Source organism: Triturus cristatus, chromosome 1_1 (assembly GCF_964204655.1).
Source record: "Triturus cristatus chromosome 1_1, aTriCri1.1, whole genome shotgun sequence".
Taxonomy (NCBI): domain Eukaryota; kingdom Metazoa; phylum Chordata; class Amphibia; order Caudata; family Salamandridae; genus Triturus; species Triturus cristatus.
Genome location: NC_140579.1, coordinates 244588727 through 244660815, shown reverse-complemented (window position 1 = coordinate 244660815; position 72089 = coordinate 244588727). Strand labels below are relative to the sequence as shown.

Genomic DNA, 72089 nt, shown 5'->3' with positions numbered 1-72089 from the left:
CAAAAAGTCACTCTTGGTCTATGCCAGAGCACAATGGGCCAAGAAGGGCAGCCTTCTTATGAAAGTGCATTTTGACCTCAGGCAGTCAATTGCGTGTGAACCGTACTTGAGCAATTTGGCCCCAGAGGAGAGACAAACTTAATATCTGAAATTTCATCTGGGTATCTTGCAACTTTTGGCTTATACCAGCAAGTGGTCAAAAAACCTAAGTGGCACAGAGCAATGCACATGCTAGCTGGGTGGCCAAGAGTCTGTGGTCCAGTTTCTGCTTGGATGCGCCCACACCCTGGAAGTACGAGGACAGATCCTTCAACCTTTGGGGCATATTTACAAGATAATGGTGCAGTGCTGCAAACCATCTTGCTGCGCTGAGCTGCTTCTTTAGGCAGGGTACGACGCATCCTGTGCTTTCCTCTGAGCTAGCGCACAATAGGTTGCCTAGCACCAACACAGGCCCCCTTGTACCATGGTGCAAGGGTGCCTGTATTGCAGGGATGATTGTTTTCGTGCAGGAATGAACACCTTCCAGCACCTGAAAAATAATTCATGCTATTTTTCTCTGTAAACAACGAGGTGAAATAACACCATTTCTCCTTGACGTGCCACTTTAACGCCTCCGCTGGCAAGACGTTAGAATCTGATGCATTCCCAGGTTTACAAAACCTTGTGAATCTGGGAAAGCGTCAGAATCCATAAGTGTTAGCAACACCCATGGAACGCCCCTTTCACGCAGAGTAATGTGTGAAATGGGGCCATATTTACAAGGACATGATAAGCCATGCAGGGTGGCTTTGCGTGGGTTTGTAATTATGGGCCAGCACAGTGCTTCATTGGAGCTTCTAAAAAAAGTGACGCACCGGTGACGCAAGGGGCTTGTACATATGTCCCTTCGTTTTTGAAGTACAAGTCAAGGAAGTGCAGCGAGGCTCCGCCGCTAATTCACTAGATCCAACCTTCAGTCCTAAGTCTGTGTCTTTACTAGAACCTCCCAGATCAAGTATGGATTTTTGAATACATATTTTAGTGTTTTTATTTGCTTTTTAACCTGCTTTCACTACATTTCTATTAATTAACATAACACATTTTAAACTTGATTTTGTATATTGTATGGCCCAAGGGCGTAAACAAAAAATAATTGATTGACTAACATATGTTGTCACAACAGCGCAATTAAAGACCCATAGTGCATTGATACGGGCAGCCCACCTTACATGGGAAAAGACTCAAGCAATCCACAAAGATCTGGTACACTATGGCCCGCATTAACAACAATTTCATGCAATCCAGTGCAGAATCCAAATACGCTATGCTGGACTGCATAAAGGGAAAAACCTCCCACAGCACCCTCTGTACAGCGATTGCTGCGCTATGCACAGCTCTGTGGCACATTGGAAACTGGACAGTTTGTATTTCTTTCCCTCAGTCATTCAATATAAAACTTTTTCTTGATTTGCTTTAGTTATATCTCCTGTACTGAGTTTTGCACTACCTCCCACTACCACAAAAATTCCTCAACCAGTTACGAACGTTCTATCTGTCTCTATGCTTCGAAGGTACATGAGCGATCAAACACGGCCCTGCCGTTACACGTGGGGCTCAAGCTACATTTCCTATGCTACCCCAAGAACACCATGCCGCTAGGCCATGTTTTTGTGCGCCGACATTTGAATCTGGTTGCAGTGCTGCCGTTTTTCCTTTCAAAACAGTAGTTGTTCACTTAAACAATTGGTTTTGCGTATCGGTGTACCGGCTGAGCACTTTTTACAGCTTGGGTTCCAGACTCAACCTAGCCTTATGGCACCCTCCTTCGACACAATAGTAACCCATCCCCTGGGGTGGTCAGGTGAAATTGCACGCACCCACACTTAGAACACTAGAGGCCTCAGATGAGGGCCTACCAGCATAATTCCTCGCCTGGAACGTCACTTTTTTGACGATCCAGTGATGCAATGTGTCGCTGGCATATTTATATGGCCACGTAAAGCCACGTCATGTGGCTTTTCATGGCCTTATAAGTATGTGCCCCTTTCACTCAGAAAACTGCATGAAAGGAGCCTTCCATGGGTGTTGTTGGGCGCGTTCCCAGCAATATCCACAGCTTTTTGACCCTGCCCCAGATTTGCGAGAAATCGTAAGTCTGAGGCAGTGCCAAAAACTTACGCCTCCCCAGAGTAGGCGTAAGGGAGGCACAACAAAGAGAAATATCTTTATTTCTCCTCGTTTTTCCTCTTTCTATGTACAGTTTGTTTTTGTGCAGGAAGGTTTGCCTTCCTGCACAAAAATAATCATCTCCGCAGCGCAGGCACCCTTGCATTATGGTGCAAAGGTGCCCGCAATGGAGCACGGAAGCTCATCGAGCGCCGACGTAGGGGAAAAATACAGAAATGCACTGTATCTAATAGTTACGGAGCATTCCTGCCCTTTTTTTGCCGTAGAACAGTGCCGCAGCAAGGCCTGCTGCGCTGCCCCAGGGCAAAAAACATAAATGAGGCTTTATGAAGGTAACATCTAAACATGCCAATGTTAACATTTTTGTTTTCAAGACATAGGGCCCTTTTTCTTTGCTATTTTACTCAGAAGCCACCAGGAAATAAAAGCGTCCGCTATGTAAGAGCTTCTATATGACATGCTTTGTCCTATTCCCTTCAAATCAATAGCCATTTCAAATTCTTCTCTCTCTCTCTCTCTACCACAGCCTGTGTGCCCCTGCCTTATGCCTTCTGCCTAGTATGACACTTTTTCAATTGGTGTACGCTTCTCGGTATTGCATGAATGCTTCCTGGCTCTTTTTAGGTTGTGTCGCTTGCTATGAGCTATGGTTTCTGGGGGGGGGGGACTATAAAAAGGGAATTTTAGCCTATCCATTACTTACATACCTTTGGTTGGCTTCATTGTCAATCATTTTTCCTTTTCGTTGTTGAGTGCTGTCAGCAAGTGTCGACTTTACTCTGTCTCCACATCTTTTCTTTCTTCCCTGGAGCATGGACCAAGTACTGATTGATTTCTTGATTAGAGCCCTACTTGTGCTTGAATTGTGGCATTTTCCCCGCTCCTTCTTTAAACACTCTCCTTACTTCACCCTAGTGCCCTAAATATTTTGAGGGCATTGTCGGTTGTTTTATACACTTCAGTATGTTTGGCAGGCATACTTACTTCTTTGACAGCTTGCCTCCTCCCTACCACGATCCCATATACTTTAGGTTTCACCTGAGACAGCGCATGCGCTTTTGCTTGTGAGACATTTGTTTGATTATAGCGGGTTAGAGCCCACCCATTGCTTACAGGTGATTGGCTTCATCGTCAGTCTCATTTTCTTGCTTCTCTTTAGTTGACGAGTGCAAGCTTCACTTCCCTTTGTATGTTGTCTCTACCCTGGAGCATGGCCCAAGTACTGCTTCCCTTGCTCAGGGTCCTTCCACTGCTTGCCACTTTCAGAGGTTCTTTTTTAAATATCAATTGTACCCCTTTTTTCCCTGATCCCCCTTCCTCTCCTGCCCCTCGCCCTCCTGCGTTGTTGCTTGTTCATTCACACCTGCCCCTCCTCCTTTGTTGCTTGCACCGTCCACCACCTCCCCTTTTATTACTTGCTCCCTCTCGTCCGCCAGAAAAAAATGCACCCAAAGTCACACCAATGGGTTTTAAGATGCTATAAAGATGCAGGTGGTGCTGTGCGCCATGCTCTGCATGGTCTTTTTGGCTTCCTCTTCATGTGGGCCAATATAGCTAACTTCAGCTCGGACATAAAATATATATTTTTTTGTGAAGCCAGAGAATAATCCCATACTAGGAAAACGGATCAGTGACGTCCAAAGTCCTTGCTGGCTACGTCATAACCCTTTTTTCCCTAACTTTCAGCAAATCCTTGATTTAAAATACTTCATAGCTCTGTGGATCCCTGTCCTAACGAAGAGCCATAAAGCTAATCCCCCCAGTTCAAAATGCAATGTGTAAACTACCATTTCCATGAGTGTTACAGCCCAGGAGATTCATATGGGAGGTGTAGATTCTAATTTACATTCTACACCAAATAAAAGCTGTTGTCTGAGACTTTAATCAGCTGAAACCTACATGTTCTTCTGAGTCAGAAAGGTTATAGAGAGTAGAAGAGGCACACAGCGGACGTTCATTTTCTGGAGTTCAGGATTGCACACAGTACTTAATTTGTAAAAAAAAAAAAAGAAATAGGTGCCATGGCCCACATCAGGAAGCAACTGCAGCTTGAACAAACTGTTGCTGATTCCAATGCAGCCAGTATAAGCCACAACACAACTTTTTTTTTTTTATGTTTGAAAATGCTTTATTAGAGAAAAAAATAGAAGGAACAGTGAAATACAGATCATTCAAATAAACATAGTCCATGTTACATTAAAAAGAAAAACAATAGATCAATATTCGCAACAAACGAAACCCAAAAAGCATTTTATAAAAAGTTTTTATAGAGAAAAAGAGGAGGGGAAAAGAGAGAAAAGAAGGAAAAAAGAAAGGAAGGAAAGGAAGAAGAATAAGTAAAAGGCACTATAAAGAGAATAGGAAGGAAATCAGGCAAAAGGATATGTAGAATAGAAAAAACAAAAAGTCTAGGATAGGGGAAGCGTAAATACAGTGAGAAAAGTAGATGTAAATGGAAAAAGATACGAAAGATAGAAGAAGAAGGACAGAGAAAAAGCTGTTCATGGAGGTTTAAAATTCTCAGAGGATAAAGGAGAGATACGCTTCAGAGCCATGCGGTCCAGATAAGTTGTGAGAGGCAACCAGAATAAATCTCTATTTAGGGTAGGGGTGGAAGCAGCAGCAAAGCGCACATCAAGCCTATGATGATGACAGAGAGAGTTCCACCAGCATTGTATAGAGAGTTTATTAAGATCTTTCCAATTAAAGGATATGTGTTGAAAAGCTAGAGCCAGCATGAGATCTAGTAGACCAGAGGAGTGTGAGGGTATATCTAAGGTGTCAGAAAGACTACCTAAAAAGAGAAGAGGGATAGAATAGGGAGTAGAGATCGAGAATAGGCGAGAAACAGAAGACCATACCTGACCCCAAAGAATGACAACAGAAGGGCAAAGAAAGAGTAGGTGGAAAAGATCAGCATTAGGGGAGGAACAAGTCCAACAGTTAGAGTCCTTATCAGGAGAGAAGCGAGAAATAGAAACTGGAGAAAGGTACAATCTGTGGTAAAGAAAAAACATAGATTGAGTCAAGGAGGCAGAGCGAGAAATTTTTAAGGACTTGGACCAAACTTTATCCCAGAGAGCTATAGACCAGTCACAACCCAGATCCGACTCCCAAGCACATTCCAAATTAGATTTCAGACGATTAGGATTGGAGGAGGAGAAGAACTTATAAATAAGAGAAGCTTTGGGAAGAGTAGATAAGATCTGAAGTAAGGGGGATTGAGATATAGGAGATGATGATGAGGGGAGGGAATAGTAAACATCAAGTATAAGGGCCATGAGGACAGTGAATCTGTGGAAAAAGGATTGCGGGCAGTTAAACAAAAGTCGGAATCGAGGAAACGAGCATGGAAGAAGACCATCAAAGAGTTGGTTAACCCACACCAGACCCCGTGATCTCCAGGCACTCCAGCAGATAGGGCGATTATGCAGGAGAATGAGCGAGTTATACCAAATAGGGGAGGCTAAAAAGGATTCACGAGAAACTAGATCAGGACGGACCAATGGACGCAAAAGAGAGGAAGTATGCTTGAACAAGGGGAGAGGAGTGGTCAAGTTCTTAGCAGAAAAGTGCACCACCTCAGATAAAGAGAACGGAGAAAGCAAAGAACGTTCAATAGAAAGCCAAAGAGGGGCCAGAGGGGAAGGCGTCAGAGAAAGCCAGTTAGAGGCTTGACGGAGAGAAAATGACCTGTGATAGAGACGAAAGTCCGGAAAGTTGACTCCGCCATTCGATTTTGGTTTCCGGAGAGCAACTAAAGCCACCCTCGATTTTTTATGGTTCCATAAAAACTTAGAAAGACAGGAGTCGATGCGTTTAAAGTAAATATCAGGAATATGGATAGGGAGCATGGAGAAAACATATATAAGAATGGGGGATATCATCATTTTAATCGAGTCCAGTCGACCCCACCATGAAAGAAAGAGAGGATTCCAGGAGGATAACAGTTTGTCAATATGTGATAGTACGATAGACATAGTCAATCGAATAGATGAAGAAATGGAGTTTGAAAACCATATTCCGAGGTATTTGATTTTAGAAGCATTCCATGCAAAACCAGTGGCAGAAAACTGATAAGGAAAACAAAATTTGGTGAGAGGAAGAATCTCAGTTTTATCAGAGTTGATCTTGTAACCAGAGACTTGCGAAAAGGAATAAAACTCATTCAATAAGGCAGGGATGGATTTGTCAGGATCGGAAATAAATAAGAGGATGTCATCTGCGTACGCAGAAAGCTTCAAATGGGACTTGTCATAAGGAAAACCAGAAATAGATGTGTTGTTCCTAATAGATGTAAGAAAAGGCTCTAGAGCCAGAACAAAAAGCAGTGGGGACAAAGGACAACCCTGACGGACTCCACGTTGGAGGGGAAAATAAGGAGATAAATGGCCATTCAGTAAAACAGACGCTTTAGGGGCAGAGTAAAGTAGAGAAATAAGAGAAATAAAATTAGGGCCAAAGCCGTGCCACCTCAAGGCCGCAAAGAGAAAGGACCAATCAACTCTATCAAACGCCTTCTCAGCGTCTACCGAGATGGCAGCTAAAGGAACAGTAAGAGAAGGTACTTTGTTGAGGACATTAAGAAAAATGCGAGAGTTGTCCGAGGTAAGTCTGCCCTTCACAAAACCGCACTGTTCCTTGCCAATGAGATGAGGGAGAAGAGGATCTAAGCGCAGAGCGAGAAGTTTGGCGAATAATTTGTAGTCCACATTAACTAAGGAAATTGGGCGGTAGTTTTTACAGAATTGGGGGTCACGACCATCCTTAGGTATAAGGCAGATCGTGGCCTCGTGAAAAGTACCAGCAGCTGTGCCAGAGCTAAAGAAGGACTGGAAAAGTGAGAGAAGTTTAGGGAGCAGAAGGTCTGAAAAATGAAGATAGAATTCTACAGAGAAGCCATCAGGACCCGGGGATTTACCTTTAGTTAAAGTCTTTAAAGCACTGCCAAGCTCGGTAATAGAAAGATCATTATCAAGAGCAGGGAGATTGAGATGAGAGGTGGAAGGGGAAGGAATGTTATCAAAATAGGACTGGATAAGAGAAGCAGAAGGAGGCGATTCAGGGGTATAGAGAGACTGGTAGAAAAGTTGGAATTGGGCGAGGATATCCTGTTCTTTGTGTAGAAGGAGATTATCGGAAGAGTAGATCGACTCAATAAAGTTACGCTCTTTACGGGACTTAAGATAGTTGGCCAGAAGTTTACCTGATTTGTTGCGACCACCATAGTAACGAGCACTACTCCGTAATAGGATTGAAGAAGCATTATCGGTAGTGGATTTGTTGAAGTCAAGTTTGGCCCGTATAAGATCAGGTAAAACAGTTTTGCTAGAAGAGGTATAGAATTTATGCTCTAGGGACTTAATATGCGCGAGCAATTCTTTCTGCTTATTGAGAAAGCGCTTCTTTTTTTTCGAAACAAAATCTATTACAAAGCCACGAGCGGTAGCCTTGAAAGAATCCCAGATAACATGGGGGGCTAAAGAGGGGTCAGAGTTGAGTAAAAAGAATTCTGTAGCAAAGGAGAGAAAAGAAGAGGAAAAAAGAGGATCCATGAGAAGAGAATTATTGAAGCGCCAACTAGAAGACTTGGGATGTGGAGGGAGAAGATCAAGGACTGTGACAATGGGAGCATGGTCTGAGATAACTATTGGTTCTATAGATGAAGAGAAGAGATTTTGAGAGAGAGATTGAGAAAGGAAAATGTAATCAATCCGAGAAAAAGAGGCATGGGGAGGTGAAAAAAAGGAATAATCTAAAGTGTCAGGATGGGAAAGTCTCCATGAATCAATAAGGTGTGAATTAGATACAGTGTCCAGAAATTGTGTATGTGATTTGTGAGGTGTAAAGCGGGCAGAGGATTTACGATCAAGGAAAGGATCAACAATTTGATTACAATCCCCTCCCAAGATGAACATGGAGTCACTGTGCTGAATACATTTCGAAGTGATTAAAGGCCAAAAATTACAATCAGGGTGGGTAGGACCATAAACATTAAACACAGTCCAAGAAACAGAATTGATTAACAATTTAACTACAACCCATCGACCTTCAACATCATTGTCTTGAGAGAGAACTTTACATTTAAGCTTCTTGTGACACAAAATGGCCACACCATTCTTTTTATTAGACGTAGGAGAAAATAAGACCGTTCCCACCCAGCCTCTCTTCAGTTTAAGAGATTCAGCCTCAGAGAGATGAGTCTCTTGTAAAAGGACTAAATCAGGGTTGTAAGAAGCTAAATGGGAAAGCACTCTCTGTCGCTTAATAGGGTTAACAAAACCTTTCACATTCCATGAAATAACTTTGAATTAAAAAGACTAAAATTGTAAAAAACAAAGAAAAGCCATAAGCACAAAAAGAGTATAAACAGAGCCAACCGAAACATGAGAAAAAAGGGCGAGACAAAGAAAGAGTCAAAAGATACAGAAAGATAAAGGGAAAGAAAAGAGGGAAAGAGGCAAGAGAGAAAAATTACAAGAAGAGACAGTACATATCCAAATAGGACGACTGAAGAAGAAATACCTGAAGGGGGGGAAGGAGATGACATAACAGTGGGGTACGGGAGGATTCGACAAGAATGACCTCCTAAGCCAGGAAAGCCACATACTGCACCAGGACGGGGAATGAATAAGACGAACCGTATGGGATGAAGGAGGACACATCAGCAATCTGGGAAAGGAAGAGAGAAACAAATTATACAAAAATAATGCTAAACAAAAGTCACAGTAAGGCCAACAACATAGGAAAAAAGGAATCCAATCTGGAAGCACCAAGGAACCACATCAAAAGGAGAAGAACATATGTCAGGATAAGAAACATAACCACGAAACCTGCAAGAAAAACGGGAAAGCCAAATAACAATCAACCATTAGCAGAATTGGAAGTATCCATGCCAGCATTAGTTTGAATATGAATGAAATTCTTGAGTTCAGCTGGGTCTTGAAAGGACCAAGTGTTGTTTTGATGAGTCACTTTGAAGGTACAAGGATGAAATAGACCATATCTAGCCCCAAGAGAACGTAGAGGGGCTCGAAGAGACAGAAACTCTTTCCTTCTGGCAGCTGTAGCATTAGAGACATCTTGAGAGAGAAACACTCTCTGGCCCATCCAGGATACTTGACGCTTTGCTCGAGCAGCAGAGAGGACCAAAAGAAGATCAGTAAATTTTAGGAAGAGGATGATGACCCCTCGTGGCTTAGTTGAGGAGGAGGAACGAGGGCCGAGCCTATGGGCTCTTTGAATGCTTAGAGAAGTAGTAGCAGGAATGTCCAAGAGTTTGAGAAGAAAAGAGGAGAAAAACGCCACAGGATCATCTCCCTCCAAGGACTCCGGCAGACCATAAATGCGCAGGTTGTTTCTCCTGTTCCTGTTTTCCAAATCCTCAGTGTGCTGTTGGAGAGTGAGAAGAGACTTCTCAAGAGAGGAAATACGCTGAGAGTTAGTCTGAATCTCTGTGGCTTGCTGCTCCACAGATGACATACGAGTCTCCATATTTGACCATTTGGCTTCAAAGAGTTGCATCTTCGTGTTGGTCTCCTCCACAAATGGGCGCAAAGCGCGTATTTCCTCCAGTAACATTTCCAACGAGATAGGCGATGAAGGCGTCTCAGATGGAGGAGGAGGAGAATCTTGTTTCAAGCGCTTGGACAAAGAAGCTGAGGGAGAAGACTTGTTCAAGGCAGATTGCGCTGGAGGAGCACGACTAGAGGATGCTGTCGCCATTTGCTCTGTGGGCGAAGAATGACTTGTCGATGAAGAAGAGTCAGTTGAAGGAGAGCTCTTCGAGGGCACAAAGACAAACTTTGGGTTGCGTAGCTTACCCATAAAAGCTAGAGCTTGCCAATGACTGGACTAACAGTAAGCAAACCACAAATGAACCTCGTATGTGAAGAGCAGAAAATTCACTAAGCTTAAGTGGAGAGCACAGAGGTTAGCAGGAACAGCAAAAACCACAGTAAAAACCATGGAAAAATCAAAAACAAAATCAGTTCCAACTAGTAGTTAACTTCCAATGGTAACGAAGATATCACCAGCCAGTGCGGATGACTTATGCGCAGAGGAACAGTGAAAACAGCTGCAGAGAGATCCCAGTGTGTGGCGAGAACTCACCCTGAACATGAAATCCTCAAGGAAGAAAAAGGACGAAATCCTGAAGAAATCCTCAGAGAGAGCATCTCAAGGAACATTTGCTGAGAGAAGTATGAAGGCAGGGGTCTCCCGTGAGGCAATATTCATAAGAGGAAAGAAAGCGTTCCGCTTTTAAACTACCATGAGGTAATCCTTTCTTCCAGACAAAGCAGTGCTGAATAGAGCGAATGCGGGAGACTGAAGGATTGGCGAAGCAGGAGCATGACAGGAGCCATAGTATCAGAGTCCAGGCACTAAAGGGGTGATATGAAGAACATACCAGCGTTCTCCTCAGCTTCGCGCTCACGACGCGCTGATGACAAAATGGCGGTCGTGCTGAGGGAAATACATGAAGGAGCGATAGCGGGGCAAAAACTGCACAAAAAGGAAAGCTGGCGCTTACATCTTGAGCACAAGGCTATCCGCTCCAAAATGACATCAAAAGCAGACGAAAACGGCCACAGGTACAGAATCGGGAAGAAAAAGTCCGCCGCGGTGCAGGAGAGCTCCGAGCTCAGGCGGCCATCTTGTTCGGCGTCCAAGCCACGCCCCTCACAACACAACTTTTAACCACCACACTCCTACAGATGTGACAGTTCAGACTACTCCAGACACCCAAAGCTATAAGAATGGCTTGGTCGGCATGTATTAGTCGTTTTTAATGTACATTGAACTTATAAACAACTGTAGTTGTTCTCATCCCCGAATCACACATACAACACCACCATGTGGCGGGCTGTCATAAGTGCTGGTTTGGGCAATTGAGTGCCGGTAGTGAGCACCGAAAACCACCGGCTCAAATATTGCACGTCTCACTCTCTCTCTTTCAGGGAATGTACAACAACGGTAGGTAGCATCGCTAATGAACCCAGGAAGTACCTGAAGACCTCCCCAAGCACGGGAGCGCCAGGAAATGCTGTTGGTGAGAGCGACTTCCGATTAAGTTCAGAAGTATAAAGTCCAAAACTGACAGTGTAGCCTTCTCCACAGGCAATGCAGATAAGTTGGAAGAAACATGAAGGAAAGGCAGGGAAAATACAACAAAGCTGCAGGGCATGCATATATGGTGAGTAAACTAAGTGTACAGGGAGCATACAACCAATAACTATAAGGCATCTTGTTCTATCTTTACTGCTGCTTACGTTGTCCTGAATGAAATCCTTTTGTGGTTCTGACTGGTCTTTCTTCTTTGAGTTACCTGGAAGACACTGCCCCTGTACTGTAGCATCAGCTGCCACTTTCATATCCTCCACAGTTTCCAGGTCTCTAAACTCGTTCTTTTCTTGCGTGTCCATGTTGTTTACTGTCTCTGTAATCTGGTCTTATGTTTCGTGCTCCTCCTGACCCTTGTTGAGTAATGACAAGGAGAATCTCTTTAACTTAGTTAAAAAACATATTAGAAGCAGGAGAGAACTTCTGATTTTGTTTCCAGTGACTGTTTAGCCATCTTCTTTTGCCCCCAACAGAATTTTACCCTTGTACCCCGAGAAGACGCAGAATACTGTATACTTGAGCTCCTATGGGGTGCTCCGCTATACTAGTGAGATCTACTTTTCGTACTTTAGTCTAATAAAAATCTTTCATGTGTCTTATTTTGTTATTTCATGCCCGGTGATTTGGTTTTTGACCCAACATTTCAGGATAAATATTTAACTTTTCTAGGCGCCGATCACGATCCGTTAAAAACCGGGTACGAACCGTCGGACGGAGCATATTCTCCGTCCGACGCGTACCCGGTCGTCAAAATCTACCAACATGGAATTACGATTCGCACGGAAACACCATTTCCGTACGAATCGTACAAAATCCCGACCGACGAAAATAAACATACTAATGCGATCCGGGAAAGCGCCGACCTGACGTCGGGACGCACGCAGCCTGCCATTCACGAACCAGGAATTACGATTCGCACCGACGTCATCCCAAACGGTGAATATTTTCCGGCTGCCAAAAACTGCCGGGAAATCAGGACGACGCGAACAAGGAGTACCAGTACGCGACGGACAGACAGGACGACGCGAACAAGGAGTACCCGTACGCGACGGACAGACATGGACCCAAACCTACGTGTCATCCCGGCCCTCATAGCAGTCGACCTCCTCTACAGGTTACGACGCAGACGCCGCAGAAGGTCAGAACAACTAAGGGAGGGGGGAAAGGGGGGGGGGTGGCAGGACCAGGGCAGGCCACAAAACCCCCACCAAAGTCACACAGCACACATGCCCTGGACATACCTGACTCCCAGGCCCTGGTCACTACGAAGGGGTGGGGGCGTGTCCAGCTAAGCCAGCGACCGCCACAACGGAAGTTCTTGACGCGAACCGGCAACACAACCAGACAGGTACGTCCCGTACCCACACCTTAAGAGCGTGGGTACGAGTCGTACCACGCCCACACCTACATCACCCCAACAATGGCGGGACGGCTCGTACCCACGTGGCAAAGGCCTGGGTACGGCCCGCACAAGCATCACATAGCGTGGGGACGGATATGTACGGACCGTACCCCCACCCCGTATGCATGGAGCGTACCCCCAACCCCAACAGTGTAAGTACGACACGTACCCCCACCCGCGTATGCAAGGAGCGTACCCCCATCCCCAACAGTGTAAGTACGACCCGTACCCCCACCCGCGTACGTATGGAGCGTACCCCCACCCCAACAGTGTAAGTACGACCCGTACCCTCACCTCGAATGCATGGAGCGTACCCCCCATGCCAACAGTGTAAGTACGACACGCACCCCCACCCGCGTATGCGAGGAGCGTACCCCCCATGCCAACATTGTAAGTACGACCCGTACCCTCACCCGCAGACGTATGGAGCGTACCCCCCACCCCAACAGTGTAAGTACGACACGTACCCCCACCTCGAATGCATGGAGCGTACCCCCCACCCCAACAGTGTAAGTACGACACGTACCCCCACCTCGAATGCATGGAGCGTACCCACATCCGTGTATGTCATGAGCGTACATATTGTGAAATAGGGAAGGTGGGTGCAGAGTCCTCCCAGCAGTGCCCTGAGACAGGAGGGGTGGGTGCCTAACACGCCCAGCAGTGCCCTGAGACAGGAGGGGTGGGGGCCTATCACTCCCAGCAGTGCCCTGAGACAGGAGGGGTGGGGGCCTATCACTCCACGCAGTGCCCTGAGACAGGAGGGGTGGGTGCAGAGTCCTCCCAGCAGTGCCCAGACACAGGAGGGGTGGGTGCAGAGTCCTCCCAGCGGTGCCCTGAGACAGGAGGGGTGGGTGCCTAACACGCCCAGCAGTGCCCTGAGACAGGAGGGGTGGGTGCCTAACACTCCCAGCAGTGCCCTGAGACAGGAGGGGTGGGTGCAGAGTCCTCCCAGCAGTGCCCTGAGACAGGAGGGGTGTGTGCAGAGTCCTCCCAGCAGTGCCTTGAGACAGGAGGGGTGGGTGCCTAACACTCCCAGCAGTGCCCTGAGACAGGAGGGGAGGGTGCAGAGTCCTCCCAGCAGTGCCCAGACATGAGAGGGGTGGGTGCAGAGTCCTCCCAGCAGTGCCCAGACACAGGAGGGGTGGGTGCCTAACACTCCCAGCAGTGCCCAGACATGAGAGGGGTGGGTGCAGAGTCTTCCCAGCAGTGCCCTGAGACAGGAGGGGTGGGTGCAGAGTCCTCCCAGCAGTGCCCTGAGACAGGAGGGGTGGGTGCAGAGTCCTCCCAGCAGTGCCCAGACACAGGAGGGGTGGGTGCAGAGTCCTCCCAGCAGTGCCCAGACATGAGAGGGGTGTGTGCAGAGTCCTCCCAGCAGTGCCCTGAGACAGGAGGGGTGGGTGTCTAACACTCCCAGCAGTGCCCTGAGACAGGAGGGGAGGGTGCAGAGTCCTCCCAGCAGTGCCCAGACATGAGAGGGGTGTGTGCAGAGTCCTCCCAGCAGTGCCCAGAGACAGGAGGGGTGGGTGCAGAGTCCTCCCAGCAGTGCCCAGAGACAGGAGGGGTGGGTGCCTAACACTCCCAGCAGTGCCCATGGAACGCAAAGGGTGGAGTAGCCACAGATACCATGCCCACAAATGTCAGTCAGGTGCACAAAGACCCTGCAGTACATGTACCACATGTGTGCGAGGCTGGGAGTATACGCATGCATAGGGCCAAAAAGAAAACATGTACACATGAAGTCATGTCAATAGTCCACATACACAAGAACAATGACTACCAAGGATGCCACGAATGATGCAGGTGGAGAATGGCTCAGCATGCATGTGCAAAGTTGAAGGAGTCCGTCACACACAGCTCGGCGCTAAATATTGGGAACACCCTGCAGGGAAGAAGTCAGGGTACACAGAGGAAGGAAAACACCTTGGGACAATTGCAACATGCAGCAACTGCTTACATGAATTGAGAAAGCTAGCTAACACCGTGTGATGGCACACAGATCCCATGGTCCCCCCTATGAGCAGCACACTACTACATTTCCCACACACCCAACACATGAACACCACCCACAACCATGTATCAGCCCCACCGACATCAATGTTCCAAGGGCAAAAAATAAATAGCTTTATTCAGCATGATCCTAAAACTGGTATGTAGTAAGTTCAATATTTACAAAGCCCATAGGGCAGTCCAGGAGTCACAGCTGGATGGGGGACACAGTGGGATGCGTGTCCCCTAGCTTGCCTGTACAGTTACAAGCCGTTGTCTTCCACAGGGGTGAGGGCATCAAGTGGGGGGGAAGGAACAGGCACCACAGGGACAGGAGGGCGAAGGGTAGGCGACGTGGGTGCAGGGATGGAGGACTCCACCACAGGGGGTGGGGCAGGGCCAAAGGTGGATTCTAGGAGCGCGCTGCACACCTCGGCAAGGTCCTCCAGGGACTCCCCTGCACCCGAAGGAACCACAGGCCCCAAGGAGGGGGGGGGGGTCAGAGGGATGGGTCGCAGCGCCACTGGGGGAGGGTGTGGACAGGGGGGGGGACTCAAGCACCCTGACCGTGGACTTCCTTGACCGCTTGCGGGGTGGTGTCACTGTGGGGCTCAGGGACAGAGCGGCCATGAAGGAGTCTTTGGGGGAGATGTGGCCAGGAGAGCTGAGGGGAGGGGATTTGGAGGGAGTGGATTGGGTGGAATGCGGACTCCCACTCTGGCTGCGTGTCACACGTTTGCCCCCCGACCCAGTGGGTGTGCCTACTTCACCCTGTGTGTGCGTATCAGGAGGTGTGCGGCGGACCTTCCCTGCTGGTGTGGTGCCTGTGTCTGTTGTGGTGGGTGCATGCTGACGTCTGGGTGTATGTGGGACAGGCATGGGAGTGGGAAGTGTGGAAGGAGCAGGGGTAGGGGGTGGGACGTAGCGCTGCAGGAGACCCACTGCTGCAGTCAGTGTGGAGTCTATGGACCTCAGCAAGTTGCGTTGGTCAGCCTGCGATGAATGAATGCCCTCCAAGTATGCCTCCATGTTGTTGAGGACCTGGCTGTGGGCATGGAGGACATTAATGATCGCAGTCTGACCAATTTGCAACTGCCGCTGGATGTCCACAGACTCAGCATTGGCGGCAGCAGTGGAGACAGGGGCAGGGGGTGCGGTGCCTGGCAGGAAGGAGACATGTGGTGACCGGGCACGTTGGGAAGGGACACAAGCAAGTGGGAGGTGGCTGATGCCAATGGAGGGGGCGGTGCGAGATGTAGGGCTGCTGTCAGATGGTGGTGCAGCCACCGCCCACTCGGAGAGATCATCCTCGGACCCGTCAGCTTCATACTCTGTTGTGCCAGTCGACAAGTCCCCGGGTTCACTCTCCTCCGCCTCAGTCCCACTCGAAGTGCCAGCCCCGATGTCACCGCTGGCACTGGTGCTCGGTCCCTCCGCGCCGTCTGTGTCCATGTCTCCCTCCGTGTCCCCCGACGATGCTGTGGGCAGGGTGAAGAGACAGAAATTAATCATACACCTGTATACATATGTCACATGAGTCAAATCTACTTAGGTCACAGTGCATAGCCTGAAACAAAGGAAGAGTTACAACTACAAAACAAGGTACATATGTAGGCCCTGCAAGACACAGTTGTGTGACCCACCATGCCATGGAAAAACTATGGAGAGCATGACACAATAGCAAATGAGATGACATGGAATTTTGACTGAGGAGCAAGGCCCTGGGGACAATCGAGCACTGCATCTGCACCACACAGCGTGGCAGGCAATAGGGATGAGCAGGGACCACATCCAGGAACTAGAGGCACATGCAGCATAGGTAATACTGATAACATGCCCACCCTGACTGGCACAATGCACCTTGAGTGTATGTCCAGACAAACATCACACACTGGCCAGTCCTAGCAAGGAGATGACAGGTCTTGACATGTAGGCCATGCCCGCACCACCCACCCCCTACATGAGACAAATCTGTGGAGACACAGGAAGCACTTACATCTCTTAGTCAGGGTGAAATACACATGGGATGCAAAACTTCAATATTGCACACAAACTACCCAAGGTGCGCCTGTCCAAATAATCATGTACAAATGGGCATCATCAGATGATTGCAACAAGACACAAAGGCAATGGCCACCGTGAGTATGTAATTGGAAAATCCGGTCAGGCTGGACAGTGGACACTTGTAATACATCTCACGTCAATATACATGGTGCCAGGGGACAATGGCACAGAGCACAACCTATGCTGTAGACACAGAGAATGTCGACATTCTCGGATTACACACATGATACCTAGGAAAAGATGCCCCTGGGGACAGTAGTGGCCACACAACTCCATGCTCCTGAATGGGAATGACTGCAACACACGCTAACATCCCTGCACTATGCGTAACGCACAATCATGCACATCATGTCACAGGCCACCACATGGGACATGCCTGCTGGAAGGCCTCGCACTCGAGAGATTAACTCCCATGTCTGGAATCAGCATTAGTGCCAACTGACATGGAACCCACAAGTCCAGAACTGGACAGGGCACAGGCAAGGTCACTAAACCTGTTACACACCACCCCCACACATGATGCTGCAGGCATTGTACACTTGGAGAAGGTGTCAGGCTACATAACCTTGTGATGGAGTGACTACACACAGACCAGGGAACACATTGCAAGGAGGGGAAGGGAGGCAGGAGAGCCCTGCAACACTGTGGGTAACAGGATCTGCACAGCACCATAAACCCTGGAAGTGTATCCATGGAACAGTGCACTTACAAATGCTGGTGAAACACAACAAACACACACATGTACCTACCCCCTTCCGGCTGCTGCATCTCCTGTAGGCGCCTGTCCAAGTCAGGAAAGACCACCGCCAGCCCACGTTTCTGGATGTGGGAGAGACGGCGGCGCCCGCGGTTCTTATGGCTCTCAGGTGAGTCCCCCAGCAGGACCCGTGCGATCCTCCGCGTCCAGCACCGGATAGCCTGCCAGCGTTTCCTCACCTGGGACAGGCGCCGCTTCCGACCATCCGCACTCCTCACGGCGCTGACGGCGTCCAGCCATATCTTCTCCTTGGCAGAGGCGTCTACCTGTGAGGATGGACAAGTGACACTACATCAATACACCTGGCACATGTCACAGGGACACAGATTATAACACATTTGCTGTTTACAACAAGGAATAGTCTGCATCCAACGCATTGCACCTTTGTCATAGGGACATGATCCTCTGGGGGAAGGCCAAAAGCAGTACGTGCCATTGAAAGGACACAGGTGGAATGAGGGCAACTACACAATCAATGATCCAGGCTCACACTGTGCATCACACCCACCCCTCCTGTCTCAGGGCACTGCTGGGAGGACTCTGCACACACCCCTCCTGTCTCAGGGCACTGCTGGGAGCACTCTGCACCCACCCCTCCTGTCTCAGGGCACTGCTGGGAGTGATAGGCACCCACCCCTCCTGTCTCAGGGCACTGCTGGGAGTGTTAGGCACCCACCCCTCCTGTCTCAGGGCACTGCTGGGAGTGTTAGGCACCCACCCCTCCTGTCTCAGGGCACTGCTGGGAGGACTCTGCACCCACCCCTCCTGTCTCAGGGCACTGCTGGGAGTGATAGGCACCCACCCCTCCTGTCTCAGGGCACTGCTGGGAGTGTTAGGCACCCACCCCTCCTGTCTCAGGGCACTGCTAGGAGTGTTAGGCACCCACCCCTCCTGTCTCAGGGCACTGCTGGGAGGACTCTGCACCCACCCCTCCTGTCTCAGGGCACTGCTGGGAGGACTCTGCACACACCCCTCCTGTCTCAGGGCACTGCTGGGAGGACTCTGCACCCACCCCTCCTGTCTCAGGGCACTGCTGGGAGTGATAGGCACCCACCCCTCCTGTCTCAGGGCACTGCTGGGAGTGTTAGGCACCCACCCCTCCTGTCTCAGGGCACTGCTGGGAGGACTCTGCACCCACCCCTCCTGTCTCAGGGCACTACTGGGAGTGATAGGTACCCACCCCTCCTGTCTTAGGGCACTGCTGGGAGTGTTAGGCACCCTGTCTCAGGGCACTGCTGGGAGTGTTAGGCACCCACCCCTCCTGTCTCAGGGCACTGCTGGGAGTGTTAGGCACCCACCCCTCCTGTCTCAGGGCACTGCTGGGAGTGTTAGGCACCCACCCCTCCTGTCTCAGGGCACTGCTGGGAGGACTCTACACCCACCCCTCCTGTCTCAGGGCACTGCTGGGAGTGATAGGCACCCACCCCTCCTGTCTCAGGGCACTGCTGGGAGTGTTAGGCACCCACCCCTCCTGTCTCAGGGCACTGCTGGGAGGACTCTGCACACACCCCTCCTGTCTCAGGGCACTGCTGGGAGGACTCTGCACCCACCCCTCCTGTCTCAGGGCACTGCTGGGAGACATCAGGCATTCCCCCCCTGGGATCCCCCCTACAGTACATAGCATGTGTGTCACACCTGGACACAATGGCAGAAGTCACAGTCACAAAAAAGGGACACAGTCTGTGCCAGTGGACACTGCACTCACCTGATAACCTGGTCGCCCATACAGCATGGGGTACCGTGGGAGGATCACATCCACCAAAGCCATGTTCTCCTCCAGGGTGAATGGCTGTGACCTCTCCACAGCCCTTGACATGGTTCCAGGGGATCAGTAGCAGCAGCTGGGTCGTGGAATACAGAGATGTGCAGGCAAGTGCTCCCTCATGGGACCTGGCTGCCTTATATCTGCCTTGCTGGCCCATCTCATGCACAGGAGTACAGAGTGATTGGTCACTCACATTTGCATCCTATGTTTCCTCCCATCCCTTCAAACCTAGCAGTCTGTGGGTTCTCAATCTGTTTTTTTCTCCTGCATGATGTCAGCCCCACAAACACATTGCAACAAAGTAGATTCATTCCAACTGACTTCTGCCGTGCAGCTTCCTGAACAAATTCAAAATTTGAACTTGGTCTCCATGACAACCAGCATGCATGTAGGCCTTAATACTTGTCCCTCATGTGTCCCCTATGGAATTTGGAGCTTCACACACAGGTACGGTGCGTTCCGGGGCCCTAGGGCACCCCAAATGCATAGCAACGGCCCGTACACGCGTGCCTACGTTCACTATCACTCTGGGTGTCCTCGCGTATGCGTACTCGTAGTGGTACGGGCCGTACACGCGCCTGTACGCTCCCTATCACTACGTGTACGCATACGCAAGAACACCCATAGTGGTAGGGCCGTACACGCGCCTGTACGCTCCATATCACTATGGGTGTTCTCGCGTATGCATACACGTAGTGATAGGGAGCGTACAGGCGCGTGTACGGCCCGTACCACTACGTGTACGCATACACGAGGACACCCATACTGATAGGGAGCGTACAGGCGCGTGTACGGCCCGTACCACTACGTGTACGCATACGCGAGGACACCCATAGTGATAGGGAGCGTACAGGCGCGTGTACGGCCCGTACCACTACGAGTACGCATACGCGAGGACACCCATAGTGATAGGGAGCGTACAGGCGCGTGTACAGCCCGTACCACTACGAGTACGCATACGCGAGGACACCCATACTGATAGGGAGCGTACAGGCGCGTGTACGGCCCTACCACTATGGGTGTTCTTGCGTATGCGTACTCGTAGTGGTACAGACCGTACACATGCCTGTACGCTCACCATCACGATGGGTACACATACGGCAGCACTCCCATAGTGATATTGGAACGTACACAGGCCCTCTTAGCAGCAGTACGGCGGTTTTCACACATCACAGTGGTGACAGGCAGCACACAGGAAAGAATAGGGCAGACATACTTGTCCATGGATGGACATCAAGGCATTGTCTGGGCAGTACTACATGTGTGGGGCACAGGTGTGACAGGCTGTGATGTGGAACATTACTCCTGAGTCGAGAAGGCACCAGATGTATGATGAGATGTGTACAGATGTAATGTGTGACGGTGCAATGTGTGCCAGGCATGCCCTTGACTCCTTTGACATGTGTACATGTCGTACTGCACACTTGGGATGAGCGTCACTGGCATGGCATGGACACCAACACACGGAAGTGTCCCATGATGCCCGGTACAGGGGTTACCACACCTGACTTGTCACTACCCACGGTGCACGATGTGACTATGTCATGTATGTGTGGGGGGTTCCCATTAGGTTGATGTTGGAGCACCCTCAAAAGCTGCAGCTGTTGCAGCAACCAACATGTGTCTGTGTGTAGATTGACATTGCACACTGTTCCGCACACCATGCCACATGTGGTATCGGATGTGAGGTGCGTATGTATGCATGGGACACGGAGTAGCGTGACAAGGACATGTCTGCATCCTCTCAATGAATGTGTGGTGAGTCATGACATGTGCACCTTCATGGCAAGGTGTGTGGGCTGTCCTAGTGTAATGTCATGTGACCTGTGGCTCTAGTGTTCCGCTACCAGTCTCTGCAATCGGCATCCTACTTCTGCTGATGTGTGGGTGTATGTCACTCCTGTGTTGCGTCTGGCTGTTCACTTGCACTGGGACACAGCTAATCCCATGGCATGGCATGTGGAGGTTCTCAATCTCCGTGTGTAGCTGGGTCTTGGTAGGAGTGTCACCTGCCAGCCATACGTGTCCAGGGCATGTGGCACATACCTGACTCCGTATGTAGCATATGTGTATAGACAGATTTACATGTGCTCAGTACAAATTATTTGTTGTTGTGGGGCACTCACTCTTCCTTGTCACTTCCAAATTACTGCAGAGCGCCGCCTCTTTCCCGAGCAATTCCGGACTTGGCTGCCATGCGGGAGAATGATCGTATCCGGTGCTACCGCTTCCCACAACGGTTGATTCTGACGTTGATTGATGACGGCGAGACTGGCACCACACTGCAACCGCTGCACAGGTATCCTACGGCACTGACACCCAAGCTGAAGGTAATGGCAGCCCTACATTTTCTAGCCACGGGTACCTTTCAAAATACCATAGCTCATGTTGGTGGCATGTCCCAGAGCATGTTCTGCCGTGTGCTGCATAATTTCTTAGAGGCCATGTTGATTCACCTGGATGACTTCATCAAGTTCCCAACCCCTGAACAGTTGACTGGGGTCAAGCGTGGATTCTATGCCCTGGGAGGGATGCCCCATGTCATTGGGTCCATAGATGGGACACATGTTGCTTTGGTACCACCACACGCACAGGAGGTAGAGTACCGCAATCGGAAGCACCACCACTCCATCAATGCCCTTGTGGTGTGTCTGTCCAACATGGTGATTTCACATGTCTGTGCTCGTTTTCCAGGATCAGCACACGATGCCTACATCATGAGGCGTAGCAGGGTGCCTGAAATGATGACGCAGCTGCGCAACGAACGAGCATGTGTTGTTGGTGGGTACAGTCTGTCTGTCCTGTATTTTGCATAGCCTACCAGCACGACCGCTTCACCAGTTCTAACGATGTCCATGTGCTTCCCATGTAGGGGACGCTGGCTATCCCAACATGCCATGGCTGCTCACACCTCTCCGCAACCCCATCACGCCGGCCCAGCTCCGCTACAACACCGCCCATGGCCGGACAAGGCGAGTGATAGAGAGGACGTTTGGCCTGCTGAAGAGCCAATTTAGGTGCCTACACAAGACCTTCAGCGCGCTCCCATATGCCCCTGCGAAGGTCTGCAAAATCTTCATGGTCTGCTGCATGCTGCACAACATGGCAGTTGAGAAAGCTGTGCCACTCATCCTGGATCAAGATGACGAGGACAATCCACCCGTGGAGGACGAAGGGCTTGGCAATGGGGCTAGTGATGTGGAGGATGTGGAGCCGCAAGAGGACATCCGGACTCGGCTCATACGCGACTTCTTTGCTTAGTGGTGAGTACCAGTGTCTGAGTGTGCACGCATTGCTCCATGTGTGGCATGTGTTGTGATGTGTGTCTCCACCTGCATGTATGGCACGTGAGTCAGAGGTGTGTGTGGGTGTGTCACTGGAGTGATGGTGGCAGTGATGGTTGTATTTCCCCAGTCATAATTGTGAACTAGCATGTTGTCATCCATACATGTGTCGAGTACATGCACATGCAAGTGGCTGTGCTTTTTGTGGCTGACTTCTTGTGTGTCTCTCATCCCCAGGTACTTGCGCATGCCGTCTGCTGGTTGCATTGTTGTGGCACTGCTATTCCTCATGGACACGTCATCGTGTGCTGACTCAGTGTTACACGCACGGACAAGTTTGGAAGTCTCCTTAGGGTAAGGGATGCATCAGGGGTGTATTGGGTGTGGCAGTTGTTCACGATGTATGCACACTGCCCCTGTCGATGTTTGGTTCCTCTGCAGCCATGTAGCATCACCATGGAACACGACATGCAGCTGTGTACACCTGAATAGATGGTCTGACTGGTTGACAGTCATCAGTGATGGGATAGTGGATTGTGATGATGGCATCAATTTGTGTAACACTGCCCTCGGAGACATACGGTTTGCATTGGCTTGACATGGTGTGGGACTTCTACATCAGCGGATCAATGGTGTATGGCAGTCTCTCCGTGAGCAGCTGTGGGTGTTTAGCTGTTGGCCGACAATTGTGTGCCAGTTCCATGGCTATCACGCATTTGTGCTGCAGAAGGGGGGTGCCAGTGTTGGACCCACATGTTACTCCACATGAAGTGTTCATGTGTACTTCAAGTTGCCTCTGCAATCCCGAAAACATGACTAATAAAGGTGTCCCTATGCCTCCAAGGTGCCTCTTCTCAGTCAATGCTGGTGTGTTGCCACGGTGCATCCAGCATGTCTGGCATGGTTGTCCCTGATAGTGGCTATGTGTCTATGTGTCGAGTAGCAAGATGCAAGCTGTGTGTGTGGGCTGAGACTGTGTATTGTGCATCATGTCCATGACTGTGTGGGTATTGTGACATGTGCCATCCCCATGCATCCAACGTTGGACAGGCCCCCATTCTCTGCATCCACCGGACTCAAGCTTGCAGGACATGGTTCTGCCACCTGTCTACACATACCTGGGTGCCCCCCAGGACACTGGACTGGATCCCTGACCTCTGCGCATGACTGTTGCTGTACTCAATGTGTCTGTCAGCACGGTTGTGCGGCCACCCCCTCAGCTGGTTGGGCCCATCACGGGTGTGTATGGTGCTCCATGTCTGTCTTGCCTACTACACTGTGACCCGTGTGTCCTGTGCCAGACTCAGGCCCCAGGGTGTGGATGGTTGAAGTCAAAAGAGAACTCAGGCATGTTTAGACTTTACAAGACACATGTAAGGTAATAATGCAACCAGCAGGCATCTTCTCTTCATGGTGTGAATCTTTTATTTTGGGGGGGGAGGGTATGCCGTGAGGGGCTTTCCGGGAGTTTGGAATCCAAAGTTCAGTAGGGGAGTTGGTGTCCTTACCATTGGAAGTCCTCAGAGTCCATGCCACAGTCTTTGTCAACATTGGTCAGACAGTGACCAGCAAGGCCATGTGGCAGAGAATGTCTCTTGATGCTGTGATGCTGTTGCTCCAGTGGGCCAGGTGCCAGGCCAGGTGTCCTGGGAGATGGTGATGTAGCGCCGACCCTCACGGTCCTTTCCGTGGACGACCCGGCCTCCTGCGGGGACCCTCAGAAGCAGGCCGTGACAATGTCTGGGATGCTCCATCGGATGTTTCCTCCTCCTCCTGATCCCTCCCTGTGGGTGGTGATGTTCTACGCCTTCTGGCACAGGGAGGGTTGCCCATGTTGTCGGCCATCCGACGGAGTGTATTGTGAATCCCCTGGAACACCGTCACGAGCTCAGCCTGTCTGTCCTCCATCCTCCGTTGGTGTTGCAGTAGACAGGCATGTTGCTGGGCCTGCTGGGTCTTTATCTCATCGAGGGTCCCCTTCATCTCATTGAGGGTGGACACAACCTGGGCCATGCCCGTGGTGTCCTGCCGGTATGTGTCCAGGATGTTACGGACATGGGAATATACCGGTTCCCCAGCCAACTGGTCAGGCTGGCGCCTCCGCCGTCCTCCACTCCCACCACCCCTGCCCACTTGCACCTGGCCTGCCCTTGTGGGCACATCGGGTCTCCGGGACCCCTGAGGGGTGGCATTGGTGTTGTCGCCTGCCTCCTCCTGGGTGCCCGGGACACCGTGTCCCTCCTGGCCAGCCTGGCTGCTTTGTGGTGGTGGGGCAGGGATCCTGGGTGTCTCCTGGGATGTGGCAGGAGTGGGGGTGGTGGTTGGCCCCGTTGTACCTGACGCAGGTGCTGCAGGTGGTTGGACACCAGAGGGGCCAGGTTGGTCGGGGTCGTCCACAGAGTGGTGAGAGTCGTCGCTGCCGGTGGGATCGGCCTCCCGCAGATCCGGGTCCTGTGAGTCTTCCCCCCCAGTGTTGGGGGGTGAACCACAAGGTTGACCTGTGTGTGAGAGAGACAATGTTAATTTTGGTCCATGCAACATCCATGTTTCATCAGTTTCAAAGTTGGCACATTTCCTCTTGGAATTAGGATCTGTCTTGCATTCCACTCACAGTGCACTTGTACATGGGTGTGTCCCTTGGGCACCACTTTGGCCCCTTTAACTATGTGTGGCACAGTCTTACTTGCTGCGTCAAGTGTGACTGCAGTCAGCAGTGGAGTGGGCAGGTGTGGCGAGCCATGCATTGGCGCCTTCCGTGTAGCACTGTACATGTGCACATGGAGTGGATCCACACACTTATATAATGCAGGTAGCTGTCGTTGTGCTCGTGCACAGGTTGTGACATGGCCCTGTGTTTTGCCATGGAGAAGAGGGGGGGTTCTGGCACTGGCCACCCTTGGCTACATGCACGCAGTCTACCTGCTGACGAGCAGACATTCCCACACACCACACAGCTGATTTGCTCTCCCTGTGTCTCCCTCCCTCTCTGTCCCCCTCTCCCTCCCTCCGTGTGTCAGCCTCCTCCCTCTGTCCGTGTCCCTGTGTCTCCCTCCCTCTCTGTCCCCCTCTCCCTCCCTCCGTGTGTCAGCCTCCTCCCTCTGTCCGTGTCCCTGTGTCTCCCTCCCTCTCTGTCCCCCTCTCCCTCCCTCCGTGTGTCAGCCTCCTCCCTCTGTCCGTCTCCCTGTGTCTCCCTCCCTCTCTGTCCCCCTCTCCCTCCCTCTGTGTGTCAGCCTCCTCCCTCTGTCCGTGTCCCTGTGTCTCCCTCCCTCTCTGTCCCCCTCTCCCTCCCTCCGTGTGTCAGCCTCCTCCCTCTGTCCGTGTCCCTGTGTCTCCCTCCCTCTCTGTCCCCCTCTCCCTCCCTCCGTGTGTCAGCCTCCTCCCTCTGTCCGTGTCCCTGTGTCTCCCTCCCTCTCTGTCCCCCTCTCCCTCCCTCCGTGTGTCAGCCTCCTCCCTCTGTCCGTCTCCCTGTGTCTCCCTCCCTCTCTGTCCCCCTCTCCCTCCCTCTCTATCCCCCTCTCCCTCCCTCTGTGTATCACCCTCTGTCACCTCAGCCCAGCTTCCTGGGCACACACTGTTAGCAGATCTTTGAATGGCCCTTGGCTTGTTGATGTGAGTTTGTTTCTTATCTCCAGGCACCCATTGGGTGTAGTGTGTGTCTCGGCGCTGCTGCTGTGGTGGTGTGTGCTGCCACTCTTTCACAATGTTGGCTGTTCATTAGCTGCTGTCATGTGCAAAACAGTGCCTTCACCCCCATGTGTTGATGCAAGGCGTCCGCCATTTGCTGGCGAATCTTTCCTGTGTGGGGACACACTGTTTGTCTGGCTGTGACCTAGGCCATATGGGCAGAGGGCATTGTTGTCTGCTTCTGAGTTGCACTATGTGATTTTTTGGGCCCACCCTCCCGCCATCCGGGTTACCGTGTCATGTGTTGGTGTCTTGTGTGGCCTGTGACTTGACATTGTCCAGCTGGGTGCATGGGGCATGGTGGCGCCAGTGGCATGTGCGTGTTCATGGAGTGTGGTTGGGTCATGCGATAGCTTGGGGTGGTTGCGTGCCTGTTTGTGAGTTTGGTTGTGGATGACGTTCCCCCCATGTGAGGTGCGTTGTTTGTGTACTCACCCGGGTCTCGGAGTCCTCCTAATCCTTCGACTGCCTCCACCGGCAGTATGGCCATCACCCTCTCCTCCCAGGGATGGTAGTGTACGGGTCTGCGGGAGGGCCCTCCTCCAGTGAGGTTGGCCTGGTTGTGTTCGTCCGTCATCTTGGCTCGGACAATCCTCCGCAGATCGTATCACCTGGCTTGGCATTCCTGCTTGTTCCTTCTGGTGTCCGCAACAGCATTCACAGCATCGACGATGGTCTGCCACATGGCTGTTTTTGCTGCAATGCTGGTCTGTCTGACCAATGTTCCAAAGAGCTGTGGCTCGACTCTGAGGATTTCATCGACAAGGACCTCCAACTCTCGGTTACTGAACTTTGGATTCTTGTTAGTGGGCATGGTGAGGGGTGTGGGTGTGGATGGTGGGGGGTGTGTGTGGATGGTTGTGGGTGTGTAGGTGTGGTTGTTTGGGTGTGTGTGTGTGTGAATGTGATGAGGGGGTGTTTGTGAAGGTGGTTGTGTGAAGGTGTGCAAGTGTAAGGTGTGGTGAAGCTTGTGGTATGGTGCTGTAGGTTGTCTGTGGTGTCTGGCAGCAGTGAGTCTGTTGCAAAGGCTCATGGTTTGTGTGTGTGGGCCCTTTTTATTGGTCCATTGGTGGGTGTGGCTGTGTTTGAACTTTGGGTGGGTGTGTTATAAGGAGTGGTGGTGTTTTGGGCCTCTGTTTGTTTTTGGCAGTTGCAGGTCAGTGAATGTGTTTTTTTAGTGGTTGTTGGACATGTTTTGTTGCTTTGTGCCATTCGAATGGTGTATTCTTGTGTTGTTTTGGTTTGTCCTGGTTGTGTACGTGCGTTTTTAGCGTGTGTACGGTGTGTACATGGGCCATTTGGTTGTACAGTGCTGTCCTTGTGTGTGGCTTGTGGTACTACTCGTACATGCGGTTGTGATGTTGGGGCCTGGGTTGCGCTCCGTACTTAGGAGGTTGTGGTGGGGGTGCGACTCTGACGTACACGGGTGTACATACAGGGGGGTACGACACGTACAGGGGTGGGGGTACGACTCGAACGTACAGGGGTGTCCATACACGGGGGTAGGACACGTACAGGGGTGGGGGTACGACTCGAACGTACAGGGGTGTACATACACGGGGGTAGGACACGTACAGAGGTGGGGGTACGACTCGAATGTACAGGGGTGTACATACACGGGGGTAGGACACGTACAGGGGTGGGGGTACGACTCGAACGTACAGGGGTGTACATACACGGGGGTAGGACACGTACAGGGGTGGGGGTACGACTCGAACGTACAGGGGTGTACATACAGGGGGGTACGACACGTACAGGGGTGGGGGTACGACTCAAACGTACAGGGATGTACATACACGGGGGTAGGACACGTACATGGGTGGGGGTACGACTCGAACGTACAGGGGTGTACATACAGAGGGGTACGACACGTACAGGGGTGGGGGTACGACTCGAACGTACAGGGGTGTACATACACGGGGGTAGGACACGTACAGGGGTGGGGGTACGACTCGAACGTAAAGGGGTGTACATACACGGGGGTAGGACACGTACAGGGGTGGGGGTACGACTCGAACGTACAGGGGTGTACATACAGGGGGGTACGACACGTACAGGGGTGGGGGTACGACTCGAACGTACAGGGGTGTACATACAGGGGGTAGGACACGTACAGGGGTGGGGGTATGACTCAAACGTACAGGGGTGTACATACAGGGGGGTACGACACGTACAGGGGTGGGGGTACGACTCGAACGAACAGGGGTGTACATACATGGGGGTAGGACACGTACAGGGGTGGGGGTACGACTCGAACGTACAGGGGTGTACATACACGGGGGTAGGACACGTACAGGGGTGGGGGTACGACTCGAACGTACAGGGGTGTACATACAGGGGGGGTACGACACGTACAGGGGTGGGGGTACGACTCAAACATACAGGGGTGTACATACACGGGGGTACGACACGTACAGGGGTGGGGGTATGACTCGAACGTACAGGGGTGTACATACACGGGGGTAGGACACGTACAGGGGTGGGGGTACGACTCGAACGTACAGGGGTGTACATACACGGGGGTACGACACGTACAGGGGTGGGGGGAACGACTCGAACGTACAGGGGTGTACATACACGGGGGTACGACATGTACAGGGGTGTACATACACGGTGGTACGACACGTACAGGGGTGGGGGTACGACTCGAACGTACAGGGGTGTACTTACACGGGGGTAGGACACGTACAGGGGTGGGGGTACGACTCGAACGTACAGGGGTGTATATACATGGGGGTACGACACGTACAGGGGTGGGGGTACGACTCGAACGTACAGGGGTGTACATACACGGGGGTACGACACGTACAGGGGTGTACATACACGGGGGTACGACACGTACAGGGGTGGGGGTACGACTCGAACGTACAGGGGTGTACATACACGGGGGTAGGACACATACAGGGGTGTACATACACGGGTGGGGGTGTACATACACGGGGGGTATGTCTCGGACGTACGGGGGCTGGGGGGAGTGTTGGGCACGTATGCGGGCACATGTCTCCATGGTTGCTATGGGAGTTCGGTGCGGACGGTGTTTTTTCCATACGGTTGTGACATCGGACGCACGGGATGGATCGTGATTCCTCGGTCGGACTTCACTTTTCACATTTGTACGGTAAATCGTCCGAGGACGTGTCGGACACATTTTCCGACCCGAGGACGTGTGGGGAATAATTCCCAAGGCGGTTCGTATGGACTTTTTACCATGCGAATCGTAATTGGCAGTTTGTACGGCACTTGTACGATTCGTACGGTAAAAAGACCGGATACGAGTCGGACGGGGAATGTTTTTTACCGGATCGTAATTGGCACCCTAATCTTTTCACTTGTCCTGCTTGTATGATAAATTAGTACTTATGAAAATACCCTTCAGGTGTAGGCTACTCAATATCTTACAACTGTTTTGTAAATTTAAAATAACTATGTTTGAATTGTACCTTCAAGGCCATGTGAGTGTAATATTTTAGGATATGTTCTGGTGTCATGCCCTTCAAGTGTAAATTCCTTTGTATAGACAACTGCAGTCGGGTCAGACGCATTGGATGTGTGCTGTGTGCGACAGCACATATGCAGTTCATTGGTTCCTGGTAAAAAACAACACATTCATCCTCTGTTGTGCCTGCTCTTACTAAGCATTAGCTTTTTATAAAAAAAAGTCTAGTCAGGCTATCTTAGTTGACCAGGCATCGAAACCTATGGGTGTTTGCACTGCCCCTCCCCCCGGAATGCCCCTTTGGCGCAAATTCAATTTGGCATTGTGCTGGATAGTGATCACAGATGCTCTTTAGCGTTGCTTTAAAACTTGGTGGAGAACCTGCTAACCTGGAATAAATGGCAACTCTGGATTCATTAGGAAGATACCTAGATAGCTGAGATTTAAATTAATCCAAATTAATAACCTGCACCAAACTACTTATTCCGCAGTCGTATTGGGAAGATATTTGAGAACGCAGGCAGCTCGTTCCGCACCTCGGTATGGTTTGGGATTGCTCTAATGCAGAGGAATACCGGGGATACGGTAGTATCAGTGGCCTCAGATGCTACAAGGAGTAGGCCTTCAGTGTAGGCCAGAAGCATGCTTCTTAGGCCAATTAGCCAGATCCAAGAAACATAGACACAGAGTAGGTTTATTGATCTGACATATGTCCTGGCCAAGAGGAGGATTGCTATAGCCTGTCAATCATGTACAACACGCCCTATCATGGTAAAAAAGACCTAATAAGATCGAAAATAAGAGGAAAAAGACACAATTACTAAATTATACTGGTAACACCGAGGCCATGCAGTCTTTTTGGTCAGTTAATCAGACTACATGCCATTGATGCAGGGCAGAACGTCAAATTCCCCCTTTAGCACAGACCAACTACCTCGGCATCCAATTCACTCACATACATTCATTGGTGGGGCCCATAACACCAATATACTTACTCTCGGTTGACCTGTTTTCTGAGGGAAAATACGTTTCACAACGCTGACATGAGAGGAATACCTTCGCCCTACCCTAAATACACTGACATTAAACCCAAGATATCCCTCCCATAAGGAGATAAATCATTTAGTTGTTTTACTTGGTTTTAATGAATAATGCTCGTCTATCTATACATTACCTCCTTACCACATTTCTTTTATTCAAATAACTGACACAACACATTTGTCAATTAATCAAATACTCTTTATCTAAATTATTTTGCAAGGAAAATTTAGTAATCATCATCATCAGCATTTCAGAGCATTATATTTACTTATTCTTGCTGAAGTCGTCCTCTAAGTCAATCAGTCAAAGAAGAATTTATTCAAAGTTTAGGCCGCAATTCAGTCTCTCATAGATTCAGGATAACAGCTGTCCAGCAGTGTCACCATCCTCTCCGTCAGCATAACGTCAGGAAATCGAGTTCGTCAAAGAAGAGCGAGCCAGTCGTAGCGTAGCGATGCGATCCTACCCTAATTCCCTACCTACTTTTATAATGAAAATACTAGCAAATATGTATCAAGATTGGATTTAGAGAGTTCTGATTGGTCAATTTCGACAGGCGATAAGCGGTTCTCAGGGTGTCGTAGCTGAAGTCATCGAACTTGCTTGTTCCCGCTTTTAAATTGAGCATTGTCTCTTAGTCTTGGACGAGTTCCCGGAATGACCTTGGAGGGTACATGTTCACCCGGGGTCATGACCAGGCCACTGTTGCTGGCGGTGACGCATGCGCACTTCACCCAGAACCTCGTGTTGTCAAGGCAGTAACGTTTACTGTCCTGTTCAGCCATCTTGTATAGGCCGAAATGGTCAACTTAAGCAAAAGAAACGCAAAAACTTAATTAAAAGATGGAAATGACTAATAAAATGTTATTCCCTTACTAATACCCATATGTGTGTGTATTTATTTAGCAGAAGCAATACTTAGAGCAGTTTATACTCACTGAATAAAGCACAAATCACAAATACATCACTTAAAGCAACATATAACATATAATATTCTAATTTTCTACTATTAACATGCGTACACAACTTAATTCACAATTAATATAGCCATGCAAAGTGCAATTCCCATGTATATTTCTCTTGTTAATATAGTTGGTGAGTTAATCACTTCAAACAGATTAATAATATTACAATTAATTGATTATTCGGATTAATATAAACGTGCAGAATGGGGGTATACAAAATTTTGTACTACCCGCTCCAGCAAACCCCCCTTTGGTGATTATATCACCACACTAACACAAAATTTTGTAGTCTTTTACAGAAATTTCGAATTGATTACTTGTTTCATTCATATTTCAGTTTCCCCTGTTTCTTCTCTTTTTGCTGTTTTATACATGCTATCTTTTAACTCTTCTAGTTCTATTTCTTCAAATTCTCTCTCTTGTTTCTTATCCCTTCTCCTTAAGTTTTCTCTTTTTATTCCTTCTTGGTTTTTATTCTTTCTACAACAAATACAACCTAGTCTTATTATTAATACTACAAAAATCACACAAGTTAATGGAAATAATATCTTACCTATAAATGTACTACCAAGTTTTACTATAAAGTCTTTGATAGCTGTTATTTTCTTACCGATCTTCTCTCAAACACCTTCAACCTCCAGTGGTACAATTTCGTCATGCAATTCTGTTATATTCTTAATATAAATTTTCAAATCTTTACTTTCGTCAGGAATGTAAGTACAACAATGTTGAACTTTCAGCATTCCACAGACTCCACCCTCTTTTGCCAATAAAATATCAAGGGCAAGTCGATTTTGCATTACCATAGCACGCATGGCAACCATTTCAGTATTTACCAATAAGAATCCTCCAGCGGTGCTTGTTGACAAGCGATCCGCTACTGTTGAAAGTTTTCTAATTTTGTTCGCATTCAGAGATATTCCCACTGCGGGTATCAGTGCTCCAAAAATGTCACCTACAATTTCAGCCCAAGATTCTCTTTTACTTCGCGCTAAATGATTACCTAAGCTATGTACACCATCTTCTCCTCTATCCATGTGAAAAATCTTTGGAAAAACCAGGCCAACATAACATGTGCCATACCAATGGTCTGGCAAACGATAATATGCCCTGTTCCCACAAATGAAATACAGTCCTGGAAAGACTGGATCTCTCCCACCTTTAAATCCCCATCCTCCCATGATCCGGTATGTATCATGGCACTCACTATTCCCTAGAAAATAATTGTCATATGCCGTTTGATTCCTTCTTATACACAGTTTCCCTTTCTGAGGCCAATCTAAAGCCATAGTTGGACTCGATTCTCCTCTTAAATGTTTCTCCGTTTCTACATCCCAAACCGTTTTCTCCACTTTCCCTTCTGAAACCTTCCTTTGCATTTTCAATCTCCTTTCTTCAACCATATCCAAAAATGTCTTCTCCTCTTTCTTTAAACTACAAGTCAAGTTATTTCTAAATATATATTCTAACGTTAGTTCATTTGTCTCTAGAAAAAATTCACCTAATACCTTTGCAGGTTTTACTTTGTTTAGCTTGTTAATTGCCAGTACTTGTGAAAATATAGTATCTACATCTGAAAAATAATACTCTAATTTACCTGTTTGATAAAACAAACTAGCTATTACACTACATGTTATTCCATATGTTACAGGGAGGTGATGATAAGTCACTCCTTCAGATACAGATGCAGGTAATTGCATACATACGTAGCAATCCCTTACGTCCATACTTTTTACATATTTATACAACAACTTCCACATCCGGACTCAGTCACGTTCACTTTTTTCAGCCTAATTATGAAGATCCCCGAGTGACGGCTGCACCCGCTTGTTCACTACCTTGAGCTACCGAGGGTTTTGACAGATTGGTCTTCCCTCTGTGCGCTTTGTTTTGTTATCCTTCACTGCCACCACTGGCTTTCTCTCTTTTCGATTGTGACCCATTCTGACCGGTTTGGCATTTTCACCGGCCCTACGATTGTTTGCGCTTGTATTTACTTCAGCCCTGAAGAGTCACGGGTGACTACCCGATCGACGAAACACGTGTCGGCTGGTCTTTTCTTTTGATGTTTTTTCTTCTGATGAAGGTCAAAAATATACCTCACGCAAAAGAAACGCCTTGTGTCCTTGGTTTTTGGCATCTTGTTCATATCTCCATTTATGCTTGAACAAACACTACGTCTGTCACAGACTCTGTTAATACTCATAGAACGTGTGCACAGAACTTGTTGTTTCAACTTTGAAAACACATTGTTAGAGAAATCTGTTATTGACCTATCTTTATGTAAATAGTTTTTATCTTTTCTAGTTGGAACTACCTTTTGAACTTTCCCTATATTAGTTATGTTATCACTATGTCCTTCTAATGTATCAACAGTAACATTAAATTAAATTAGTAGAGCAAGAATACTCCAAAGAAGCATTAATAAACCTGTACAACAACAACACATTTTGCACCATCTTCTAAGAAAGGTACATCTACTTTTGCTACTTTCTAGGTTTGCCATCTTTTCTAAAATGAGCCGTGTCTTTTGACTTAGCCTCTTCTCCTTCACGACTAGTTTCTAACCCAAGGCTTCTAAGCACCTACGTGATTCTACCAGTTTTGTCTTTTTCAGTATTTTATTGTCTTTCCATTCGCAATTTCTTATCTCATTCAGTTTGGCATCTCATCATCTTTCACCTTCCCTTCGTTTTCAACATACAGGTTGTCCTGAACATCCGCTTCTTCTCCAATGTCGGACAAGATAACTCTCAGGATTTCCGATTCTTCGTCTTCCACAACCACTTCCGGTACAACCACCTCTGGATTGCCTTGGCTATCTGCCTCTTCTTTTACTTCAGGCAGGGCCACATATGTCCATTCCGGTGATTTATACTTCTGGTTAGGCTTTCTTGTTCGTTTGTTTTCTTTGACTACTGTCTGTTCTTCTTCTTTCGATCTTTCCTGACTCGTTACTTCATTCACCTGTTCAGCTCTTGGCGAATTTACACGCGTCAGCCGATATCTCAGTCTCTTTATTTTGTTGGCCACACTTCATCTTTAGCCGCTCTTTTCAGTTTACTCCCTTTATCATTCTTTTCAGTTCTCCAAGCTCTCTTTCTCAGAACTGGGCCTTCTGGTATTTCATCCTCGCTTTCCTCAGACTCTGCTTCAACTTGCTTTTTACCTTCAACGAGTTCTTTTTCCACCTCTTTTGTTTTCCCTATTTCTGTCCCTCCTCGAATCTCCGTCACGCAATCTTCCTGCTGACTACTTGTCCCTGCTTCTAACTGGATGTTGGAGTTCCCTACACCTCCTCGGGGGTCTTCCGCAATAATCTTTCCCTCTCTCTCTGTATCTGGCACCTGTTCATCTAGAGGTGTTGTTTCAGGTGGAATTTCTCTCAATCTTTCTTCCGGCACTTCTTTCTCACCGATTTCTTTTATTGTCTCTCCACTGTCCTTTTCTTTGTTCTTTCTTGGATGAATGGGCTCCTTGTTCGGTCTTTGAGTCTGAACTGGATTCAGAAATCTGTAATCTTTTCCTCAGGGAGTTACTTCTGGGGACCAAAGTTAACCTTGGCTCTGTTTCCCCCCTTTCAGAGTTTTCTCCTCCCTTATCATTTGGCTCTCCGTCATCTGACTCAGTACTGGATTCTGACTCATCAAAATACTCTTTCTCTTTACAATCCACTGGATTTGGAATTCTCAAGGTATGACTTGCATGGATCCAGTTATTCAATCCAGCACACTTCACAGCTGTTGTCGTAGTCAAGATGACTTGCCTTGGTTTTTCCCACCTGGGAACCAAACAGTTTCTTCTTCTGTGTACTTTTATCCTTACCCAGTCCCCTGGGCTCAGATCATGAGCTGGCTTCTTTTCAAGAGTGGTGGCATCCGCTCCAACCTGATGAAACACAGAATGAACTGCGACAGCCAGGCTTTTACAGTATTCCAATACCATGTCATCAGTTATTGTCATCAGCTTGTTGACTGGTATAAATACATGTCTCATTGGGCGTCCCATGAGGATCTCATGTGGACTCAAATCAGTAGTTCTGTCTGGTATTGATCTAATAGTCAAGAGTACTAGAGGCAAGACATCGGGCCATTTCATACCTGTGGCTAAACACATTTTCCCTATTCTGTTTTTGATAGTACCATTCATTTGTTCTACTACACCAGAAGCCTCTGGTCGGTAGGCACAATGCAGTTTTTGTCGTACATTCAATGCTTCACAAATCAGTTTTATGATCTCGTTATGAAAATTTCCTCCTCTGTCTGATTCAATTGTTACTGTGAACCCAAATCTAGGTATAAACTCCCTCAACAATAATTTTGCCACTGTCATTCCATCATTTCTTCTTGTTGGGAACGCTTCTACCCACCTAGAGAATATGGTACAAAAGACAATGGTCCTGAACCTATATTTCAATTGAATCAATCAAGAATTATGATTTAACATATTATAGAGTAAAGCAATCAACATAAAAAGTGCAACAAACGACCATAATCTGGATCACCATATATTTATTTAAAGCAATTTGGTGAAAACCAGACAGTACATAATACAAATAGCAGTTTGAGAAAGGTTGCTCCAGAGGGAGACGTGCAGTGAAACAAAGTGCTCAAGAGTGACGTGATGAAGAGAGATACTTCAACAGAAATATATAAAAAAATTCAATATGTCAAGGCAAAATCAGAGGGGGACCGGGTGTAAATCACCGTCCTTAGGTAACCTGGCCCAATTGCAGCACGGCGCACACTTAACGCACCAATCCAGAGCGTTTTACGTTTCTGACTGACTGTCCAATCCCAGCACGGTCGTTCTGATGTCAGCAGCCGCTGCGGCAGCTCCTGCTCCTGTCTACCCCTCCTTTATAAATCTGCTCAGTAAGTTTTTGTTTAAATTTTTACAATTCTGTTAGTAACAACATGAAAACGTCTCCATTGTCCGCTTCGCTGACCAAGGAATAGCAATAGACCTTTCCCACGAGAATTCCGTCTTTCCCGAGAGCAGTGCTTAACTCTGCCCTACTACGGAATCGTTATTTCCGTTGATAAAGTAGCACATCCCTCTACTTCACCCTTATAACAAGCATTAGCTAACTGTTTCTCTAGTATTTAAGACACATAGTTGGAGACCCAATGCTCCTGAGAAATAAAGCTGGAGTTTCTCAATTAACCCGAATGCCTTTACATTCACGCACTTTCATACATGAAAAAGTAGTACATTCACACAGAATCCTGTCTTTCCCGAGAACAGCAAACAGTCTGTCCTACTACAGAATTATGACATACGTTAACAAAGCAGCGCTTACCTCTCCTTTGTCCTTCTAACAAGCTCAGAGAGTACCTATTACCTTTCCAGTGATAAGCGTTATCGGAATGCCAGTTGGTTCCCTGGTACCTAAGACCAGAATTTCACAGGTAACCTTCGCTATCATACACACTTCTCTCACACAGAAAATGTCTCTAATGGCAACACATGGCGATGTCACCGAATCGAACCCAGACAATGCGTCGTGCAACTTCAATCGTCACACGTTTTCTCCTCTGTACCTACAGGATAACAACAATTCCGTCTTTCTCGAGAACAGTGCTTACCTCTGCTCTACTACGGAACCGTTACAAACTTCTGACTTCCTACATCCCAGAAGCCGTGCAAACAACATAAAACTCAACACGACTCACCATAGAGTGTTAGTACATAAACCAATATCAATAACCAATAATCAATAAGTTATTTACAAGCAATAATCACCAAACTAAACAATAAAAACCATCATACTGCTACCAGAAAACTGATGCGCAGAACGTCAAATTCCCCCTTCGGCACAGACCAACTACCTCGGCATCCAATTCACTCACATACATTCATTGGTGGGGCCAATAACACCAATATACTTACTCTCGGTTGACCTGTTTTCTGAAGGAAAATACGTTTTCACAACGCTGACTTGAGAGGAATACCTTCGCCCTACCTTAAATACACTGACATTAAACCCAAGATATCCCTCCCATAAGGAGATGAATCATTTAGTTGTTTTACTTGGTTTTAATGAATAATGCTCGTCTATCTATACATTACCTCCTTACCACATTTCTTTTATTCAAATAACTGACACAACACATTTGTCAATTAATCAAATACTCTTTATCTAAATTATTTTGCAAGGAAAATTTAGTAATCATCATCATCAGCATTTCAGAGCATTATATTTACGTATTCTTGCTAAAGTCGGCCTCTAAGTCAAACAGTCAAAGAAGAATTTATTCAAAGTTTAGGCCGCAATTCAGTCTCTCATAGATTCAGGATAACAGCTGTCCAGCAGTGTCACCGTCCTCTCCATCAGCATAACGTCAGGAAATCGAGTTCGTCAAAGAAGAGCGAGTCGGTCGTAGCGTAGCGATGCGATCCTACCCTAATTCCCTACCTACTTTTATAATGAAAATACTAACAAATATGTATCAAGATTGGATTTATAGAGTTCTGATTGGTCAATTTCGACTGGCCATAAGCGGTTCCCAGGGTGTTGTAGCTGAAGTCATCGAACTTGCTTGTTCCAGCTTTTAAATTGGGCATTGTCTCTTAGTCTTGGATGAGTTCCCGGAATGACCTTGGAGGGTACATGTTCACCCGGGGTCATGTCCAGGCCACTGTTGCTGGCGGTGACGCATGCGCACTTCACCCAGAACCTCGTGTTGTCAAGACAGTCACGTTTACCGTCCTGTTCAGCCATCTTGTATAGGCCGAAATGGTCAACTTAAGCAAAAGAAACACAAAAACGTAATTAAAAGATGGAAATGACTAATAAAATGTTATTCCCTTACTAATACCCATATGTGTGTGTATTTATCTAGCAGAAGCGGTTTATACTCACTGACTAAAGCACAAATCACAAATACGTCCCTTAAAGCAACATATAACATATAATATTCTAATTTTCTACTATTAATATGCGTACACAAGTTAATTCACAATTAATATAGCCATGCAAAGTGCAATTCCCACGTATATTTCTCTTGTTAATATAGTTGGTGAGTTAATCACTTCAAACAGATTAATAATATTACAATTAATTGATTATTCGGATTAATATAAACATGCAGAATGGGAGTATACAAAATTTTGTACTACCCGCTCCAGCACCACCATCACGAGGTATGGATTTTATGGCGACAAACTCAAATTTGAAGAGGATTAATTGTAGCGACTGTATACCTCACAAACAAAATGATGGTGGCTCATTAAACCCTCCCTGAAGCATGGAAGAATATAACAATTAGGGAGAGTGCTGTAGGGGTGCGTATCCATATCGTAACCGGTAGGCCTTCAGACAAACCCATTACTACACACACACAAGCAAAAAAGTATCTGTTGAATATGATGGAACCTGACCTGAGAGCCCAAACACTGCAATAGTTAACTTTCATGGTATTAAAGGTCTGCATCCCTGCCTAAATGATCTAAGCTGGAGGTTATCTGGTATCCTAATACTTTTTGATCCCTGCAATCATGGTAGCCTTGTGTGCAAGGTGAGGCCTAAACTTTTTATCGTGGTTCTGAGACCAAGAGCCACACTCTGAGGCCTTGAGGGATGCACCAACCGTTATCTCTAATCAACATGGGACTACTGTCATTGTCCTCAGTCACATAGATGAAGCAGTGGTGGCAGTCCAGCATTATCCTAATTGATATTACTGTTCAGTCAGGGATAAGTGTGGTTCTTACAGGCCTCACATGTGTAAAGGTCAGCTTGAATCCAATGCCAAGACCCTGCACTGACATACCTGTGTGCTTGCAATGTCTGGTAGCCGTGCTTCATATTTCTTGTGAGTGTGCGGTTGCATAGACCAGTGGGATCCATCTTGTATATACTAGTAAAACAAAGCACAAGAAGTTGGCCACGGTACATCCTCAAAGGACAGTGCAACTGTGTTGCTTGCTTTCCTTCGCTAGATCAGGTAGCTTGAGACAATGAAGTGTTGGAGGATAGAGACAGGGTTTCCCTAGTTGTTCAATTGTGACCTGAAAGCAAGGGTCTGGTGAGTATCTCTTCCTGAGCACTACAATTTGGGTTGATGACAGGGAATGGGAGATGAGTCAGCAGATTTTGTTGCTAAGCAGAAGGAATCTTCTAGGCAGGATCTACCACCTTTGTCTCTCGTCTGAGTGCTACTCTAGTACACTAATGACAGGCAGATGCAGGGTCTGCACACTTCGTTTTTTTCACATTTTGGGTGCTCAGTTGAATGCAGTCTCTTTGCTACCGGCTGAGAGAACCAGTAGGAAAAATGAACTGTGAAAATGAACTACTCAAAGCTGGTTCTTGGTTTTTGACTGTGGGATCAACATCTCCTGCCTAGAAAATGTGTATAAAAGTGTGACTAATAAACAACAAAAGAGTATGGGAAAAATACTACAAAAAGAAGAAGGGAAAAAAAGCCAAAGCTACAAAATCAATCAAAATTGTAAAAAGAGCCCTCACTCACCAACCTATAAAAGTGTGACTCAAATTGCCCTACTTTATTCCAGTTTCACGCTATTCATGGCCAAGATAGGGAGTGCTCTGCAGAGTCCTCAAAGGACTGCTGGGATCCAGGGCTGGTATCAGTGACATCGGTGTTCCCTTCTGGAAGATGTAGGTTTAGATATGGCTTTGAAAAGAGTGCCTGATTCTGAAGGTAGAGAATGCTCACGCAGGAGAAACCCAGATGCTGTGTCCAGAGGGTGGGGCAGACTAAATTGGGGAGTGTAACTGGTGCCAACTAATGGTTGGAGAGGGTCTCCTATTCTTCTTACGATTTTCCACAGCAAACCAAGAGAGCCAAATCATCCTACGACCGCAGTACGTTTCAGTTAGTAAAACCATGCTGTTCCTTTGATCTGCCGGAAGCTTAAGGACTAGTGCGACTGTTGCTTGTGTCAGCTTTTGACTGTATTGGGTTCCGAGTCTCTACCCCCACACTACTTCTCTGAGAAGGCGTGGACTGCTCTCCCCTCTTACCCTGAGAGTGAAGTGTGGAAAGGGTGTACTTGGCGACCAATTTGCAGTGCCAAACTAAGTCAGGCCCCAGGACATCAGTGGTAAAGGGCCACAACCCACACGGTTTGGAACCTGTAACCCCTGCTTGCCCCTTGGCCCCAAATGGGTTCTAACAGTTAATATTCCCAACAACATCTGCATAGACCATGTTTCAGAACTGGTTTAGTTAATTGTATTCATTATGTTTTAATTGCTCATAGATTTACATCTTGACAATAGTTAAGTGAATAGAGCAACTACAATGAGGATGATAAGTTTACGTACAAATAGGATAATATGAAACGAATAACGAGTATTAAAACATTTACAAAATCTATATGGAGAAAATCATTCTATAATTGTTCAAACGTTTTTCTTGGTTGTCTGCCTTCTGACAGTATGTGTCCTTCGAAGGGGGGTATTGGCAGGATATATTATATAATGTCTGCAGGCAATTGAATAGCCCACTCTGCACTACAGTCACTACAATATTCAAAATATCTCCTTGGGATGGGTATCATCACGTGTTTCGCCTCTCTGTAGTCCTGTGTGGTCGTCCTCAGGACAGGGTGGTCCTTGTTCCCTAGTTGTGTTCTGAATGTGACTAGAGCTGGCACACATTCCTTATTGGTTGTTCATTTCTGTGCTGTTCTGGGGCCCACAGGGGATGTGAGAAAGGTGAGCTGTACTACATTACCGCTTCCTCTGGCAGACTGGACCCCAATTCTTCGTGGTTTCTGCACTGAATTTTCTGTCAATATTACTCCTTTGCCTCCCGTGTTTCGGAGTATTGTACAGATTCAAAGGTGTTTTTACATCACATTGAATGAACTACTTTCTTTTGACATGTTCAGACTCATACTTTTGATAAACCTTAAGTCATTTCAGAACAAGATACACTTTTTTCAGATGAACATGTGAATGCACTGCTGGTTCCTCTGGAAGAGCAGACACAATGTCTCACATCTCTTCCTTGGTTATTTATATTCTCTCTCATGCAGCCTCCTCCATATAACTCTCAACCTACATCTTCTTTTCTCTACTCGCACATTATTATTGACTGAAGTATGAGCTTTCACTATGTTGAGATGAGTTGTAATTATAGGTGTCTTGTTGAAAACTGTTTTCTGTTTTTAGGTCTCGCCTGAGACAGCGCTTTAGCGCTGCTCTGGCAAGACTTATGTTAGCGAGTTTTGGAAGTGCAAACGAGTGCTTTCAGGCCTCCGAATACAGTGCATGAGCGCCAGGCGCGCGTACCATTTGGCAGCCTGAAAGCACTCGTTTGCTTTCACTTTCGCGGCTGCACAGCCGCTTTGATGTTTGATCGCGATCACTTTCATTTTATTATTTGTTCAGGACGTATTTTTTCCCTCCCGCCTCACTGCCCTTTTTACATGCCAGCCTCCACTGCTAAAAGTTGCTCTTCGGTGACTCGTTACTGATCAATCAGTCACTCTTGTTTCTTTGACCTTCTGAATAGAGAAGCATTACGCTGAGTGTCAGGAACCCTTTGGAGTCCCATGATATTGAACATTTTAAGCTTAGGCGTGAGTCAAAGAAACTGTTTATACTCTTTAAAATGTTGATATCTAATGGCAAATAAACACTTTTCCAAATACTCCTTTTTTCTATACTTCCCACTCTCTATTTTTTTCTGCAAATGAAGACTGGAATGTGTGTTGCCTATCGAAGGGTCTAACCTTTGCGTGGTTCCTTGCGGGAGCACTACCCTTTAAATGTAGACATCAAACGTAGCATATTTTCCTTTGGTGTGAACCGGTTTCTTCTGCCTATCTCTGCCTTTGGCTAAACCCCTTCGGTGAAGGGCTACGTTGCAGTTCATATTCTTTTCCACTGTCTTGAGATCTTATCTCCTTTGAGCACTGCCGACTGGCTATGATTTGTCTTGGCTCTTCCACAAGATCCAAAATTGAAAGCCCTTCAACAAGCTAGCCAGAAATCCCCGAGATACAATAAAAAATTCTTTAAATGTAATTTGTGGCCTGTTGGTAGCGTTGGTCTAGATGGTGTCACCTGTGTAGTGCATTGTTGGTTTCAGGTCATTGTCATTATGAGTCATGCAGTAAATCTCTAGTCAACCCAGCGATTTTTACTTTTGGGGTAAATGAACTATGGCAAGTCCAGTCACTGGATGGGAGGAGAATGTACAACCATTCTAAATGGTGTTGCAGATGTAGAACTGGCAGTCCTATTAAGAGGATCATGGACTTCAACATCTGCTGTTCAGTCTGTCACAATTTTCAATTCTTAAAAGGCCATCTCAATCTTCCATCGACTGCAGTCAGTATATCGAGTACAGCAGAAGAGGGGAACGAATGGTCTAATTTTTTTATTTTAGATATCAATCATTTTATTAAAATCACAATTGCACAAATAGAATAGCCTGTCCTACAAACATCATATATAAATCACAGTATTAGATCCTCAATTCATGCATCAATCACGGTCCCACGTGCCCCTGACTGCAAGAGAAAGAAAATGTTCGGCTTGGGAGTACATAGTATAAACCATTCTCAGTAAAATAGCACACGTCTGTCACAAAGGGCCAAGCGGCCCTGGGGGAAAGGGAGGTGGCATTGTGAACAGAGTCAAGTAGGCCAGAGACAAAAACCTGTTGTCCTCCTTCGTCCCTCCCAGAGGAGGACACACTGGTCTAGTTGGGGCTAGGTTTGCCATCCAAAACAGTGTGCAAAACACTACATGGTATATGCCACTGTCTCATATTCTAGCCTTTTATTTGTTATGTTGTCCACAAACGCCTTTGCTGAGTCTCCTTGTGAGAACACAAACTAGAGAGCGTCTTTAGGTTGAAGTCTGGGGAGAAAAAGCTTTACTTTCTCCTGACAGCAGCCACAAATTTTACACCGCCTCTCCGCATTATGTAGAGTGTCTTCACAGTGCTCTCAGCTCTCACATTGTTTCTGCCCTTTTACGTGTGGTAGTCTGATGGTACTGGCCACCATTCAAGTAATTCTCAAGATTTAGCAGGTCTCCCATAACTGTACACAGTACTCCTAGTAGGGGTTCAACCAGTGTCTATGCCGGATCTCCTAAAAACGTAATTGGGGTCCCTGCATAGATATTACAGATGTTCGATTTTAGAGTGCATTAATACAAAGGTGTCAATCACAGTAGTTTTGAAAGCTCGGAGGCTCTCTGTAGCAGCTGCTGTCTCTTTCATTTTCCGTTTCGTTCAAGATGATCCTTATCACTTCTTACTCTTTTTCTACTCCGATCAATCTACTTTTAATCCACAACAGTTTCTCCTCCCAAATTCTCACTGCTCTCTCAATATTATTTTATGTTTCCATCATTTTAGCCTTCATTTCATTGATGGAGTGCAGGAGAATTTGTTCCTTAGGCATGAGTTCTTTCTCCTGCTTGCCTTCACTAAGTTCTCTCCCTGCATGCCTCACACTGCTGCACGCCACACACTGCTGCACGCCACACACTGCTGCACGCCACACACTGCTGCACGCCACACACTGCTGCACACCGCACACTGCTGCATGCAGCACACTGCTGCATGCCGCACACTGCTGCACGCCACACACTGCTGCACGCCACACACTGCTGCATGCCGCTGCACGCCACACACTGCTGCATGCCACACACTGCTGCACGCAGCACACTGCTGCACGCCGCACACTGCTGCACGCCGCACACTGCTGCACGCCGCTGCACGCCACACAGTGCTGCATGCCTCACACTGCTACACGAAACACTGCTGCACGCCACGCACATTCCATTTGCCACCAGCTACTTCCTGCGCCGCCTCACGCATTCAGAGCAATTTAGTAAGGGGCACAAGACCTTAGGAATGCGGTTTATGGCCAGTGCATGTGAGGCATTCAAGCGCAAAGCTGGCATATGGCATCGGACTTGAAAGCAGCAGACTGCTTTCACCAGCGCGCGCTCTGCCTCACTTCCTGCATCCCCTCTTACAATTAGCTTTCGTTATAACTCACACCCCATATGCTCGTTACCTCCCACCCTTCCTTTGATGTCCGCTTTTCTTGTTGTTTACAAACCACGCCACACACTGCTGCACGCCACACACTGCTGCAAGCCACACACTGCTGCACGTCGCACACTGCTGCACGCCGCACACTACCGCACGCCTCACACTGCTGCGCACACTGCTGCATTCCACACTGCTGCACGCCGCACACTGCTACACGAAACACTGCTGCACGCCTCACACTGCTGCACACCTCACACTGCTGCACACCACACACTGCTGCACGCCACACACTACTGCACGCCACACACTGCTGCACGCCTCACACTGCTGCACGCCTCACACTTCTGAACGCCGCACACTGCTACACGCCGCACACTGCTACACGCCACACACTGCTGCATGCCACACACTGCTGCACGCCATACACTGCTGCATGCCGCTGCACGCCACACACTGCTGCACGCCACACACTGCTGCACGCCGCACACTGCTGCATGCTGCACACTGCTACACAAAACACTGCTGCACGCCACACACTGCTGCACGCCGCACAATGCTACACAAAACACTGCTGCACGGCACACACTGCTGCACGGCACACACTGCTGCACGCCGCACACTGCTGCACGCCACACACTGCTGCACACTGCTGCATTACTCACTGCTGCATGCTGCACGACACTGCTGCACGCAGCACACTGCTGCATGCCGCTGCATGCCACACAGTGCTGCATGCTTCACACTGCTACACGAAACACTGCTGCACGCCACACACTGCTGCACGCCGCACACTGCTGCACACCGCACACTGCTGTACGCCGCACACTGCTGTACGCAGCACACTGCTGCACGCCGCACACTGCTGCACGCCTCACACTGGTGCACGCAGCACACTGGTGCACGCAGCACACTGCTGCACGCCGTACACAGCTTCCAAATTGTCCCTTCCACATTCATCGCGTGGGCATTTCTGGTGAAGTTATTTGCAGAGGTGAGGTTTACATCAAGGAAGAAAGCCAGGAGCATAATGTAATTTCTAGATAGAACAGCACGCTATAGATTTGGTAAAGAGCAGTTTCTGTTCCGAGTTGCAAAAGAAATCAAAGTTAATGACTCAGACCCTAGGCCGCATCTTGTGAGCAGGGCTTACGTTCCAGAGACAATATAACCTCAGTTTACTCTGTTTCCTATGCAAGGAACTGATTTAGCAAACCTAATCCTCCCTCAAAGGCAGACAGATCGCTCCCACTTAAAAATACAGAACGCATTTGGTTTACTCCGTTCCATAGTACGTATGAGGCAAAAATAGAGCAAACTAGTTTGCTCTGCATTTTTACCAGCGTGCAAAATGTTTAAGTAACGGCCCTGGTTTATTTTTGGAGAAAAGCCTGCTTGCTTCTTTTCGCTTTATAAAAGACGAAGCAATAATGCACAATTGATTTGCTTTATTTCTATGTTGCAAAACATTTTTTTTTTTTTTTTAACATATTAAAGTCCCTGCGTCAATGCCGGAAATACTGCGTGGAGGGGCCCTGACGGTGCGCTGTAGGTGAAGAGCAGGAGAAGGGACTTGCTGTTTCCGCCATGAAGGACCGTCTCCGTGCACTCTGCAGCTGCGCATAATTTAAGACTCCCCTTGAGCCGCTGGCACCAGTCGAAGGTCTCTGCGCTCATTGACCCAGTACAGATAACAATGCCCCGGGCATCACGAGAAAGGGGGCAATAAACTTCTCAAAAACAGGTCTGCATCCCAACCACAACCCTTAAGCGCCCCCCACCCGTCAATTCTGCAACTCCGGTGCCCAGCCCATCTACTTGAAATACATGTTTTGCATAACATGGGTAAATGCCATTATGTTCAATACAGCTTCACAGAAGCCTCTATTGTGATTACCCATTTTGAAATCTGTTATTTCACTGTGGTGACGTCACAACAGTGTGAAATCAAAGCGATTATCCACTGCTGTGACGTCACAGGGGGAGCGCTCGCTCCTCCTTTGTTTATCTGGGTCACCCAGCTCTATAGACACCCAAGCGTGGCGGGGAATGGCAAAGAGCCGTGGGGGGCGAGAAACGCAGGCAGGTTGATGTGCCTGCATCAGTCACCTACTCCCCTACCCGAAACAGCACTCTGCAGCTGCGCATAATTTAAGACTCCGCTTGAGCCGCTGGCACCAGTCGAAGGTCTCTGCGCTCATTGACCCAGTACTGAAAACAATGCCCCGGGCATCACGAGAAAGGCGGCAGTAAACTTCTCAACAAGCATTTGCAATGCAATAGGTCTCGCAGTTACACGAGTTAAAGCTTTTGGCATTGTAAATGACAATGCCAATAGGCATTGTTATTTGCAATGTCAGTAGCTCAAACTCGCGTAAATGCGAGACCTAATGCATTGCAAATGCTTGTTTGTAAAAGGTGTCCTGCATCTCATTTGTTGTTTCTTGTGCAGTGTACTGACACCAAGAAGATGAGTAGCGCTCTCAGACCCCATTCATGGGCCACAGAGCAGCTGGGGCCTAGTGGGCTTCAGCCGTGTTGTTTAGGGTCATTTGCCTTTGGTGTCCTGGAGTCCGCCACGCGATGGCTCTACAAACTGGACAAGCACACCCCTCCTGCGCTCTCTCAGAGTAGTGAAGGTGAGCATTACAAAGCATTTGAACGAAGTAGTTTAGAGGGTAGAGATTCAACACTCAAGCACTGAAACAATAGACACAACAAGAGAATTTCCAGCTACCTTTCCTATTAAAACAGAAAACTGCTTTCACCTCACCACGACTCAATACAATCTGAATGAAATATGCAGCACTATTGATGCTACAAGGGTTACTACACCAACAAGTTAGCTAGGGTGAAATGACGTAACTCTCCTGTGTTCTGTGACCCATAGGTCTGTGTTTTTGGTTTGAGCATGCATCAGAGTCGTTTTAAGGCATGGGTAAAAGGAGCGATCTCCCAGGGCCCCTGCCTCCCAAAGGGCACTCTTGTAAAGTGATCAGGACTCTTAGGAGACACTCTCGTTTTTGTTTGTCTGTATCACCCTCCCACCCACTGTTTGTCTATCTCTACCTCTGAGACACTCTTTATGCTATGTATTCCAACCTCACCACACCCTAACTTTCTATCTACCTCTTTCTGTACCTGACCTATCTATTGCTACTTCTCAGACGGTCGGCCAAACCGTCAGGCACACTGAAGGCAGTGCCCACCACTCCCCCTCAGTGCCTGTCATCCCTTGGCACCGCCCCTAAGACTACAAGGTAGGAGAAATATAAAACAATAATAAACATGGTCAATTATCGTTTTGATTTCGAAGTTTTGCAGCTGCTGCTGCTGGCAGGGGGGTGACGCTCCGAGCCGCCCCTGATTGTATATCTTCAATGGCATAGGTCTGGGTTGTAACAGGCAGTATATCTTCAGTTTACAGTACAGACTTGAGGCAGGAGGTGCTTATTCAGTGTTTGTGAAGGGTTGTAGGTATTGTTCCTACTGTATCTAGTGCACAGGTTTGTGGCAGAATCTATTTATTTTACATCTAAAGCACAAGGTCTGCTATTCTCAGTGCATGGGGGATGCAGGTGATTTGTATCCAAAGTCTTATTGACAGGGCTGTGTCTTGTCTCTGCTTTTAGCATAGGACGGAAGTGAGTAGTGTTTTCTGACAAGTGTACAGGTTGTACCATATTGTATTTTATATCCAGGATAGTGTTGTATTAGGTGATATTTACTTTGTCTATGGCACAGGTTTGTACCAGATGCAATTTTCTTATTGATCTGGTGCACAGGGCATAAAAGGTGGTATTGCTTCAATGCTTTCCACGCATGGTGTGCTCCAATTGACTCCCCATGACCCCGTAACAATGGTAGGAGCTGGACCACCTGCTTCCCGCTATGTGCCACCCAATAACAGACCACAGCACACCAAGAACCTTATATTATCTATTGAATTTTTTTTTTTATTTACCACAGGAACAGACAACAAAAACACAGATTCCCACATACAAGAGAAAAATAGAAAGGAAAATAAAATATTCCCACAATCGCTCCCGCTCATGCTCCAGTGCCTTTTGTCATCTGTGTCTGTTATTATATAAATACATCAACTTTATTACTTTATAAATATTTATATACCATATACTATATTCATTAATCACAGCTAGAAAAGATTAGGGTAGCATGCCCGAAACAGTGTTGTAATAAGGTATAATGGAAAGTGCTGGACGGTGTCGAGAGGATGGAGAGTTAACATGGACAGTTAGGGTAAAAAGTCACAAGAGGATTTTAACCATAAGAACGTTGCCTGATGAGAAAAATCCGACTGACCTGCAAGGGAGACATGCTTGTCCAGCCAATCGTATATTGAATAAGCAATAGTGTACAGCCAATGAGATCTCAAACGATGACCACTCATAGCCTTCAATCAACCAGATCTGAAGCAAGGGAAGAGGTGTTTAGGCAATCACTGACCATTAGGCTAAAATACATTGACGAAATTAATATTACAAGTGTTGACCGTGAGAGGTATTCAACAGGTCCACTCAATAAAAGCTTACTAAGGTTATTTAACCAATCGCTAACTTCAACAATGCACACTATTTGGCGTGTGTTTTCACAGTGAATCGTTCAGAGCCATTGCATATACTTAGAGATCATCAGACTCAAGGCTAAGTAAGAAAGTGAGATAGCCACAGACATGCCCAGAAATGGCCACAGACTGAACAGACTGGTCCATTGCAATGTGGAGGAGGCAAGAACTAAGTGTCCTTCAGTCCATACAGCGGTAAAGGGCCTCCCCCATACTGTAGAAATAGGTGTGATCCACAGTTTATCGCTTTGGACTGGTCTGCAGCTACTCTCCGTACTTTGGGGATGTTTAGTTCAACATACTTGTCTCAAGGCAGGTCCTTGTCCTTTCTACTGCACGGCGGACCTTTTCTGGAACTGTACTGAGCTACTGCTAGGATCTATAGTCATTCCTCAGTACTTCGGTGGGGTCTTGGGCACTATGGATGGAAGCACTGATAGATTGTCCCATCATTCATTGGATAGGGGCGATGTAGTGAACTAGCTCTCTTTATACATGGATTTCTCCTTTTTCACATTTTTTTTAAAAAAAAGATGCACACAAGATTGGGTCTTTAGCAGCTGTCACGCCTAGCAGTCCTGGGACCTTATGAGTAAAATCTACCGCAGGGCACAGTAGGAGCAGATACCATGACAACTATACTCTCAGCGGACTAGAAAGCTCATGTCTCTTTTGGTGAAGTACCGTGACAAAATTTCCCACAGGATATTGGTACTTGCCTGGTCACTCACAATCTGGTGTGACAACGATTTGCCTACAGTTCAATTCTTTGGGTCCATATTTCTTATGGTGCGTTGCCTTAACAATATTACACACCATGCCCAGTGGGACTCAGATGCACGAAGTGATGAAAAGAAAAAGTGGCCAATGGTACAAACGATAGCATTACTTCTTGTCTATGAGTATGCAACATAGTGATGGGTACCTACAGAAGTGACCATCAATGCAGATATTGATTTCTTTGAATTGCTGCCCCGCCATGTAAGTCAAGAACATTTCCTATAACTTTCAAAAGTCTGAGGCGGTAACCAGATCTCTGAACCTAGTGCAACTACATTCTTGGGCCCTTCATTATTCTATTTTTTAGCAAGATGTTTAGGTCACAATGGCGTCTGCCCCAGCAATTAGCAATGCAATCAAGAACTCACGAAAAAAGGTATTGGTAACGGCCAGTGGAGCAAAACACCAGGTGTTCCAATACACGTTAGGTCCAAAAGTGTATTTTTAGGGATGCGGTGGTGATAATACTGAATATAATCTTCACACCTTCGGTAGAGTCTCTTGCACAGTCACTGTGGGTGCTCATGCATCAAACACCATGACTTCGGTTGACCCATGGATCTGACTGAGCTCTGAGCTGTCGAAGCTTGCCATCAGCTGTCGTGGTCCAGGTCTTGTGGGGGTGAACTTCTCAGTGATAGATGCTGGCTTCAAAGGCCCAATATTCCTAGGGAGGTGGGGAAATATAAACATATGTAAAGAGCAAAAGAGGTTGTGCAGAGGGATAAGTGAGGAGAAATACATTGACGAGATAAGGAGATAAAGCGAAGGGAAAGGCAGATGAAATGGACTCCTTAGGATAGATAAAGCAAATATAGGTGGGAAACTGAATTAGACAAATAAACATTGCATTACTGGGAGCATAGGGAAACGAGAATACATTAAAATAGCCAACTGGAGGGGAGACTAAAGAAAGATGGACAATAGGGAGAGAAATTTAAAATGGCCAACAGAGGAGGAGAATAAAGAGAGATGGTTATTGAGGATCAAGATTAAAGATGGCCACCAGAAGATGAGAACAATGACAGATGGTCAACAGAAGAGAAGGAGAATAAAGAAAGATGGCCATCAGAGATTAGGAAGAAAAACGGCCAACATAAGACAAAATATAAAGATGGCCATAGGTCGAAAATTAGGAAGAAAGGTGGCCAATATAGGACGGAAACAAAACTATGGCTAAGAGAATAAAGACAGATGGTCAACAGAGGAGGAAAATAAAGAAGATGGCCATCAGGAATGAGAAAGAAGATGGATAACAGGTGACGAGAATTTTAAAAAATAGCCATCAGAAGATGAGTAAAAAGACAGACGGGCAACAGAGGAGAAGAAAAAAGAAAGGTGGCCAACAGGGAGTGAGAAGAAAGCTGGCCAGCAGAGGACGAGAAGAAAGATGGCAGATGAGAAATGACCATAAAGACAGCTGCTCAAAGCAGAACAAGAAGAAACAAAGATGGTCATAAAATAAGAACATGAAAAAAGAATTGCAAAATAAGGAAAGAATAAAGACAGGCGTCATGGGAAGTAACCATGGACAAAAATATCAGGAGAGACAAATAAAGGTAGGAGGCTAATTGGAGAAAGATTTGCACTGGAAAAAGAGAATGAACTAGAATAATCAACTTCAAAGACAGTCGAGAAAGATACCGAGAGAAAAGACAGAGTCATGTTTTCGTTTGTACCTTCATAATAATTATAAAGATTACATTAATGATAGCACTTTTGTCTTAAGCATATCACCCAGTCTAAATTGAAACTCGTTTTATTACTCTTAATTTATTGCCCTTTTAAAGATGACAGAATGTGTTCAACCTGCAGTGATTTGAACCTCTGACGTGCAGAGCTGGTACAAATATACAAATATATCCCTCTATTAACTGAGTTTGACCCCATAACAAGCATCGAAGTCAGTGAGAGCCTAGGAAGGGTCAAGTCCGGCTCCCCTGCCGATCCCTTTCCTCCCCGTTCCTGTGCCAAAATGTTACCTTTATTTGTGGATATTTTAACCTTTGTCTTTAATTTGTCTTTTAATCAAGCCACATTTCCCCGAAGTTGGAAACTGGCACAGGTGAAGCCCATTCTCAAAAAACCCTCAGCTGACCCCAGCGTGCCAGCCAATTATCGCCCTATCTCCCTGCTCCCCTACTTTGGGAAGGTCCTGGAGTTCTTAGTCAATAAACGTCTCACGACCCATCTCGAAACCCATAGGCTCCTCGATCCTTCCCAATCTGGCTTCCGTGCGGCTCATAGCACGGAGACCGCTGTAATTGAGGTTGTGGATAATATTAGATTGGCCCTGGATCGCCGAGAGTCGGCAATTCTGGTCCTCTTGGACCTGTCTGCAGCATTTGACACAATCTCCCACAGCATTCTCAAACATCGTCTGTGGGAGATTGGTGTCAGAGGGAGGGCCCTGGACTGGTTTGCGAGTTATCTGGCAGATCGTTTCACTATGGTTTCCGTGGACGGAATTACCTCTTGTTCTTACCCAGTAACGGTCGGGGTCCCGCAGGGCTCGATCCTCAGCCCAATGCTGTTTAATGTTTATCTAGCCCCGTTAGCTGATATCATCAGGTCTTATGGTTTTGACACACTATCATATGCCGATGATACCCAGTTGTTAGTGACCTGTGATCCTTACCAGTCTGATGTTCAAACTCGTTTTAAGAGCTGTTTGACCAAGATCAATGACTGGATGCACTCAAACAGGCTTCAGCTCAACGGTGGGAAGACTGAGGTTATCCTATTCGGGAAGGCCGAACAGTTCTGGACCTGTGATTGGTGGCCTCCAGAGCTGGGTACCTGTCCTACGCCCAAGCACACAGTCCGTAATCTGGGTATTACAATTGATAACTCTCTATCCCTGAAGACCCACATAAATCAAGTGCTGGGGACCTGTTTCGGCATCATGCGTCTGCTACGCAAGATTTTCAAATGGCTGCCCATAGAAGCCAGGAAACCTCTGGTCCAGGGTCTAACCATTAGTCGATTAGATTATGGCAATGCCTTATTTACTGCACTCAACCAGGACCAACTTTCCAAACTTCAGATTCTTCAGAACACGGCCGCGAGGCTCGTTCTGGACCTCCCCCCTCGCACTTCTTCTGCCCCCATTTTAAACACCCTACATTGGTTGTCAATCCGCCAAAGAGGGCGCTTTAAGATTCTCTGTCTTACACACAAGTTAATGCAAGGTACAGGTCCTCTTTATCTGGCGAAAAAACTTCAAAGGTACGTCCCAGGACGCTCGCTACGGTCTAGCTCTAGACCTCTTCTTGTCCAACCCCGTGTCCGGACTGCCCGTAATGGAGGTCGCTCTTTTTCATACCAGGCCCCCATGCTATGGAATAGACTTCCATTGGATTTACTTTCCATAACTGACCATCTACTTTTTCGTAAAAAGCTGAAAACCTGGCTCTTTTCTCAAAAAGCTTAGGCACATGAACTCCACGTCACTGACCGGTTTCTCTGTCTTGGTTGCCAGCGCCTTGCGACCTCTGGTGATTTGTGCGCTATACAAAAATCTTTGACATTGACATTGACATATAAGCACTCTGGGCTATCTTTTTGGAAATGAGCTACCACAGTAGTGGCAGAACTATCAAGAAATGAACCGGAACCTTCGGTCATGCCACCAAGACATTTGGAGAGCAGACAAATACCAAGGAGAAGAGGAAACGGGTGGAGAAGAAGAGAGGTCTAGGGATGCAGAATCAGGAGAGGCAAAGCATAAAGGATAGACTGGCTTGGATACACCTTTGGCCTTTGCAGGCCAGGACCTTCCACGTGGAATTCACAGTTGTGAAGTTGTTGATTCAGAGGGTTAGTAAAGGTGATGACTGCAATAATCTGCCTTCCAACTTGAGCTTCACCTGATAACTGCGAGTGGACGCAAAAATGTACTTTGAGAGATCTGGGAATACAACAACAGATAAAAAGAAAATTGCAGCTAAAAAGGTTACTGCTAGATGAAGAGGCTTCCATGGTAAACCTTCATAAAACACTCATTATGCTGGAGGCTCCATGATACTACACTGCGAGAGCATAACCCTACTACACGAAGATATTTGTATTCAACCAGAATAAGCAAACCTCATTCAATATTGAAACTATCCTCAAGCAGGAGAAATCAAGCCAGAAAGACCCTTATTAGAAGTAAATCAGAATTAGCGAGCAATAAAGTCCAGTTCCTGGACGGAATAAGGAATCACATGACAAATATGTTTTATCAAACTCAAAGACCCCACTTTCTTCCTTGTTCAGACCTCTATGATGTGTACGTAGAAATGAAAGGATCATAAAATGGTCGAAATATTGTTAGTCAACATGGTTCCTGGACAGACCATGCTATTGAATAATCCTATCTAACAAGAAATCTGATTCTATACTCGAGAAACTCTACTATTAGAGGAAAATAATCTTAGGTCAGAAAACCCTTACTTATGGAGTCCCATCTACCTACTGCTTGACGAACCTTACACTACACTTGAGAAATCCTCCTATTCAAGGACGGAAGATATGATTTCGAAGCTGAACTGCTTACTAATCTGGGAACCTGAGCTCAAATGCTGACTCTGCCACTTGACTGAAAATCATGTGATTCTAGGCAAATCACATAACCTCTGTACCTGTCTTTAAATTGTAAATATGTGAACTGCAATTTTAAATATCTTTAATGAAATAATTGTGTAATTCAAGGGTTTACATTCCCACGTACACGATCTTGTATCACCTTCCAACACATCGCACAATGTACAGCGGTCTACTGCCCCCAAGCTAGATCTGTGCTACCTAAATCCCAATGCATACATGCATACATACAAGCTACACGGGGCCTATTGCTCAATAAGCCTCACTGTGCTGTAGGGCCCTCACTTTAAATGGAAGAAACAATATGACTAGATGAACATCAATCACACTTGAGACATCCTAATGCTTAATGAACCTCACACTAGAGCAGAGAACCCCTACTACTGGAGAACTTTCATCTTCCATGACAGCATCTCTACCTTACCCTGGAATTACTACAAATTGGTGACTCGTGACTACTTGAGCAACAAATCCCAACACTGAAAGCATCGTATTGACTCGAGAGAGGTACTTAGGCTACATGTTCATTCAGTTTAGTGCTTTTACCCGTAGCCACATTGATCCATCAATTGGACTTCACCATAACTACAGAGATTCTCCTTGACACTCAGGACATTCAAGCAATACAGTAGTTGCCCAAGAGGATCCCCTTCCCTTGTCTCTCCGTTGTTGGCTCTTACCTTGATGGTGAGGTCGGGAGTGCGGATACGGAAGCTGTGCTGCTTGGCAATGGTCTGTCCAGTCTCCCTCACTTGCCCAGAAGCAGTCAGCATCATGGCGCCCTGATCCACAAGCTGGCTTTGGTACTCTGTGTGCTGTAGAAGCATTCCCACGGGCCTGGCTGGAATGAGAGTAGAGGCCTTGTGAGCAGCATGCTTAGGGTCTACGTATAGAGTTACCCCAAAAGCCCACACTCCCTCGTAAGTGACCTGTACACTACATCTTTGCTTTGAAGTGCCTCCTAAAGGCATCTGTTGCCTAACGTCTACAGCCCTGTCCAGTGTGAAGGTAAATGCACACTCGACCGTACTCTGTGGCCCACTTTTACTCTTGAGCTCCCTATACACTCCCAATCCCGTCACCATATTATGTTGTAAATAAAAGATGTCCAGTTCCAAGGTAAATTAGATAAATTGGTTTATTAATAAGATAGTATGAAGAGCCCCACCAGGAGCCGCCTTCCTGCTGCTCAGCCCATCCCCCAACTGTCTCCCTCACTCATCCAACATTCCACTGCGTCATCACACACCAACATTCCACACCACAGTCACACTGGCTGAGCAGCAGGTATAACTACTAGCTCTGGAATTACCCCAACATCCCAACCCTTGCACCAAAGTGATTCGTATTTTGGAGTGGACAATACAATACTTGGAGTGACTAACCGGCTTTGCCTCAATCATAACTCATACAGGCCAGCCTTTCGCACTTGAGTGAGCTGCACAGCCCACCCTCATTCTGCTTGAGTGACCTGCAGTGCCCACCTCCACTTGTGAGTAAATCAAAATGCACACCCTGACTCTCGGGTGACCTGTACAGCGCACGCTTGCGCTGGAGAAATCCAAATGGCAGATCCTCCTTCTTGAGTAATTCTTAGAGCTCACCCTCATTTGAGTAACCAGTATTGCTCATCCTAACCTATGAGTAACCTGTAGAGCCCACCCCATAATCTCATGTAACCTGTAAAGCCCACCATCACTCTTAAGGAACCTGTAGAACCCACCCGGCTCATGAATAACCTGTTGAGTCCACCCCCACTTTTGAGTAAATCATAGATCCTACCCTGACTCTCAAGAGGCTTGTAGAGCCCACCCCCACTCTTGAGTAACCAAATGGCAGACCCTCACTCGAGTAATTCTTGAAGCTCACCTCACTCGAGAAACCAGTAGTGCTCAGCCTAACTCTTGAATGATAATTAGAGTCCCCTCTCCAACTGAAGTAACCTCTAAAGTCCTCTCTGACTCTCAAATAACCTGTAGAGCCCCCAGCCACTTTTGAGGAAATCAGAAACCCGCCCTGACTCTCGGGTAACCTGAAGAGCCACAAGCTGTAGAGCCCACCCTCACTCTTAAGAAACCTGTAAAGTCCACTCTCACTCTCAAGTAACCTGTAGAGCCCACCATCACTCTCAAGTAACTTGTAGAGCCCACCATCGCTCTCAAATAACCTGTAGAGCCATGTCATCGCTCTTAAGTAAGCTGAATATTCCACCCTCACTCTTGAGAAACCCGGAATGCCGACTCTCACTCTCAAGTAACCTGTAGAGCCCACCATCGCTCTCAAGTAACTTGTAGAGCCCACCATCGCTCTCAAATAACCTGTAGAGCCCACCATCGCTCTCATATAACCTGTTGAGCCATTTCATCGCTCTTAAGTAAGCTGAAGAGTCCACCCTCACTCTTGAGAAACCCGTAATGCTGACTCTCACTCTCAAGTAACCTGTAGAGTTCACCATCCCTCTCAAGCAACTGTTACAGCCCATCCTCACTCTCAAGTAACCTGTAAAGCCCACCATTGCTCTCAAGTAACCATTAGAGCCCATCCTCACTCTCGAACAGCCCATCATCACACTCGAGTAACCCATAGAGACCACCCTTAATCTTAGTAACCCATACAGCTCACAGTCACTCTTGAGTAACCCCTAGAGCCCACTCTCACTCTTGAGTAATCAGTTGAGCTCTGTGACTCAGAGCCTGTATTTACCCCTCCATTGACATATCATGGCTCTTACCTTCTCCAGGCCCTCGGGTCACATCTTGCATCACCTCTTTAAAGGCCGCCCGACACACCCCAGTGTAGTACATGGCTGCTATGCGGAGGCACAGCGCCACGTTGCGCTGCGAGTTGCTACAGTTCTTCAGGATGACTCGTATGTTCATGTCGTTGCCCATCACCACGCCATACTGCGCCTTGATGGTCACCTCTATGTCCTGACCCGCATTCACTTCTGCGCCGGGTGCCTCTCGTCGGTTTATAGCCTCTGGGGCCCCTGGTTCAGGGGCCTCAACAACAGGAGGTTTGATGCCACTGTACTGAAGGGCTGTCATCACCGCTCTGCTCTCTTCTGCTGAGCCTGAGCACAGGTCAAAGGGCTGGAGTTAGTATTAAGATACCTATACACGTGATGTGGGTTGTCGTTCCCTCTTTCCTATTTGTGTGTTCATACAAGTGTATTGGGGGATACTCGGTCTGGTGTGCTGATACAAGTATGTCTTGGTGTCCTGTTAACTTTTCTGTGCTCGCACAGGTGTGTTATGCCTTCAAATTCTCAAACGTGAGTGAATACATTAATTCTCGTAGGTGAGCTTGCCCATGTACTTTGTGCTGTGCTTTCATTCGTGGTACTGGTAGATGATTATTCTGTGATGTGTTTGTAGGTGGGTTTTGTGGCAACCTACTCTTTGGAGCATTGGTACGAGGAGCATTATTTCCCTTCAGAGCATTTGCCTGGGTATATTTTGGGGTCTTTTACTGTGAGGCTTTTTTACATGACGTGCTGATACAGCTGTGTCTCGGTATGCTGTTCCCTGTCAAATACTGTGTAAAGTTTGTTTTAGTGTCTCTTTCCTTTAGGGGGCCGCTGCAACTGTGGTTTCGAGTAACTTTTTGTTGAGGGTGTTCATACTGCTGTGTTGTGGGGATCTCCTTCCCTCCAAAGTCCCCATGCAGTTGAGCTCCAGGGGACATTTGGGGAGGAGAGTAGATGTTGGAGGGTAGAGGAGAAAGGTGTGAGAAGACATTAGGGAGAGTACAAGGGCTTGTATAATTTTTAACACGACTCTGATGTATATAAAAGAAATTATTTAATACTGGGGTAACCTGTAGAATTGGTAGAGAAGAATGGAAGAGTGGGCAAATTGGAGGAGGTTGAGAGGAGTAAGGAGTAGAGATCTACGAATTTGGAAAGAAATTAGAGTAGGAACAGAGGCTAAGAAGGAGACCGAAAAGTTAGAATCATCAGAGTAGATCTTCAGGTATATGTTGTGGTTTCATTCGTTTAGGGTTCTTTCTATACGTGTTTTGGGTCTCCCAGACTCCTCATGCTTGGAGTTCTCATACAAGTGTGTGTGGGGGGGTCTCAAAGTTTGGGATATTGGTACAAGAGTGATTGTGGGAGCTTTCCTTTGGAAGGTACTTGTATAGTATTGCTTTCAGGTCTTGTTCCTGTAGTGTTGCTGCAGTTGTGCTTTGGGGTTCCAGGGAATGCTTGTATAGGTGTGTTAGTTGTTGCTCCCTGGTTTGAGTCTATATGTATATTTGGGGTTCATTACCTTTGAGTGCTTGTAGCTGGATGCCTTGGAGTCCATTTACTTTTGGGCTGCTCATACAGGACCATTTAGAGTGTTTTTATCTTGGGGTACTCAAGGAGGTATGTGGTCAAGTTCTCTTACCTTCGGGATGCTTGTACAGGTGTGTGATGTCCTCCTGTGCATTGGACCCCACAGCCTTGGTACTGATTCGATGTCCCACGGCCCTCTCTTCTACAAACACCTTCTTAAACGTGCCATCTGGCTGCCTTTGGTAATAAACCTTGTCACTATTGACCCTGTGTAGGAGAAGTTAGAGCGGTAACAACCTAGCCCACAAAGGGACATAGCACAACCATGCAGTGGACTGAGTGATGCCACCACTTTGCTTCAGGGTGAATCAGAGAGGTTGGGGGAAATCCAACAGCATTTGGAGAGGTGGTCTCAAAACCGCTTACCCTCAAGGCCCACGGATAATTCAGCAAAAGGAAAAGCCCATATTGAGGCCAAGGAATCTCACTGAACCCGCTCCCCTTCGTGAACCAGGACTAATCAAGGAGACTGAGCATTGTCCCTACTTGGAATGTGTCTCATCAAAGTGTTCAGATGCCAGACATCGCTATATTTCACACCCCGCCTTAGTGGGACAGGGTGACACTGCCACGGTGTGATCTGCAGGTCTAGGAGGACGGACAGAGCCAGGCCAACAGGGATCACCTGCTAGGTGAAATAGCAGATCTCTGAGGTGTGGGAAAGAGAGACACCAACACCTTCCCCCAGAGTGGGGACTCATCAAAAACAGACAGAGGCAGACATGGAGGAAAGCTCTGGTGATCTAACCTCAGCAAAGATGAACGGTGCATCATACTTCACGTAGACCAAACAGTTGTTGTATAATATCTGGTATCCCCTTGGTATCGTGCATCCCCTGCACTTCGGCTGTGTTCGGAGAATTAACTCAGCCCGGGCAGGATCAGACAGAAGCAATCGATCTCTGCTCGGGCTGAGCGCGGGGATACACGATTTCTTGGGATACCAGACAGGCTCACGCTATAAATTATCTGACGTTTCTCTGAATACTGGAGCCCCTGCTGCACAAGAGACAGGAAGCAAATCGAAAGGTTAAATAAATGAACATTAAATGCATACACAGAGTCGAAGGGAAAGAATGGAATGCTTATTTTCCAAGCAAATCGCAACAAGTGCAAAGAAAGAAAGAAAGGAATGAAAATTAAATATATGCACGCACGGAGTCACAGTGAAAGAATGGATTTTTTTTAAGCACGTGGCAACTAGTACAAAGAAGGAAGCCATGAAATAAATGAAAATTAAAGAAATAAGTGCAAAGAAAGGTGAAATTAATGAAAATTAAATATATGCACGAACGGAGTCAGAGTGAAAGAATGGAATTTTTATTTTTTAAACAAATCGCAAGTAGTACAAAGAAGGAAACGTGAAATAAATGAAAATTAAACATATGCACGGAGTCGGAGTGAAATAATGGCATTTTTATTTTTGAGATGGAATCACATTGTAAATTAAGACATGAGGAGAGAGAATGACAGAGCAGGGAACGTAGCTGCCAAGGTTTTAGATTGCTATGTGTGACATTTCTCATAAATTCAGTGTAATTATGAGTGACATTTCAACAACTATGAGTGACTCTTTCTTGCAAGCAAAGTCAAGTAATAAAGATGAGGGAAGCATATAAATATCAGAAATTACGCCCATTTCACCAAAGACAAACTCTAAGAAGTTCTTAAAATTAATGCAAAGCACCAGCTCTGGAAGGGCACTGACCTAGTACTCGCGAGCCGCCCCAGACAGCAGCACGGGCATTGAGAAGGCTCAGGAGAGTGAGGCGCACACCCTACAGCCAGCCAGAATGCTGTTTGTTTCACAGACAGTACGGTTTAATCAATCCGAATAAAAATGATAACTGAGAAGTGCAGCTGAGCGGTGTCAGCCCGGTTGGCATGCCACTACCTGCCCCACCCCGCAGCACCAGATCACACCAGAAGGCTGCAGCTGTACCAGAGCTATTGAAAATACCAGGCTTGTGAGTGACACAGCTGCTGGCCATGCTGAAAGTTGGACCAGCACCATTACCGCTGCCCCTCATTACCCTAACCAGGCATCAAGTTGTCGATGCTAGGGGCCGGACTCAATCCGCTAGGCAGGCGCCAACAGACTGAGGCTCTAGGGAGGCTGGATCCATCCTGGTCATTGCTCCCTAGGGCTCAGCTTTCAGCTTGTTTATGTGTAGGCCTACTCACCTGCGGCAGTCTTGTGTGCAGGGGGTGTGCCCGGGCAGTCCTATGTGGAAGGGAAGTATGGAAGCGGGGATGCTGGGTGGAGAGTGGGAGAGTGTATGGGTTTCTCTGGTGTTTTTTGAGGGTGTGGGCGAAAGCTTCTCGGTGTAGGCCAGTGTCCCATGCAGGATCCCTTACTTCTTGTGGCGCTGCAGATAACTGCTGTTTATCTTCTGTGAAGCGCCGGTAGGGCAGCATGCCATTTTCAGGGTTAGGTGCTAAGTGCAGACCCCTTCATCCCTGTGGTGCCCATTACCTGCTGAGTGCGCGAGTATAATCCCTAACTTGTTTTTCTGGCCTGCTTTGTGGGAATTCAAGACCAAACCGACTGGGGAAGCTAGTACTGGCCCACGTGGAGCGATATTAAGTTTCAAGGTGGGGGCGCAGGTTCCCTTACCTGCTGCCGGTGTAGGCACACTCTCTCGCTCCTGGGTGCTGCTGTCTTCGGAGTCGGCTGCAGTCGCGCTCCTCCAAGAGTCGAGTTGACGACTCCTTGCTGACTGCGCCACAGCATGCATTCTGAGATGAGCTCAGTGCTGCCTGTCAGACACTGCCAATCCTGCGGCTGTCTGGACTGGGATGGGACTGGCCGCGGTGTCACAAGACTGTCACATTATTCCATTACTGTCGCGTTTTCCGCTCGCACCGTGCCGGCTCGCCAAGATATAAAGAGAGCGAGTCTCTTGATAGAAGCTCTTGGCCATAATTTTAACACTGACTGTGAGGTGCCATCATGTGACGAGTCTCACAGTGAGTCACACGGTTAACCTGAATGGATTGCCGGTGTCCAGGGGAAGTGAATAAACCTTGTTACATTGTAGCCTCTGCTCTCAGCCTTCCTAAGCCAGCCGCCCCAAGCCTGCGCCAGCAGAGCAAACCGTGCGCTGCAACCTGGATTTTTAGTTTCTAACAGAGCAGTAACAGCACTCTGGATTGATACTGAGGCACTACAAATACATGACTTTCCATTTCAGTGCAGCGATGCGTACCACCACACTAAAATGCATTAGTCTAACACCTGATGCGTGGTACATGGCAGAGCTGAGGGAAACAATGGCAGAGATTAAAAAAACTAAAAGGATAAAACCCATCAATATGGGAGGAATATTAAAGTGTGAGGGATAGAAAAAAGGCAATGCAATAGGAAAAAGCAGGATAGGAAAATGGAGAAATAAAACATTTCAGATTATATACAATGAACAATTTACAAAACTGTTTACAAAACATATAACTGATACTGCATGCACTCTGACTCTAGGCTTGACCTAAAAAGGAGATATGATACAGTCGTAACCCTTTTTTTAAATTACTGGCGGGGTAGGAGGGAAGGCAGGGGATACAAGGAGGGAGGGAAGGAATTGGTGTTGGGGGCAATATGGACAATGAAGAATGTGGAAATTAAAGCACTTTTTTGTTTTTTTCAAGCTGGAGGTACAGCTCTGCCAAGTATCATGCATCAAAGGTTAGAAAAATGCAGTTTAGCATGGAAGTCCTCATCACCACACTAAAATGCTTAGTCATGCATTTATAGCGCCTCCTATCTCAGCTGCACTACTAGGCATAAGAAACTGCAAATAGGATCAGACCATTGCAAAAGCGGGACCAGCGGCCTGCCTGCTGGCAGTGCTGTGCAAACTGTGCTGTCAGTGAGCCTGCATTATACAGTGCCACCTTCAAGGCTGAGTTTCTTCACTACCAATAATGAACACAAATTGTCATCACACAGCATAGGGCAACCTCAGGCTCTGGCTGCAGTGCAAAATAAAGCTGAGCCTCAGGAACCAAGCCATGTGACATGCCATGGCTAAGTCTGTGAAACAGACTCTTACAATTACATCCTCTCTGGAGAGTAGTAATCACCCTGAGACCACCCTGCAGTGCACTGCCCCTTGCTTAGACTAAGATTGATGATGAATCCAGGGGGCGGCGACTTTCTCTGTTGTATTCCAAAAACTGGCGCCACCTGCACGGCACCGTCAGTGACAGTTAACTCAATTCCACAAAGTCAGCGATTGGATGATTGGCCAGTGACCCAGCAAGTGGTGGTCAAAATGATGTTTTTGTGTTACTGCACATTGTGTGCTCCCCTGCAGACATAGAGTGAGTGGGCCTGTCAGCACCTCTCAGACCACGCAGCGCTATAGACACCCGGCCTCAATGGCAGTACTTTGTTTGTACTACCTTTTATTTTATAGCAGATTACAGTATCTTTTCAGATTTTTTGCATCAATGCCACAAGATTTTACATCCGGTTCCCTTAGGGGATACTAAATATTTTGGCTCACACATTGCTGTGATATCTTGTATCCCCTATGTTTCATGGGTTACCCTTTAGCCATTGACCATTTAAAGCTGCCTTTTATTTGATAGCAGACTGCAGTAACCTTTCATCATTCCACCAGATTTTACATCCGGTTCCTTTAAGGGATACCAAATATAATGGCCTATACCTGCTATAATATGTGGTATCCCCGGTGATTCTTGGTTTAGAACTTACCAGGATTAAGTTAGACATGGTATTAAGTTGGATGGGTGAGCACAGTACTTCTATGCCAAATAGCGACATTCCATTTGCTTTCCAACATCGTTTACTATAGGGATACGAAATATTATGGCTCACGCTTTGCTGTGATATCTCATATCCCCTATGTTTTATGGGTTAGCCTTTTGCCATTGACCACTTGAAGTTGTCTTTCGTTTGATAGTAAATCACAGTATCATTTCACATTTTCATTCCAGAAGATTGTACGTCCAATTCCCTTAGGGGATACCATATGTAATGGCCTATACCGGCTATAATATTTGGTATCTCCTGTGTTTCTTGGGTTAGAACTCACCAGGATTCAATTTGACATGGTTTTATGTTGGATTGGTGAGCACAGTATTTCTATGCCAAATAGCGACCTTCCTTTTGCTTTCCAACATCGTTTACTATGGGGATAATGACTATTATGGCTCACACATTGCTGTAATATCTCTTATTCCCTACGTTTCATGACTTGTGCTTTAGCCATTGGCCACTTGAAGTTGTCTTTTATTTGATAGCAGAAACCAGTATCTTTTCAGATTTTTTACATCATTCCACAAGATTTTAGATCCAATTACCTTAGGGGATACCAAATATTATGGCTCAAGCATTGCTGTAATATCTCATATCCCCCACGTTTCAGGGATTTCCCTTTAGCCATTGGCCACTTGAAGTTGTCTTTTATTTGATAGCAGGCTATAGTATATTTTCAGATTTTTTACATCATTCCACAAGATTTTACATCTGGTTTCCTTAGGTGATACTAAATATTATGGCTCACGCATTGCTGTAATATCTCGTATCCCTCACGTTTCATGGTGTACCCTTTAGCCATTGGCCACTTGAAGTTGTCTTTAATGTCATGGCAGACTACAGTATCTTTACACATTTTTTACATCATTCCACAAGATTGCACATCCAGTTCCCTTAGGTGATACCATATATAATGGCTTATACCACCTATAATGTTTGGGATCCCCTGTGTCTCTTGAGTTAGAACTTACCAGGATTTAATTTGACATGGTCTTTTGTTGGATGGGTAAGCGCAGTATTTCTATGCAGTTTATAACCCTTCCTTTTGTTTTCCAACATTGTTTACTATGGGGATACCAAATATTATGGCTCACACATTGCTGTAATATCTCATTTCTCCTATGTTTCATAGATTACCCTTTAGCCATTCACCAGTTCAAGTTACCTTCTATTATATAGCAGATTATAGTATTGTTTCAGATTTTGTACATCAATCCCACAAGATTTTACATCCGGTACCCTCAGGGGATACCCCATATAATGGCCTATACCGGCTATAATATCTGGTATCCCCTGTGTTTCTGGGGTTTGGACTTACTAGTGTTCCATTTAACATAGTCTTATGTTGGATGGATTAGCACAGTATTCCCATGGCAAATAGCACGCTTCCTTTCGCTTTCCAACATTGCTTACAATGAGGATACCAAATATTATGTCTCACGCATTGCTGCAATATCTCGTATCCCCTAAGTTTCATAGGTTACCCTTTAGCCATTCACCAGTTTAAGTTACCCTTTATTATATAGCCGATTACAGTATCTTTTCAGATTTTGTAAACAATCGCACTAGATTTTACAGCCGGTACCCTTAAGGGATACCATATATAATGGCCTATACCCGCTATAATATCTGGGATCCCCTTTGTTTCTGGGGTTAGAACTTACCAGTATTCAATTTCACATAGTCTTATGTTGGATGGATTAGCACAGTATTCCCACGGCAAATGGCACCCTTCCTTTTGCTTTCCAACATCGTTTACAATGGGGATACCAAATATTATGGCTCCACCATTGCTGTAATATCTTGTATCCCCTTCATTTTATGGGTTATCCTTTAGCCATTGACCACTTGAAATTGTGTTTTACTTGATAGCATAGTACAGTAACTTTCCACATTTTTTACACCATTCCTCAAGATTTACTTCTGGTTCCCTTAGGGGATACCAGGTATAATGGCCTATACCGGCTATAATATCAGATATCCCCTGTGTTTCTGGGGTTAGAACTTACCAGTATTCAATTTGACATGCTCTTATGTTGGATGGACGAGCACAGTATTTCTATGGCAAATATCAACCTTCCTTTTGCTTTCCATCATCGTTTACAATGGGGATAACAAATGTTATGGCTCACTCATTGCTGTAATATCTTGTATCCCCTACGTTTCATTGGTTACCCTTTAGCCATTGACCACTTGAAGTTGCCTTTTGTTTGATAGCAGACTACAGTAACTTTTCACATGTTATACATGAGATTTTACAACCAGTTTGTTTAAGGGGTACCAAATATAATGGCCTATAACGGCTATAATATCTGGTATCCCAGGTGTTTCTTGGTTTAGAACTTACTAGCATTCAATTAGACATGGTCTTATGTTGGATGGGTGAGAGCAGTATTTCTATGCCAAATAGCACCCTTTCTTTTTGCTTTCCAACATCGTTTAGTATGGGGATACCAAATATTATGACTCTTGCATTGCTGTAATATCTCGTATCCCCTATGTTTCATGGGTTACGCTTTAGCCATTGACCACCTGAAGTTGTCTTTTATTTGATAGCAGGCTACAATATCTTTTCAGATGCTTTACGTCATTCCACAAGATTTTACATCCGGTTCCCATAGGGGATACTAAATATTATGGCTCATGCATTGCTGTAATATCTTCAATTCCCTAAGTTACATTGGTTACCCTTTAGCAATTGACCACTTTAAGCCGTCTTTTACTTGATAGCAGACTACAGTAACTTTTTACATTTTTTACATTAATCTACAAGATTGTACGTCCGGTTCCCTTAAGGGATACCATATATAATGGCCTATACCTGCTATAATATCTGGTATCCCTTGTGTTTCTGGGGTTAGACATTACCAGTATTCAAATTGACATGGTCTTATGCTGGATGGGTGAACACAGTACTTCTGTGCCAAATAGCGGCCTTCCTTTTGCTTTACAACATGGTTTACTATGGGGATACCAAATATTATGGCTCACGTATTGCTGTAATATCTCGTATCCCCATGTTTCATGGTGTTCCCTTTAGCCATTGGCCACTTGAATTTGTCTTTTATTTGATAGCAGACGACAGTATCTTTTCATATTTTTTACATCATTCCACAAGATTGTACATCCGGTTCCCTTAGGGAATACCATATATAATGGCTTATACCGCCTATAATATCTGGTATCCCCTGTGTCTCTTGGGTTAGAACTTACCAGGATTCAATTAGACATGGTCTTATGTTGGATGGGTAAGCGCAGTATTTCTATGCGGTTTATAACCCTTCCTTTTGTTTTCCAACATCGTTTACTATGGGGATACCAAATATTATGCCTCACACATTGCTGTAATATCTCGTATCCCCTATGTTTCATTGGTTACCCTTTAGCCATTCACCAGTTCCAGTTACCTTTTATTATATAGCAGATTACAGTTGCTTTTCAGATTTTGTATATCAATCTACAAGATTTTACAGCCGGTACCCTTAAGAGATACCCCATATAATAGTCTATACCGGCTATAATATCTGGTATCCCCTCTATTTCTGGGGTTAGAATTTACCAGTATTCTATTTCACATAGTCTTATGTTGGATGGATTAGCACAGTATTCCCACTGCAAATAGCACCCTTCCTTTTGCTTTCCAACATCGCTTACAATGGGGATACCAAATATTATGGCTCACGCATTGCTGTAATATCTCGTATCCCCTATGGTTCATAGGTTACCCTTTAGCCATTGAACACTTGAAGTTGTGTTTTACTTGATAGCAGAGTACAGTAACCTTTCACATTTTGTGCATCATTCAACGAGATTTTACATCCGGTTCCCTTAAGGGATACCAAATATAATGGCCTAAACTGGCTGTAATATCCAGTATCCCCGGTGTTTTTTGGTTTAGAATTTACCAGGATTCAATTAGACATGGTCTTATGTTGGATGGGTAAGCGCAGTATTTCTATGTGGTTTATAACCCTTCCTTTTGTTTTCCAACATCGTTTACTATGGGGATACCAAATATTATGGCTCACGCATTGCTGTAATATCTTGTATACCCTATGTTTCATATGTTACCCTTTAGCCATTCACCAGTTGAAGTTACCTTTTATTATTTGGCAGATTACAGTATCTTTTCAGATTTTGTACATCAATCCCACAATATTTTCCAGCCAGTGCCCTTAAGGGGTAACCCATTTAATGGCCTATACCGGCTATAATATCTGGTATCCCCTGTGTTTCTGGGTTTAGAACTTAACCAGTATTCAATTTCACATAGTTTTATGTTGCATGGATTAACACAGTATTCCCACAGCAAATAGTACCCTTCCTTTTGCTTTCCAACATCACTTACAATGGGGATACCAAATATTATGGCTCACGCATTGCTGTAATATCTCGTATCCCCTATGGTTCATAAGTTACCCTTTAGCCATTGAACACTTGAAGTTGCGTTTTACTTGATAGCAGAGTACAGTAACCTTTCACATTTTTTACATCATTCGACAAGATTGTACGTCCGGTTCCCTCAGGGGATACCATATATAATGGCCAATACAGGCTATAATATTTGGTTACCCCTGTGTTTCTGGGGTTAGAACTTACCAGTATTCAATTTGACATGGTCTTATGTTGGATGGGTCAGCGCAGTATTTCTATGCTGATTATAACCCTTCCATTTGCTTTCCAACATCGCTTACAATGGGGATAACATATATTATGGCTCACGTATTGCTGCAATATCTCGTATCCCCTATGTTTCATTTTTTACTCTTTAGCCGTTCACCAGTTGAAGTTGCCTTTTATTGTATAGCAGATTACAGTTTCATTTCAGATTTCTTATGTGAATCCCACAAGAGTTTACATCCAGTTCCCTTAGGGGATACCATATATTATGGCCTGTACCGGCTATAATATCTGGTATCCCCTGTGTTTCTGGTGTTACATTACCAGTATTCAAATTGATATGGTCTTATGTTGGATGGGTGAGCACAGTATTTCCTTGCCAAATAGCGACCTTCCTTTTGCTTTCCAACACCGTTTACTATCGGGATACCAACTATTTTGGCTCACGCCTTGGTGTAATATCACGTATCCCCTACGTTTCATGGGTTGCCCTTTAGCCATTGACCACTTGAAGTTGCCTTTCACTTGATAGCAAACTACAGTAACCTTTAAAAAAATGTCAACATTCCACAAGATTGTACGTCCGGTTCCCTTAGGGGATACCATATATAATGGCCAGTACCGGGTATAGTATTTGGTATCCCCTGTGTTTCTTGGGTTAGAATTTACCAAGATTCAATTTAACATAGTCTTATGTTGGATGAGTGAGCACAGTACTTGTATGCCAAATAGTGGCCTTCCTTTTGCTTTCCAATATTGTTTACTATGGGGATAACAAATATTATGGTTCAAGCATTGCTGTAATATCGCAAATCCCCTACGTTACATGGGTTACCCATTAGCCATTGGCCACTTGAAGTTGTCTTTTATTTGATAGCAGACTACAGTAACTTTTCACATGTTTTACATCATTCCACAAGATTTTACATCTGGTTCCCTTAGGGGATACCACATATCATGGCCTATTCCGCCTATAATATTTGGTAACCCCTGTGTTTCTCGAGTTAGAAATTACCAGTATTCAATTTGACATGGTCTTATGTTGGATGGATGAGCACAGTGTTTCTATGCTGAATATCACCCTTCCTTTTGCTTCCCATCATCGTTTACTAAGGGGATACCAAATATTATGGGTCACACATTGCTGTAATATCTAGTATCCCCTATGTTTCATTGGTTACCCTTTAGCCATTGACCAGTTCTAATTGCCTTTTATTACAAAGCAGACTACAGTATCTTTTGACATTTTGTAAATGATTCCACAAGATTTTGCATCCGGTACCCTCAGGAGATACCAAATATAATAGCCTACACAGCCTATAATATTTGGTATCCCCAGTGTTTCTTGGGTTAGAAGTTACCAGGATTCAATTTAACATCGCCTTAAGTTGGATGGGAGAGCACAGTATTTCCATACCAAAGAGCATCCTTCCTTTTGCTTTCCAACATCATTTACTATAGGGATACCAAATATTATGGCTCATGCATTGCTGTAATATCTTGTATCCCCCATGTTTTATGGGTTACCCTTTAGCCATTGACCAGTTGAAATGGACTTTTATTTGAAAGCAGACTAGAGTATCTTTTCACATTTTGTAAATCATTCCACAAGATTTTGCATCTGGTACCCTTGGGGGATACCAGATATAATAGCCTATACGGCCTACAATATTTGGTATCCCCTGTGTTTCTCGAGTTAGAACTTACCAGTATTCAATTTGACATGGTCTTATGTTGGCTGGATAAGCACAGTATTTCTACGCCAAATAGCACCATTTCTTTTGCTTTACGACATCATTTACTCTGGGATACCAAATACTATATCTCATGTATTGCTGTAATATCTTGTATCACGTACGTTTTATGGGTTACCCTTTGCCCACTTGAAATTGCCCTGTATTTCATAGCAGACTACAGGGTCTTTTCACATTTTTTTTACATCATTCCACAAGATTTTACATCCAGTACCCTTAGGGGAAACCAAATATAATAGCCTATACGGTCTATAATATTTGGTATCCCCGGTGTTTCTTGGGTTAGAAGTTACCATTAATCAATTAGAAATCGCCTTATGTTGGATGGGGAAGCACAGTATTTCTATACAAAACAGCACCCTTCCTTTTGCTTTCCAACATCATTTACTATGGCGATACCAAATATTATGGCTCACGCATTGCGGTAATATCTCGTATCCCCTATGGTTCATGGGTAACCCTTTAGTCACTGACCAGTTAAAATTGCCTTTTATTTGATAGCAGACTACAGTATCTTTCCACATTTTCTACATCATTTCACAAGATCTTACATCCAGTACCCTTAGGACATACCAAATATAATAGCCTACACAGCCTATAATATGTGGTATCCCCAGTGTTTCTCGGGTTAGGAGTTACCAAATGTAATAGCCTATACGGCCTATAATATTTTGTATCCCCAGTGTTTCTTGGGTTAGAAGTTACCATTATTCAATTTGACATCGCCGAATGTTGGATGGGGAAGTCACTATTTCTATACAAAATAGCACCCTTCCTTTTGCTTTCCAACATCATTTACTATAGGAATACCAAATATTATAACTCACGCATTGCTGTAATATCTTGTATCCCCTACGTTTCATTGGTTACCCTTTAGCCATTGACCAGTTCTAATTGCCTTTTATTACATAGCAGACTACAGTATCTTTTCACATTTTGTAAATGATTCCACAAGATTTTGTATCCAGTACCCTTAGGACATACCAAATATAATAGCCTACACAGCCTATAATATGTGGTATCCCCAGTGTTTCTCGGGTTAGGAGTTACCAGGATTCAATTTGACATTGCCTTATGTCGGATGGGAGAGCACAGTATTTCTATACCAAATAGCATCCTTCCTTTTACTTTCCAACATCATTTACTATGGGGATACCAAATATTATGGCTCATGCATTGCTGTAATATCTTGTATCTCCCATGTTTTATGGGTTACCCTTTAGCCATTGACCAGTTGAAATTGCCTTTTAGAGTATCTTTTCACATTTTTTACATCATTCCACAAGATTTTGCATCTGGTACCCTTAGGGGATATCAGATATAAGCGCCTATATGGCCTCTAATATTTGGTATCTCCTGTGTTTCTCGGGTTAGAAGTTACCAGGATTCAATTTGACATCACCTTATGTTGGATGGGGAGCACAGTATTTTTATACCAAATAGCACACTTCCTTTTGCCTTCCAACATCATTTACTATGGGGATAACAACTATTATGGCTCATGCATTGCTCTAATATCTCGTATCCCCTATGTTTCATGGGTTACACTTTAGCCATTGACCAGTTGAAATTGCCTTTTAGAGTATCTTTTCAGATTTTTTACAACATTCAACAAGATTTTGCATCTGGTATCCTTAGGGGATACAAATATAATAGCCTATACAGCCTATAATATTTGGTATCCCCTGTGCTTCTCGGGTTAGAGCTTACCAGGATTCAGTTTCACATGGTCTTATGTTGGATGGGTAAGCACAGTATCTCTATACCAAATTTTACCCTCCCTTTTACTTTCCAACATTGATTACTATGGGAATACCAAATATTATGGCTCATGCACTGCTGTAATATCTCGTATCCCCTAAGGTTCATATGTTACCCTTTAGACATTGACCACTTGAAGTTGCCTCCTATTTGATAGCAGACTACAGTATCTTTTCACATTTTTTACATCATGCAACAAGATTTTACATCTG

General features: G+C 46.3%; 1 protein-coding gene across 1 annotated transcript; it reads right to left on the bottom strand.

Annotated features, from left to right (window-relative positions):
• Positions 1 to 48671: 48671 nt before the first annotated feature.
• On the bottom strand, positions 48672 to 59808 carry LOC146870077 (protein-glutamine gamma-glutamyltransferase K-like). Its single transcript, XM_085599643.1, has 5 exons — positions 59711 to 59808; positions 59015 to 59169; positions 57355 to 57696; positions 55304 to 55464; positions 48672 to 50703 (listed from the first exon to the last, which is right to left on the bottom strand). The coding sequence occupies exons 1-5, from the start codon at positions 59734 to 59736 to the stop codon at positions 50668 to 50670; spliced, it is 720 nt and encodes a 239-aa protein (XP_085455769.1). The 5' UTR covers positions 59737 to 59808; the 3' UTR covers positions 48672 to 50667.
• Positions 59809 to 72089: the final 12281 nt, after the last annotated feature.

What these genes read in the sequence shown, in the direction of transcription:
- LOC146870077 (XM_085599643.1), bottom strand. Translation starts at nt 59,736, where the DNA reads ATGATGCACCGTTCATCTTTGCTGAG. An exon ending in CACCGTTCATCTTTGCTGAG is followed by an intron (nt 59,170 to 59,710) that starts GTTAGATCACCA and finishes TCTCCTACACAG; the next exon opens with GGTCAATAGTGACAAGGTTT. An exon ending in GACCCGAGGGCCTGGAGAAG is followed by an intron (nt 55,465 to 57,354) that starts GTAAGAGCCATG and finishes CTCTCATTCCAG; the next exon opens with CCAGGCCCGTGGGAATGCTT.